Source organism: Armigeres subalbatus, chromosome 1 (assembly GCF_024139115.2).
Source record: "Armigeres subalbatus isolate Guangzhou_Male chromosome 1, GZ_Asu_2, whole genome shotgun sequence".
Taxonomy (NCBI): Eukaryota; Metazoa; Arthropoda; class Insecta; order Diptera; family Culicidae; genus Armigeres; species Armigeres subalbatus.
The window spans coordinates 81,349,137-81,421,225 of NC_085139.1; the positions used below are offsets into that span (position 1 = coordinate 81,349,137).

General features: G+C 40.2%; 1 protein-coding gene and 1 pseudogene across 1 annotated transcript; both read left to right on the forward strand.

Moving 5' to 3' along the window:
* Positions 1-4,375: 4,375 nt before the first annotated feature.
* Positions 4,376-6,989, forward strand: LOC134214401 (tyrosine-protein kinase receptor torso-like). Its single transcript, XM_062693810.1, has one exon. The coding sequence runs from the start codon at positions 4,426-4,428 to the stop codon at positions 6,895-6,897; it is 2,472 nt and encodes an 823-aa protein (XP_062549794.1). The 5' UTR covers positions 4,376-4,425; the 3' UTR covers positions 6,898-6,989.
* Positions 6,990-34,595: 27,606 nt separating this feature from the next.
* Positions 34,596-59,486, forward strand: LOC134206307 (uncharacterized; annotated as a pseudogene).
* The last annotated feature ends 12,603 nt before the right edge of the window (positions 59,487-72,089 follow it).

Here is a 72,089-nt window from a genome sequence, read left to right on the forward strand (position 1 = left end):
CTTTGCAAGTTAGAAGGAACGTCACCAGAGCATTGACCATTGCTGACGTCGTACAAGGCAGGTTGAGTCAAGGGTTCTTCTTGAGCTTATCAACCTGAACGCCCGTCCAAGAGCTCTTCGTAACTATGTAATGTTGAGGCCAAGACACCATCGAACAAATTACGGCCAGGAAGGAGCTTTAGGCGGTTTGCAGCGGATATTCAATCAAGTTTCCCAAGTGTTTGATTTCCATTTGTCCCGAGAGGTTCTCTGGCGTAAATTTTATTGTTTTTTTAATGACCAAACTTATTAGCTATATTAATGTGTGTTGCCATGACTTGACTATCTGTATGTTTTTATTATGAATATTGTATTATATTGTATTATATTGTATTTCATCCATAACATCATTGGGGCAGCAACAAGCCTGTTGATGTATATTAATAAATAAATAAATAAATAAATACACAGAAACATATCTGACGAAGAAACTTTAACAAATCGACCCCTTGAAAAAGGCCCTAATTTGACCGAAAAGTCGGGAAAATTAAAACCATAGTTTTCAATTCTCTCCAAGACTGCGAAGCCAAATATTTCCCAAATAAGTAAAAAATAATCTGAAAAAAATAAAAGTTGATTTGGTTTACATGCGTATTAATTAATGTAAAAACATGCGAAATGATAGGAAACATGTAATCTATTCTGCTTAAATGCTTTTTCACCTTCCAATGACATTTTTTTCAATGTATTTTATGATGCACGAGAAAGGCATCATCGCTGCAAGGTGGATTAATCAGGGTTTTTTCTTCGTTAGGTCACTGGGACGATCAAATCAAATCATGTTTGTAAGCAATTCCATCGCTGAAAGTGGGTGATTTATTACCTGTTAGTGAAAAGCACTTTTTCCATTGTCTAAGTTTTCGAACGGTACCTTTCGCTGGATATGGAAGTAAGTAAGTAAAATCGAATTCAATGTGTTTCAGTTGGACATATTTCGATCATTGTGATAAGTGAAGCTTCCAAGTCATGTGCATGAAGTTATCAAGGAAGAAATAATCTACAACTTCAAACAGTATTTCAAAACAAAGAACATCAAAACACATCCCTAAAAATCTCACCAGATCTCTCTTATAGTATTCTTAAGAAAATGGAAGTGATTTCAATTGCTCTCATTTCTAGACCAACATTTGAAAAGGGCGTAACAGCCAAAACTTATTCCTTCTGATTCTTTGTCCACATTATTAGCTTTATGTGTATACGAAGTATCAGAAGGAATAAATTTTGGCTGTCACGTCCTTTTCAAATGTTGGTCTAGATTTGCTCTTTTAATAGCTGTTAACGATTTTCTAGGTGAGACTCTTGCGCTTAATAACATGCGTATATACAAAAAGTGCCTTTCCGTTGATCCGTCCCAACGAAAACTCATGTGTTGAAGTTTCTGTCTGGTTTATATAACCCAGGTGATATCTCTTCGAGGAACTAGAGAATGAACTGAAGGACTTTTGCAAGTTATTTTATATCGGAGGAATTTCCAAGTTCTCATTCAACATCGCCAAGGGAAGACCGTAAAAACCATTAAGAATGTTCAAATAAAACCATGAAACGGCGTGTTGAAGACCTCATCAATAATAATGCACCTGAGAAACTGGCATTTGCGGCCAATATATCAAGTAGCTCAAGCGCAAATCAGGAAAAGGTTAAGACAGCGGCACAAGCACTGGCGTTGTACATTGACTTGGATTTATCCGAGAGAAAGTACAATCTGCTTCGAAGTACTTGAAACGAGTTTCATGCAAATCTGCTTCAAATCGGTGTGAATTGTTATAAATAGGCGTATTGGATAATTTAAGTCAAGTTTAAGTTCTATTGGTCAATTGTTGGAATAGAAAATGTCCATCATACCTTAATTTTTACCTTAAAAGATCCTAATTCTTTGAGGCATATCGTAAAATCTGGCCTTCACGGCATTGTCTGTCCAACATAGGTCAATTACGCAGATAAAAGTTTTTATCATAAGTGAAAATTTTCCCAAATGGATCTCAATCATACGAATCATATTACATGTTATGGAATTTGGCGCTTACGCCACTTATACAAATATCAGTTTAACATAGGTCAATAATCCAAATAGCTTAGATTAGCTTAGCTTGATTGACTGTACCCATCGTAGTTGCTAATCGTGATTGGCCGAGAAACAACAAATAATGCACAGCTCACCAATTGAATAGTTTTCTCGGGACTAGAAAGCTATTCTCACTGTACATTAGAGTGATTCAAATTTTGACTTTTTTGCACCCCGATGCTTAAACGATTGCATTTGCCATTTAAATAAACCTCCTCAATTTTTAGCTAAATTGGATGTAATTTGATTGTGCACACGTCATTTGAAGTTTGTATGAAAATTACTATGGAAATCGACATTGATGTAAAAGATCGTTCCGTGAGGTGGCCCATGAACTATTTGAATATAAGCAACACGTCGACTTCATAGAACACTTTCTTAGCTGGAAGACAGTTGTTGTTGCGAAACGATTTGACTTTTGTAAGCAAAGTTATGTATAAAACAAAAATGTTCATTATTGATATTGATGTTATTCTTTTACGTGTTAAATTGAATTTCCCACGATTAAGTGTTTCCATAATAACTTTTCGTGTAAGTATCAAATCGTTTCGCAACAAAGATGAGCTGCTTCCTTGCTAAATTTGCTATGTAGCCAATGTATTCATACGTTTTTGATGCTTATTGGGAAGCGTTGTGGAGCGTTTTTCCTAAAAGTTACTGTTTTCATATCGATTTTCATACAAACTTCATATTGCGCGTGCTCACTCAAATTACAACCAAATTAGCTAAAAATTTAGGATGATTGTTAAAATAGTAAATGTGATCGTTTGAGCACAGGGGAGCGAAAAAGTCAAAATTTGAATCAGTCTACTGTACATGCTTCGGAGTTTCTTTAATTCAAGACCAATAACGATGCCGACCACGTCCTCACAGTCAATAAGGATGAAGACAGGAAATCAGTTCGACACTCATTGCTACAATATGAATCCTCTGCATCTCCATAAGCGCACTGGAAGAATATTATGTTGGGAAGGAAATATATTGGAAATCGCCTTGGTAAGCGACTAATTATTCCTTAGGTTAAATTAATTAAATATTTCTTATGTTACGTTAAAAATAGGTTTGTAAGATTATCACAGAAGTCTAAACAGTAATGCAAAGAGCAGTACATTTTTCAAATCAAAATCTTCCACATAATGTACATATTCACATCTGAATTTCCAGAACATTTTAAATAAACAATTACAAAATTTTCCACAAAATAGTCAATTAAAAGCAATAAAAAATAAGAAAATATTCTTAAAAAGTACAAACTAATTTTTTAAGGGGAGCTTTTATATCAGTCATAAGATATCAGTAAGTCGGTCGATTTTGTCAACTGGCCGGATTTATCAACATAAATCAAGCTGCGAGTTTACTAACCAGGGGATTGAGTCAGCCTGCAAGGCAGCGGAGGATGTCAACTCATTAATGAATAAAATAGCCGAAAATATGTACCCAATTATTATCAATGAACTGTCTGATTGCAATGTCGCGTCGCATCGTGCCGTTGCGTCTACTTTGGCTTCACCCTTACGCTACCAGTCATAAATCTGAAAAAATAAGATGCAGAAGACAGCATGTATATTAGAAATTATTTCAACATTAGTTGATCTTAATTCTTGAGATTTGTACCCCAAAAACCCTAGTTGAGGGTTAAGTCAGCCATTGTGGCAGTCATTTTTTTTATTCTGACGTAATTGTCCATAAGTCATGGACTAAATAGAGATTTAGACTTTATCTGTAACAGTTACTAGTTAAGTCAACTGGCCGAATGTTTTAAAACGAATTGTGTAAGTGATGGGTTGTGTTACTAGAAAGTTCCCACTGAGTATTTAGATACAATTAAAACGTCTCCATTTATGCTACCAATCAGTGCAATTTGAAAATCCAAAATCAGTCCGTTAAGCAAATATTTGAAAAAGATGTCTATGGTAAAACCATATCGCCAGATTTCAAATGGCTGCTTGAAAAAAGTGTCTGCAAATGTTTGATTAGATCGAAAATTATCGCTTTCATTAAGAATAGACCAAAAACATGACAAATCCACCAGCATGTTCAAGCGCACTATACACTATACTAACGTATGTCAGGTACGTATAAGACTCTCACTCTGATCGGTAAATTTTCTTATTTGTACCAACTGATGCGGCCATCCACCGTAGACAGTTAATCAAAGCATATTTTCTGCTAATAGTCTGGCGTCTACCTTACAGAGGTAGTTTTGGGTAGATCACAACAAACGATCGACGTTGATACCTGTTGAGGGGACGTTCGCTTAAATGGCTGTAAGTGTGCCATAAGCAAGTAGAAAGTAATTAGTAGCCATTCGAAGTTGTTTAACCATGGATTTGCTGCATAAATTTACCGCACTGTTGATTATTATAGTTTCGGTGAACTTAATTAATTGTGATCAAATCCTCCTGGAGCAGAGATATAGTGATAGAGAACTTGCGTCAATCGGATCGTGCGTAGTGAAATGCGTTTCGAATAATCTGATGAAATGTTTTGAAAGTTGCCTAAACCATACCGTCAATTTAGATGGCTTCAGGAAAAGTATCAGCTTCAATTTTTTTGTTGAACTAGTGTGTCGTGAAAGTGATAAAATTGTTATCGATATTGAAGGAGGGAATCGAACCGGTAAATTGTACATTACCAATACCTATGGAGTTGGCCAGGAATTTACAATAATTAGTGACGAATCGCTGATTGAAGTGCTTGATCTACACCCTGGACAAGCCTATCATGTTCAGTCGCTTGTGTTCGTATCAAACAGCGAATATTTGTTCACAAACCCGCTGACGCTTTTCCGAACCATGCCTCTCAATTACATCCCAGGGGCAATTAACAACATCAAAGTGATCGGCTTTGAGCCCAGTGTACAGGATCAGACATTCTTGGAAGCCACTGTGGATTGGAAGCCGACGTCCGATTTGGTTTGCCAGTACGAAATCTTACATTACTCGCTGCATTCGACAAATTTTCATCCAAGTCCAGTTCAAGTTCATCAGTTCGGAGGTCCGCACAGAACTACGTTGGAGTTGCTAGAATATGACACGGATTACGAGGTTGCCATTCGAGCAAAAAATCCACCCTACGAAAGTAGTCTACGGTGGTTGCCTTTCCGTACACCCAGTTGTGTGGAGGTGCACAACCACAGTCAACTCTGTGCTCCAGGAAGCATTTCGAACCTCACTGTAAACTACGAACCACTGATAAACAAACAGTACAAGTTGAATATTTCCTGGGATGAACCTGACATTACACCGGATAGCTACGAAGTTCACGTGTACGACCTCAACCCAGATATGAGTGAAGATCTGGTGAATTCCATTTCTCTGAACGTCACCGGGAACATAACATCCGTTTTGGTGGACTCGTTCCACATTGAGGGTACACAATTCGAGGTGTATGTCGTTGCTCACGCAAACAACCGCACGACTTCGCGGAACATACTATCGCCCATACGACACCCACAAACTCCTAGAGCTCACTGGATCGATGCGCTGATAGTTATCATCGTTATCTGCGTGGTGATCGTAGGAAAATTTTTGATTCCTTTTTTATGGAAGCGTTTCGGGCGGATCAAAGAGTACGATAAACCTCGTGGCTGGAAAGGCTTGGAACTGAGCAGTGATATCGAGATACGATTGGAGACCCTGGAAAATGGGGTGGAATCTCAGGTGCTCGCTGGTGAACTTATTGCACCGATCAACGACGGTATGGAGGTGGGCTTGGAGCAAATTCAGCTAATGGACGTATTGGGTGAAGGTGCTTTCGGGTTGGTCAGAAAAGGGCTGCTAACGACGGCATCCGGGGAACAGCGGGATGTGGCCGTTAAAATGCTGAAAGAATGCCCAACCTTGGCTGACATAAAAGCATTTCGTCGAGAGATTGAAGTGATGAAATCGGTTGGCAGTCACCCAAATTTACTTTGCATTATTGGACAGCATACCAAGAATGCCACTAAAATGATGTTATTGACGGAATATTGCAGTGATGGAAATCTTCTGAATTATTTACGATCGATTTGGAACAATATTTTGAAATTCCGTTCATCATCAAGTTCAGTATTCGATGGGTGTGACTCGATCAACGTAGATACGACGCAAAATTCAGGATATGAAACACCAAGAGAGTGCTTTGAGTTTGATACGGAATTCCCTTTGGTGGTCGAGAACAAACTCTATCATGTTCAGCGTAAGTCTTCAACTCAATACGATAACCAGTGCTATTTTGAAGAAGCCGATATAACCAAATCGAATGTCACAAGCGTGAGCAACCAGCTTATGGAGTTCGCGAAACAGATTGCACACGGAATGGAATTTCTTGCGCGAAATAAAGTTGTTCATCGTGATCTGGCGGCCCGAAATATTTTGGTACTAGATGGGACGGTGGTAAAAATTTCCGACTTCGGTCTAAGCCGGGATATTTATCAGGAAAACATGTATCAAAAAACGACCAATGGAAAATTACCGATCAAGTGGTTGGCATTGGAGTCGTTGACCCATCAGGTCTATACTTCGCAGAGTGACGTGTGGTCGTTCGGAATAGTGTTGTACGAGATCTCTACCTTGGGCGGTAATCCGTACCCAATGCTCGAGACGGGTAATCTGCTACTGGAGCTGAAAAGCGGTTACCGAATGGAGAAGCCGGCAAGCTGTTGCGAGAAGTTATACGAGCTAATGATGAGCTGCTGGAGACCGATACCGAATGAAAGACCAACGTTTAAGACAATCAAGGATAAATTGGAGAAAATGATCGAGATGAGTCTGGTGGAGAAGAAGCCTTTGATTGATTTAGGATTGATTGAATAAAAAGTAAAGTCACTAGTTTAAGAACATTATAATAATTGATGGCCGAATTGAATAAAATAGGTTGAATCCAATAAATATTTTTAAAAACTAAATTTTTTTATAGTGATTTATTTTTTGAGAAACGATTCAAATAAACTACTAAGTTTGGTTCGACCTTAAGGGTCGCTATGTTCACTGCAACAACCATATACACACAGAACTAAACAGAAATCGTTCATTGAGTATTTTTTAAAATACATGAACTAATCTGTCTAAATGGACAATATTAGTAGTTATTTTAAGGCCGCGGGGAATTAATTTTTATTCCTTTGATTGAAGTGGTCAAAATATGCATACGATAGTTTATGCGATCAAACAAACGTTTTGTGAAATGATTGTTCCCATAACATGGCGTAAAAACCAGGCTACTGCGTGTGGTAAAATAGCGCTAAAGAATAATTGTAGATAGGGTAAAAGACCCAATAGTGGAGAAACTAAGCACGTTCCACCACTGTTTCTTCGCTTACACCACAAAACAGATAGGTTTCATAGAACATACTGCAAATTTCAAAGCAGGCTTTTTGTGTAGCAACAATCGACGAACGGTACTCCCGTATATCCAAGGCGAAAGATAGAGACAGCAAAGCATGCGATGCTGCTCTGCCTAATGCGCGTTTTTCAGTAAAGCTTGACTTCCACCGCTAGGCTCGCTAGCGTTCCAAAATCATGGAAGGACCACATTCCACAGCAAAGATGCCTATATGTTATGTGCTTACACCACATCTATATTTCATGTCGCTTACCTTAAGTACTTATCCAACAGCTCACCAATTTTATTTTAAACGAAAAGTATTCAAAACGCTGCAGAAACCATTATTGTTACCTAAAATGATACCTCCAATTATTGGTGCAATGTTCCTTTAGTAGCGGTATTTTTTAATTTGTGTTCCTATAGTTACGAATCCCATTGTTTTCTTATGGGACTCGCAACTATTGGAACACTACCGCAACTATTGGTACAACGGCGAGAAAAAGATATGGTAATTTAGTGATACTTTACCGATTTAGAGGAATTTTCTTATCTGTTTTCTTTTATTTCGAGTAATGACAGGTCAACAAACTTCTAGATAATATGGGTTGCTGCGTTAAATACGTAGATTTTGTTAAAATAACACTACCGCAACTATAGGAGCACCCACGACCTGGGACGGGACTTGCAAAGAGGAATAAATGTAACTTCATCTGCAACCAGCAAGCGCTGCCACGAATTGTCAGATGCAACCAGCACCTTTTTGTGTAAAAGTATTGGTATCCCTCAAAAAGTATTCCGAATGATTTTGTTTTACGAGTACTTTTTCACTTTGAAAAGTATTCTAGAAAAGCCGGACAGCTTAATATTGAACTGTTATGAATACGTGTTTTATTTCCGATAGGAAAATCTTTATAAAAATAAGTTTACAAATCCATAAATCACAAACACTTTTATTGTGCTCAGAAGATTCTACCCGGGATTTAGGTGAAACACTCAAGGAAACAGTTGAGAATCGATGATCAACTGTGATGAAAAGAAGAACAAGTGTCAAAACAAGGAAAAAGAAGCCGTCTTTGCAGGTCTCGTCTCAGCCCACGACTATCGGATCTCTTGCCCTAGTTCCAACGATTTATTGATGAAAAAGGAAATCTTTTGAAAGTTCGAGTTTCCGGGAAAGGTTTTTCGGATAGCTCTTTCCGTGAAAATTAAAATTATGTGGTAAAGATAAAATTATGTGTGGAAGATTTCGTGTTGCAAAGAATTTAATCAGTACCGTACGGGGATTTTTGCACTATTCTATTACAGCATTAGAATGGTTCTGTAACAAGTGTGCAAGCAGTTACCGTTTTCATGTGTTGGCCAAAGCCCTCGTTCCAAACAAATTTTAAGCAAAAATGGTTTTAATATTAGTTTGTTTTTATCCATAACACATCTTAATATTTAAATAACACTTTGGTGCATTTTTTGTTGATATTTTTGCCTGCTCTTTTGAATCTTACATCAATGTCCATATCATGTTTTATAATTCAGTTCTGTCCGGGTAAGGTAATGAAAAACATGATTAAGAATTGCATTGCAATTGTGAAAACTATCCAGGTAAATGTGCTCGAAATATACATACCAATATTATCAAGCTGAGGTACAAATAACCAGCCATTTAACACGCACTAATTCTTATGTGTTAAGTCCTCAGTGGCAGAGCTCTCCTGTCACGCAAAAAATAAAGCTAGATTTTCGTTCTGATATGCACTTTTAGAAAATACCCATAAATTACTACACTTTAGAGGAGGAATGTGGATTTAGATAAGTGTGATTTCCCATACACAATTTTGATATGCTTTTTAAAAAATGTAACACAAATGGCTAAACATTGCGTTACATAGTTAATGGATTTTCATTCTTCTTTTATATTACACTTCCTTTTGAATGATCGCGATTGTCTTAAATCAAATCAAAACTTTTGGCGACAATATTTAGCAAACAAACATTATTTCATTGATTCAAAAGAATGTAAACGTTTATCTCCAGAGCTACACCTCGATGGATGAAAGCTTATTTTGTCGGATTATCCAGCATTTTACGAAGGCTAATGGCCGCCACAATCATGCTCAGTTTTTGGTAGGGTGGACGCAGTTTGAAGTTTGGGTTGTGTCGTCTGACTCAAAAACGATAAGTTTTCATCATTATGATGATTAATTCATGATGGTGATGATCGCTACGATGTCAAACGACACAAGCCAAACGTCAAATCGATTGCACCCTACCAGAAAATGAGTTAAATTTTGGCGGCCATTACTGCACGTAAAATGCTGGATAGCGTGGATTTCACAAGAAATCCTTGCTTCAGCAGGAACTTGCATATTAATTTTTTATTACAAAATCAGTTACACCCAAATCATAAAGTAGTCCTTAAATACGACAAAGTTAAACGAAAACCTATGTTGTGCTTAATTAGTGGAATGTGATTGTCGAAAAAATACGAGACAGGTTTATGCTCCATATTGCAGCAGGTAATGGAGATACGTCAACTTATGCGATCAAATGACCATTTTTCCAAAAACAATTATCGCCATAACTCGAATGTTTCCGAACAAAACATTCATATTTTTTCATGGAGCATATGTATAACCGTACGAAGAATCCATATCCGCAAAAAAGTGAGTTTTGGTCATTTTGGCTTATACGTCAACTATGTGATCATGGGCAGTCCTGCTAAATTAGACCACCGGAGGATTTTGATAGACATGCCAGGGCAGTCGCGCCATCAGCACATATTGTGCAGCAGCTGCTTATTTCATGTGAATTGTGCAAAATTTTGAATAAAATGGTAGTCATTTTGAGCTAAACCAATTTGGATTTCATGTGTATATAATTTTAAATTAAAAAGAAAACCATTTAATATGACTTACTTCAGCATTTGTTTTTCAAGCATACATCACTTCAAATTCAACAGAAGGTTGTTTGATTTGCTTAGTTATATCATTTGATGATCAATGGTTCATCGTTTTCGTTCCAAGAGAATACAAGTGAATTTAAAGTGTTTGGCTGTTCCGATTAATATGATGATAATGAAAAACCCAAAGTGTTCTGCACTTCAATGACAAATGCTTCACCAGTAGGACAAATTAAAGTGTGGACCACTTTAAACGAACGTGTAGATTTTTTTTGGGTGTCATTGGATCGGTATTGGTAATCAATCGGTATTGAGTGTCATGGGCTGGGCGGATTTGTATAGAGTGTGAATCAATCACACTATGCTGTGCCAAAGGCTTGCTTGGCTAAAGCATTTGATGAGTTTGATTGCCTTACGCATGCGGTCGCGTGTACTCAGACGACTAATGACGGTGGAAACCCGACAGCCCGTTGTTGGGGGCATGGAGCATTCCTTTCGTTTAATGGGGCATGGGGGCTTTCCTTTCGTTTAATAAACAATGTGCACTCGCTTGACTGTGGATATACAACAGTAAAGCACATGTGAGATTGGACAAATCAAGCTTCCAAAAGATATTAAATTTGCAAAAAAGAGCTAACCGCGGTGGAGGTTGGTACTCGGATTCTGATGGCTTTCCGCAAACATGACCTTTAAGTGGTCTTGTTGTGGTGTGGTTGTGGTCGCCTATCTATTTTTCCGGTTGTTCGGCCACATTGAGAGTTGACGTAAAGTCAATGTCAACTTCTCTCAACGAACAGCCTAGATAGCCGTGTGGTGTCGGCAGCTGGTTATCTGGCTAAGAATAACATTACGGATTGCCTGTTCCAGTGGTAAAAGTCCACCATACAGGTGACCCCTGATTCTCGGTGTGATGCGGCTTTATGCTTACCGTGCCTACGAATGAATGGTTAAGGGTCTAATAAGAACCTAACCGCAAACGGAGCCTGTGAAGCACCAGGGCCCCCTCCACAGTATTTTAGCCCTCGCTGCGCTAACCGGAGCTATGGCGTAGTTGACTTTTTACTTCTCCGAGATAATCGGCTACTCTTATTCAACCTCATCGTGAGGTTTAATAAGAGTGGGGTTATGAATATGTGTTTTAATTAGTTTTCAACAAATTGTCACCTATATGGATTCGCATTATGCGTTTTTCACAGTGTACTCTGTGTCTCGTTTTTGACGTTCGGCTTTGGCTACTTTTGTTCAATCTCAACGTGAGTGTGGGGTTATGAATATGTGTTTTACTTAGTTTTTCAACGAACTTCCACTTATATGGATTCGCATTATGGATTTTTTTACAATGTACTTTGTGTATGTTACCTTTATGGATTCGCATTATGCGTTTTTCACAGTGTACTCTGTGTCTAGTACTTGACGTTCGGCTTTGGCTACTCTTGTTCAATCTCAACGTGAGGTTAAATAAGAGTGGGGTTATGGAAATGTGTTTTACTTAGTTCTCAACAAATTGCCACCTATATGGATTCGCATTATGCTTTTTTTTTACAATGTACTTTGTGTATGTTACCTATATGGATTCGCATTATGCGTTTTTCACAGTGTACTCTGTGTTTCGTTCTTGACGTTCGGGTTCGACTACTCTTGTTCAATCTCAACGTGAGGTTCAATAAGAATGGGGTTATGAATATGTGTTTCACTTAGTTTTCAACAAATTGCCACCTATATAGATTCGCATTATGCGTTTTTTTACAATGTACTTTGTGATTGTCACCTATATGGATTCGCATTATTCGTTTTTTTTTACAATGTACTTTGTGTATGTTACCTATATGGATTCGCATTATGCGTTTTTCACAGTGTACTCTGTGTTTCGTTCTTGACGTTCGGCTTCGACTACTCTTGTTCAATCTCAACGTGAGGTTCAATAAAAATGGGGTTATGAATATGTGTTTTACTTAGTTTTCAACAAATTGCTACCAATATGGATTCGCATTATGCGGTTTTCACAGTGCACTCTGTGTTTCGTCTTTGACGTTCGTCCATTGCTACGTCCTCTGTGTTTTTGTGACCTCTCTTTAGTCCCTAGCTGAATGCGTGTGAGTCTACATAATTGGCTTTCATACAAATGGTTCCATTCTCCTTTCCAACTTCACTTCCTTTCCCCTTTTCACTTCCTTTTCCGTCAGGTAAATGATGAGAAAGGCCAGTGAAGGCGATGGCACAAATCTCCCAAATTGAGGGGAACGTGCATCCTGAGCCGACGTTCTGATGCGGTCGCGTGTACTCAGACGACTAATGACGGTGGAAACCCGACAGCCCGTTGTTGGGGGCATGGAGCATTCCTTTCGTTTAATGGGGCATGGGGGCTTTCCTTTCGTTTAATAAACAATGTGCACTCGCTTGACTGTGGATATACAACAGTAAAGCACATGTGAGATTGGACAAATCAAGCTTCCGAAAGATATTAAATTTGCAAAAAAGAGCTAACCGCGGTGGAGGTTGGTACTCGGATTCTGATGGCTTTTCCGCAAACATGACCTTTAAGTGGTCTTGTTGTGGTGTGGTTGTGGTCGCCTATCTAGAGAGTAGGAGGTTTTGGGTTCGAGCCCCCCAAGACACGTGGATTATTTTTCGCAAATTACATATCAATTTGCCCATTTCGAAACATGTGCTGTGCATATGCACAGACAAGATATTTAACAAAAAAAAAAGAAAAAAGATTTTTGTTCGGTCGAGTTGCCGAATAATATGCAATTAATACTTTGTATTGTTAAGCCTTTCTTCACCGGCTCCCTCTTCAGTGGGACAAAAGCCTTCACTACTGTTCTGCGATCGATTTTTCTTCCTCTTCAATGGCTCTATATTGCAACTGGAAATTGGCCTGCTGTTCAATTTAGTATTCTATTGGCGTTTGCTCAGTTATTAATTGAAAGCTTCTCTATGCCCGCCATTGCATGAGTATGTATCTTGTGTGGCAAGTACAATGAATACACTATGCCCAGTGTCGGGAAAGTTTCTAACCCGAAATTAATTTGTTATTAGTATTTGTATCTATCGATTTTATTTAGTGGGATGATGTGTCTACTGCCTAGTCATAAAATTAAGTGCTGTACTATAAATTGATTTAATTCGTTGTAAATAGTTTATAAGAAATATTCTGTACGACCCAGTCGAGGACAGAATAAATAAACTCGCCATCTCCAGATTGGCAATCCTACGCCTTTGCTACGATCTGTTCCAATGAGGTCGATGTCGTCCGCAAAGCCATGGATCATATGCGACCGTGTGATGATAAATGTCGTTGCTCTGCACGCCAGATCTCTTAATCGCACCCTCGAGTGCAATATTGAACAATAAATTCGAAAGTCCATTAACCCTGCTTCTATCCATCCAAAGTCACAAACGAAGTTGATACTTCGTCTGCAATACGAATACTTTATTTCGAGCCATGAAGCGTTACACGTATCAGTCTGATCAGGTTTACCGGAAAACCATGTTCGGATATTATCTGCCACAGCTTATTTCTTTTCACTGAATTGTACAATGCTTTGAAAAACAGATAGTGAGTACTCCCGGAATTCATCGAGGATTATCCGCAGGCTAAACATCTGATCCATCGTTGACTGGCCCTCACGAAAGCCTGCCTGGTATTCGCCGACGAAAGGAATCCTTCCTCAAGCAGTCTCAGTCTGTTAAACAGAACACGCGACAGAACTTTGTACGAGTTCAAAGGGTGATCCATCTGTAATTGGCACACTCTAGTCTGTGCCTTTTCTTATAGATTTGGCATACTAAGCCATCCAACTATCCAGTAAGCAGTTCTTCATCCTCCCATAATTTCTGAATAATGTGGTGGATCAATTGATTCACAACTTCCGTGTATGAGAAGCTCGACCAGGATCTTGTCCTTCCCAACAGATTTACTGGTTTTCTGCTCGTTTAGGCTTCCTAGTGCATTGAGGTCCATTTCGACCCAAGCAAACCAAAATCTGAAAAATTCGGACTTTTCCTAACTTTCGGAAACTAATGTCGAATTCGTTTTTAAAAAGTTTCAACCTAAGTGCTGTCAAAGTGTTTTTTTATTCGCTCAGGTTGGAACTGTGTTGTTTCACGGTTTCACACCGGGTTCAACAATACAACTGTACTGTACAGAAGGGAGAAACGAAACTGTTTATTTAAATAAAATGCGCGTTGAAAATCTTTTTTTCCGGGAATTTTGTGATATTTGTTATTGTAGGTAGTCTTAAATGAAATTAATCCGGTACTGTTGTCTAGATTCAGTTTTGAATATAATTGTTAGGAAAGTTATGTAATATGTATTCATAAGTTCATTCAGGTTTTCTTCACAGATTGTGTCCTAAATTAGGTAGGTGGATGGAATTATGTAGTTTGGGAATTCCCCTTGAAACCCGTTCACAAAATCCGCTAAGAATTGTTAGAAAAATATTTTTGAGGAATACCGAATTGAATTATTCCAAATTCTTCCAAAAACTCTCGTGCGTTTCAGAATTTTCTTCGGGAATTCTGCCAGAAATTACTTCAGAAGTTCTTTCAGTAAATCTTTCTTGAATTTTTGGCGATATCTTTCAGGCATTCCACCATATTTTTCGAGATGAATTCCTTTGGAAATTCTTCTAGGAATATCTTTGAATACTGTTCCAGGATGTTCTCTGGAAGTTGCTCTAGGAATTAATTTGGAAATTCCTACAATAATTCCTTGTGGAATACAGGAACTTACTCGAAGTTTCCGTTTTTAGCTTATTTTAGTATAGTAACATTATAATAAGACTTGTTAAAACAATGCGATGAAAAGATCAAAAGACAGTCTGAGCTGACAGTGAAAATTGTTTTCAATTATTCTTGAATCTTTGTGTCCGAAATATGAATCCAACCCCGTCGAAGTCCGAGATTTGAATCGAACACAAGCCGGACATTTTTATAAATTACAAATATTATTCGCAGTATATTGCTCATATTAAATACATAGTTCAAAGATGAATACTATACTTAGTGATTGCAATGGTGATTTGAATGTTGTGATTTCCCGGATAAAAATTTACAGTACCTCGTATGGCATAATCCATTGGAGTACAATAGATTGTATGGTAATCAAAATAATCTATTGTACGTTTATTGTAGTTTTTCAACGGTCATAAAAATCGTTTATTGTGCTTACTTTAAATGCACAATCTCGTGCACAATAAATTAAACTGTTACCAATACATTCTATATTGATTTTATTGTTCGCTTATGTTTTGTATTGCTCATTCCAAAACTAAATATATTATACAAGTATTCTAACTGGGTGATCAAAAAATCCGTCGTGAAGAAAAAATTATATAATTTTTAAACATTTAATTTGTTTATTTATTGTATAAATAAAATGACAAATGAAAAACAAAAAGTTTAATTATTAAATGAAAAAAAAAAGTTTTATCAATTTTTAAATATTTCAGGTCTTTAAATATTCATGTTTTGACCAGGTTGAATTAAAAATATAAAAGGAACAAAAACTTTTGCATATTCTTTTACTCGAAGATTGGCTGGATTTATTTGAGCGTGTACGTTTTGTTTATGATTAGTGGATTGAAAAAATGAAACTGATGGTGTGGTGCAGGAAGTGTCCCTTCATAACGGATTCTAGAAGTGGGCAAGCGGCGGATCATAGGCTGCTGTATCGTGGTGAGTATCTAAATATAATGTTAACATCATAATACCGGATGATTTTGATGCGAAAGAACTTTTTAAAGTATCTTTAGGAAGGGGTTCTTAATTTCCACCGCTGAAGCAGTTCGGAACATTTTTGTTAACATGTATCCTTGTTCCTTTTCAGGAGGAAGTTTATGGTAAGACCACGTAAGACAGAATATCGTTCGACGGCTATTATTGGCTTATCTTATTAATTAAAAACAATAATAGCTGATACAGGTAACTTTTCTTTTTTTTCTCGAAGTACTTTTTGTAAGGAACTGACATGCTTTTATAATTTACATTTTTTACAGATTCACACATAACCTGATGTGTTAGAGACAACGACTAACTTCGATTCACCCACTCAAGAAAAAACAAGTCGTATATAAGTCTTATAGAAGACATATCAAACTCCCTTTCCTGGTGGCTAAAATTACAGCGTGCTCAGCGAGTATAGCGAGGTGCATCATCGGCGCATTTGATTTTAACGTAAACGCATCAGTGACTAAGCAACAGCAAAGCGCCAAACAACAATACTAACACATTAAATTTAGGATTGAATGAAAACTAATTTGAAATCGATCACAAACTGAATTAAAACAAAATTTAAATTGAATGCAAATTTAATTGAAATATAATTAAAATTAATTGGAATTAAATTCAAATTCAAATTATTGTTGAATCACATTGAATTGAAATTAAAGTTAAATTGAGATCAAACTGATTGAATATTAAGCTTATATTAAAATTAAATTAAATTGAAATCATATCGATAAAATAAATTGTAGGACATAAAGTTGAATTGTATTTCTATTGAAATATTAGAGTAAAATGTATTCTAAATCCTATTATATTTATACTGTGAAACAATAAAAAAAGTGAGAGAATACATTCAACATACATTATTTTCTATTGTTTTGTCCCTCCAAATCGTCCCATTGGAGAACCGTTGAATCAATTGTTTTGCTCTGAAAAATGTGTGGAAAATTTTCGATTTTTTTATTGTAAAATCCCCCTTTTTTATTGTAAAAATCCCATTTACCATTCATTTTATCGTGGAAAACCATCATTTTCTATGTGATTTAATTGTTATAATTCCATTATATTCAATGGTAAATCCTGTTTTAGATGGTGTTGTTACAGTAAAGTTTATGATATTTTAATTATATTTTTTATCCGGGTTGATATGTGAGTAAACAGGATGATTGTATATCAGAAAGTGCTTAAGCGTCCGAAGTTGGAGTTTGCACGGTACCTTGAGCAATTCCTCCGGGAGATTCTTGAAAATTAAAAATGCACGGTGCCCAAAATGCGGCAGAAAATTTTCCCGAGGTGTGAGGCTACCTTTATCAGGAGATGTAGCGAAGAAAAAAAAATAGCGAATCCTGGAGAATTTTTATTAGGTACATGCTTTTGAGTGTTCTCCGAAAAAAAAAGCTTTTGCAGAAATAGATGAATTTTTGTATAATAGAAAATCTCTTTTACATACGGAATTCTTGGTATAAAAATGTGCACGGGATTATTGAATATAATTAAATAGGGGAACTGTTCCGATCTCCATCTCACTGAACATATATTCATCTCATCGGGAAACAAAGAAATACAGCACCAATTTCGTCCCCGCTTTTTTTCAACATGCTGCTGAACATGCTGCAACAACTGCTGAAAAAATCACAAAAATAATAAACAATCCAAATCCTTTCCATTGCTTTGTTTTTGACGGGATGAATATCGGTGTCATGAGATGAATTCCAGGAGAAGTTCCCCTATTTTTATCCACCCAAAAGTAAATTCAACTATCCACTATTCCTCTATTTATTTATCATGATCTGATTAGTCAAGGCCAACGCACTGCCAGTGCACTGAGATGTCCTGGATCATATGTTTCTAATCAAAACAAACACGATGCTACGCACACCAACATATCCAATGACAGATGGAACTGAAAATGTTTTTTTATTCAGGGTTCGGGTTGGCACTGACCCAGGTTTAAAAACGAATTCGACATAAGAATCCCTGAGAAAATCAGCTTCCAGCGACATCTACGAGAGGCGCCACAAAAAGTGTGACACATTGAGCATTGAGTTCCATTTGGATTTCTCGCTTAACTTTTCAAAAGGACCTAAGTAACATTTTTTTCACGAATTAATTTGAATAGCGCAATCAACAGAACAACATGAAATCTATTGATTGCAGTATTCAAATTAATTCATGTAAAAATGTTACTTAGGTCCTTTTGAAAAGTTAAGCGAGATTTCATCACGATAACAAAAATTCAAATTTCAACCGATCATTAGGCACCAAACGAAAGCTGTAGGTTCCTAGAACAAGCCCATGGGCAGGGAATCAATTTTTCTGCGAAACAAGCGACAAAAGAGAACCAACGACAAAGCTTTGTTTTTGTCGGGGATAATACACCCCCATGAAACGGCTGTCATCCACGAACAACTCGCCTGAAGCGAAAAACATGGTGCTGGATGTAAACATTGCCGGTTAGGCAAAAAACACACGAAGTCAGAACAGTCGGATACGTAAGCGGCATGTGTTGCATTGTTAAATTATTTATATTCAACGAGATGTATTGCATTGTTGCGTGATTTTCGACGTTATTAATTGGCGCTTTGATGTTGCATGAAGAAGAAGAAGCAGAAAGATGATATTTAAAAATCCTTGCACGGGAAAACATACGAGGATAATTTTGAAACTCTTCTCTGAAATTCTAGAGGCAATCCAACTAAAAACGGTAAACAGTACGGGGTTGGACCTTTCTTATACTGTGTATTAAGTATGATATAACAGAATTGAAATATTGTGTTTATTGTGCAGTAGAAAAGAATACCAACCCCGTACTGCTTACCGTTTTCAATAGAATTGCCTCTAGAATTTTAAAGAAGTGTTTCAAAAACCTCATCGCATGTCCTCCCGTGCGAATATTTTCGATTATCACCCCTCTGCTTCTTTCCCTTCATGCAACTTCAAAGCGCCAATCGCCAATGCTCTCGCGGCGGAGCTTAAAGGCTCCCCCAGACCTAAGCGATTTCATCGCCGCGACGGCGACAACTAGTCGCCGCGATTCTATCGTTGGGTCGCTGCAGGCATTGTTCTATTTACACTTCCACACCAACGGCGACAGAATCGCTGTCGCCAAACGATAGAATCGCGTCGCGACTGTCGCATCGCGTGTGTTTGGGGGAACCTTAAATTGGGAAAGGCTACACTAGCGCCACCCAATCGGTAGACGGCTTCAAGAACTACATCTCATTTCAGGGGGGTGCAGAGGGGGGTCAACGGATTTTTTTTATATGGAGTTTGGCAAGTATGACAGTACCCTCTTTTTTGGCGCATAAATTTATACTCCAATGTCAAAATGCTCATATACTATTATAATTTGTGGTGGTATTTGTAAAAATTTGTATTGTTTACCGTTTTTACAAGAGAGAGTGGTGTCGAAAGCACATATTAAATTAAAGATTGCAACGAACAAAAATACACCAAATCCGTAAATATGTAGTGTTTTCACTTTATTCCTTACGCGAAATATGCAGATAAATTATTATGTTGGTAGCAGAAACTGTGTGCTGAGCAGAAACAGTTGTTTCTTGCATTATCCAAACTTTGTGCGTTTCAGAACATTCTCACTCACTGCAGTGTTTATTTTTCATAGACTACGGCTTGGTGTTAGTGCCGTCGGCATTCGCTCGATTGGTGGCAACAAAAATTTGACAGCTTAGCACCCGCCTGGGGGGGTGGGATAATAATGACAAAGATCCGAAAAAAATTGTCAGCAACAAAAAAGAAGACAATTTTGTTGCTAACTTTTGATCCCGTTATTTTGCATTATCTATACAGAAAATTTCGGTTTTGTGCTATCGTAGTTTCTGCTTTTAAGGAAATATTCGAGAATCTAACTCCGATTACAAAAATAGCATCGTATTCTCGGAAATATCAGAGCATGCAAGACAAATGGTTCTTGTCATATTATGTTCGGGTGCTGATGAAGGTTTGTCGCTGGGTGCGTTTGTCAGTAACAAACTATGTTGATGACAAAGGGTATATTGTTAGGCGTTGCTCGAATATTGATTCTCTGCCCATGGGTGATTCATCCAAATTGACCCCTCTAGTCCCCGGGGAACATGTACTAGAAAGGTACTGTTTGAGCTTCTCAATTTGGCGCCTAATTTTTGGGTTTCATGTTTTGAAACATAAAATTGCTTGCAAAAATGTGCTTTGATGATCCCAACTCTATTTGCTATCTTGTATATGCCATTTCTGGGCAAATTTATCCTTCAAGCGGTCATCGAGAAGCCCTCTGGAAAATCCAGAACATCCGTAAAAGTGGCCAATTCTTAAAGTTCATCCCAGAGCTTCGCGATTTTTTCGTAAATTGTGGGTGCAATTAATAGTTAAAGTCTTTTGAGATCCCCAAATGTCCCAGAAACGGTCCTCCGGAAGATCCGGAACATTCGTAAAAATGGCCAATTCTAAATGTTCATCCCAGAGCTTCGAGATTTTTTGGTAGCCGTTCTTTCTGGCAAATTGTAAGCGCAATCAATAGTGTAAGGTTTCTGTGACCCCCGAATGTCTCAGGAACGATCTTCCGGATGATCCGAAAAATTCGTAAAAGAAATGGTTCTCTGGAAGAGTCCGAAACATCCGTAAAAGAGGTCAATTTCAAAAGTTCATTCCAGAGATTCGCGATTTTTCGTAACTTTTCATTCTGGCAAATTTTGGCTGCACTCAACAGTAAATGTCTTCTGTGAACTCCAAATGCCTCAGAAATGGTTCTCCGGAAGTTCCGGAACATACGTAAAATGGCCAATTCCAAAAGTTCATCCCAAAGCTTCGCGATTTTTTGGTAAACATTCATTCTGGAAAATTGTGGGTGGAATCAATAGTTAAAGTCTTCTGTGACCCCTGAATGTCCCAGAAACGGTCCTCCAGAAGATCCGGAACATTCGTTAATGTGGCCAATTCCAAAAATTCGTCCCAGAGCTTCGCGATTGTTTCGTAATAATCTATCCTAACGAATTATGGATGCAATCAATAGTGAACATCTTTTGTGATCTCCAAGTGCCACAAAAACGGTCCTCTGGAAGATTCGGAACATCCGCAAAATGGTCAATTCCAAAAAATTATCCCAGAGCTTCGTAAAAGAGGCCATTTTCGAAAGTTCATTCCAGAGCTACGCGATTTTTTCATAACTATTCATTCTGGCAAATTGTGGATGCAATCAATAGTGAAAGTATGCTGTGACCAGTGTTGTAAAATGTCATTTGCATTCGTTTGTATAATTTTTCCAGAACTTTTTTCAGAAGTTAGCTATTGATTCTTGATGTATGACGAACTTATAGCGCTTAAATGTGCCTACAACTTTGTCTAACAAGACATTGCTGTAAATATGTAATCTGAGGCGTGGGAGGCAAAATGTCATTCAAATGACATTATGTCAAATGACACGTGACATTTTGGAGAGTTTTCACTCTCCAGCCTTAGATGTTATATTTAGAGCAATGTACCCTTGAACAAAAATATAGCCCTACTCAAGCTTTATGAGTACATCTAAAATTATGATGTGAATTTTACTTCTGAAGAAAGTTATTAACAAATAAGTCAAATGACATGCAGATGACATTTTACAAGCCTGGCTGTGACCTACAAATCTCCCAGAAACGGTCCTCAGGAAGATCCGGAACATGCGTGAAAAGTGGCCAATTTTAAACTTCATCACAGAGCTTTGCGAATGTTTCGTAATAATCTATCCAGGCGAATTATTGATGAAATCAACAATGAAAATCTTCTGTGACCTCCAAATGCCACAAAAATGGTCATTCGGAAGATCCGAAGCATCAGTGAAAGTGACCAATTCCAAAAGCTCAGCCCAGAGACGATTTTTTCGTAGCCATCCATTCTGACGAATTGAGAGTGCAAGCAATAGTGAAAGTCTTTTGTGGTCTACAAATGTCACAGAAGCAATCCTTCGGAAGATCTGGAACATCCGTAAAAGTAGACAATTCCAAAAGTTTAGTAGAAGGATTTATTTTTGGTAACCATCCATTCTGGCAAATTAATAGTGAAAGGAATTCCCAGGAAACTTACTTGAGAAGTTCTGAAGGAATTCCCGGAGGAACTTCCGGAAAAACTTTCGGATGAGTTCCCGGAGCAGTTACCGAGGAATTACTTGATGAAGTTCTGAGGGAATTTGCGAAGGAACTTCCGGATGAATTTTCAGAAAAACTTCTAGAGGAATGCCTTTAGGAACTTTCCGATGAATTACTTGATGAACTTCCGAAGGCATTACCGGAGGAACCTCTGGACGAACTTCCAGAGGAGCTTCTGAAGAAGCTTCGGAGGAATACAAGGAGGAACGCCGCCACACCGCCACGCCGCGCCGCCGTCGCTGGCTAATGATGATTTTTCACGCCAACTTTTGGACTTGGCCATTTTACGAAGGACTTTTTATTAAAAAAAAATATTTCGAGCTATCAGTGGAATGTCTTTACTTGTCATCAGACGAGTTTGTACAATTCCATTTAATTCCACCACTTGATTGTACCTTTGACAGATATGTATTTCGACGATATAATCCACCCATATGAATATCCCAGATATGAATAAAAGCGAAAATTAGTAAAGCTGTGGGATGATCTTTTGGAATTGACCATTTTCACTGATATTCCTGATCTTGTAGGACGTTTTTGTGGACATTCAGACGTCACACAAAATTCTCACTATTTATTGCACAATTACTTCCCCGCTATGGATGGTTTCGAAATAAAATGTGGAGCTCTGGGATAAACTTCTGGAATGTTAGCGGATGTCTCAAATTTCCCGGAGAACCGTTTTGTAATCATTGACGATGAAAGAGGACTTTTGCAGTCGATTACAGCCGTAACATGTCGTTAACAATGTTTTCTAAAAAATCGAATGTGTCATATGTCACAGAGGACTTTTACTATTGTATCCACATATAATTCACCGTTACTACGAGAATGCTAACAAAGCTGCTCAGCTCTGGGATCAACGTTTAGGATTAACCTGTTTTACGGATGTTTCGGGTTTCCTGAGGAGCGTATTGTGGTCATTCCGGGTCACAAAAGACATTCACTATTGATTGTATAATCAATTCGCTGATACAAACAGTTTCAAAAATTTGCTTTGAGATGAAATTTTGGAATTGGCCACTTTTACGCTGCCCATGATTTCATAGTTAACGTAACAACCATTGCACTTTCGTGACTATTTCGAATAATTTTGTGACAAACATCACAAACTCAGAACATTCCAACCCGTAAGCACTTAAATGAGACTTGGAACAAGCAACGTATCTATGTTGAGGCGGTTGAGTTACCCGTGTAAACGCGTAATAAGTTAAATTCGCTGAAATTCCGAATGGTTTATACGTCAATTTCTTCCCGCGCAAGAATATCCACAAGGCCACATGGAAATCACCTAATCAAGTAACGGAAAACCAAATCGACCACGTTCTAATCGACGGCAAATTCTTCTCCGACATCACGAACGTACGCACTTACCGCAGTGCGAATATTGAATCCGACCACTACCTAGTTGCAGTATATCTGCGCTCAAAACTCTCGACGGTGATCAACACGCGTCGTCCGCCGCGGCTAAACATTGGACGGCTACAAGACGGTAGACTGGCCCAAGACTACGCGCAGCAGCTGGAAGTGGCATTCCCAACGGAAAAGCAGCTAGGCGCAGCATCTCTTGAAGATGGCTGGAGAGATATTCGATCCGCCATTGGAAGCACCGCAACCGCTGCACTAGGCACGGTGGCTCCGGATCAGAGAAACGACTGGTATGACGGCGAATGTGAGCAGTTAGTTGAGGAGAAGAATGCAGCATGGGCGAGATTGATGCAACACCGCACGAGGGCGAACGAGGCACGATACAAACGGGCGCGGAACAGACAAAACTCGATTTTCCGGAGGAAAAAGCGCCAGCAGGAAGATCGAGACCGTGAAGAGACGGAGGAACTGTACCGCGCTAATAACGCACGAAAGTTCTATGAGAAGTTGAACCGTTCACGTAAGGGCCACGTGTCACAGCCCGATATGTGTAAGGACATAAACGGGAACCTTCTTACAAACGAGCGTGAGGTGATCCAAAGGTGGCGGCAATACTACGAAGAGCACCTGAATGGCGATACGGCAGACAACGGTGGCGGTATGGTAATGAACCTAGGAGCACGCGCGCAGGACATGCGACTTCCAGCTCCGAATCTCCAGGAAATCCAGGAGGAGATCGGCCGGCTGAAAAACAACAAAGTCCCTGGAGTTGACCAACTACCAGGAGAGCTGTTTAAACACGGTGGTGAGGCACTAGCTAGAGCGCTGCACTGGGTGATTACCAAGGTTTGGGAGGATGAGGTTCTGCCGCAGGAGTGGATGGAAGGTGTCGTGTGTCCCATCTACAAAAAGGGCGATAAGCTGAATTGTAGCAACTACCGCGCAATCACATTGCTGAACGCCGCCTACAAGGTACTCTCTCAAATTTTATGCCGCTGAAAAACACCAATTGCAAGAGAGTTCGTGGGGCAGTACCAGGCGGGATTTATGGGTGAACGCTCTACCACTGACCAGGTGTTCGCCATACGTCAGGTATTGCAGAAATGCCGCGAATACAACGTGCCCACACATCATCTATTTATCGACTTCAAAGCCGCATATGATACAATCGATCGGGACCAGCTATGGCAGCTAATGCACGAAAACGGATTTCCGGATAAACTGATACGGTTGATCAAGGCGACGATGGATCGGGTGATGTGCGTAGTTCGAGTTTCAGGGGCATTCTCGAGTCCCTTCGAAACGCATAGAGGGTTACGGCAAGGTGATGGTCTTTCGTGTCTGCTATTCAACATCGCTTTGGAGGGAGTAATACGAAGGACAGGGATTGACACGAGTGGTACGATTTTCACGAAGTCCGTTCAGTTATTTGGTTTCGCCGACGACATTGATATCATGGCACGTAACTTTGAGAGGATGGAGGAAGCCAACATCAGACTGAAAAGCGAAGCTAAGCGGATTGGACTAGTCATCAATACGTCGAAGACGAAGTACATGATAGGAAGAGGCTCAAGAGAGGTCAATGTAAGCCACCCACCACGAGTTTCTATCGGTGGTGACGAAATCGAGGTGGTAGAAGAATTTGTGTACTTGGGCTCACTGGTGACCGCCGATAACGATACCAGCAGAGAAATTCGGAGGCGCATAGTGGCTGGAAATCGTATGTACTTTGGACTCCGTAAGACGCTCGAATCGAAGTTCGCCGCCGTACCAAACTGACTATCTACAAAACGCTTATAAGACCGGTAGTTCTCTACGGACACGAGACCTGGGCGATGCTCGTGGAGGACCAAAGCGCACTGGGAGTTTTTGAAAGGAAAGTGTTGCGTACCATCTATGGTGGGGTGCAGATGGCGGACGGTACGTGGAGGAGGCGAATGAACCACGAGTTGCATCAGCTGTTGGGAGAACCATCCATCGTTCACACCGCGAAAATCGGAAGACTGCGGTGGGCCGGGCACGTAGCCAGAATGTCGGACAGTAATCCGGTGAAAATGGTTCTCGACAACGATCCGACGGAAACAAGAAGGCGAGGTGCACAGCGGGCAAGGTGGATCGATCAGGTGGAGGACGATTTGCGGCCCCTCCGTAGACTGCGTGGTTGGCGAAGTGCAGCCATGGATCGAGGTGAATGGAGAAGACTTTTATGTGCAGCACAGGCCACTCCGGCCTTAGTCTGATAATAAATAAATAATTATACGTCAATTTTGAAATCATGGGTAGTACGGATGTTTCGGATTTCTCAGAGGCCCGTTTGTGGTCATCTCAGAAGATTTAAACAATTTATTGCGTACACAATTTGCCCGTATGGATGGTTACGAATGAAATAGAAATGTTCTGGAAGACCGCAAGACTGGAATACCGTATCGAGACTTGGGAGCATTTGCGGGTGGTAAAATACTTGCACAGACATTTGGCCGATATGAATGACATTCTCTATTGATTGCACTCACAATTTGTCAGAATGAATGGTTACGAAAAAATCGCGAAGCTCTGGGCAACGATTAATCTTTGTAGACTTATGCAAAATGGCAAATCCCAAGTGGCTTTGGTGCAGGAGCCCTATTTTCGCAAGCGTAGCTTTTACCTAGGAAACCTAGTGAACCCGGTTTTTGCTGCTTTCAGTAATGAAATGGCAAACTCTCGATCAATGCCGCGTGCATGTGTACTTGTTAACAACGCTATCGTTGCTACACTTATCTCTGAACTAACAACCAGAGATGTATGTGCTGTCACAATTGATGCAACTGGCGGATCCCCTGTCAGGAAATACGTCTATTGTTCGGTTTATTTACCACATGATGAACCATCCCCTACGGATGCTTTCAAACAAGTGGTCAGTTATTGCACGTCAAAAGGCCTTCCGCTAATTGTCGGTAGTGATGCTAATGCTCATCACATCATCTGGGGTAGCTCGGATATCAATCTGAGAGGCTCCAGCTTGATGGAATACTTAAGTAGTACCGAACTTGGTTTACTTAACATAGGCAATCGCCCAACCTTTATGGTATCTAATAGAGCAGAAGTATTAGACATAACTCTCTGCTCCAATAGAATCAGTCACGAGTTGACGAATTGGCATGTGTCAAATGAGGAATCCATATCTGACCATCGCTACATCTATTTTGATCAGTTGAATGTTTTTTCGCAGACCTTGCGTTTTAGAAATCCCCGTTCAACCAACTGGAATCTCTATACAGAGTTGCTCTCGACAAAATTTCATGGATATCTACCATCCATTGAAACTCCTACCGACTTGGATGATGCCGTTGATACTACAACGTTGCATATCGTGGAAGCTTTTGAAGAAGCTTGCCCCTTGCGTTCTGTGAACCTAAAGAGGAACCCCGTGGTGGAATTCCGATTTGGCTAAGCTCAGGAATCAGTGTAGAAAGAGTTGGAACAGACGCCATTCAGCAGGTACGGATTCTTTCAAGTTGGCTCGCAAAGCTTACAAGAAGGCTCTACGATCTGCTGAACGATTCGGCTGGAAAAAACCTTCGTGCTTCCAATTTGAGTGAAGCCACTCGATTGAACAAAATTCTTGCAAGATCCAAGGATTTCCAAGTTGGCGAAATTCGCAAGCCAAATGGCGACTACACTTCTTCTGACGAAAAAGCGTTAGAGCACTTATTTGATACACACTTCCCTGGATGTGTAGATATTGCATCTTCGGATGTTCCTGATGTCTTTTCATGTAGTTATGGGTCTTGGGCTCAGGCTCGTAGAATCATAACTACTGAATCGATTCAATGGGCTCTTAATAGTTTTGCTCCTTACAAATCTCCAGGGGAAGATGGGATTTATCCCGTTCTTCTTCAGAAGGGTTTTGAACATATCAAACATGTTTTGAAAAAACTTTTAGTATGCAGTTTTGCTACTGGGTATATTCCCATATCCTGGCGGGATGTCACTGTAAAGTTTATCCCAAAAGGAGGACGTGCTTCGTATGAAGAAGCAAAGAGTTTTAGACTCATCAGTCTGACCTCATTTCTTCTGAAATGCGTAGAACGCATTATCGATCATCACATTCGTGATGACTGTTTGGCAAACATGCCTCTTCATGTTGATCAACATGCTTACCAATCTGGAAAGTCCACCGTGACTCTTCTACACAAGGTTGTCTACGACATCGAAAAAGCATTTGCTCAAAAGTAATCATGCTTGGGTGCGTTCTTAGATATTGAGGGTGCTTTTGACAACGTGTCTTTCGATGCAATATTGGAAGCCGCACGTTGTCATGGGCTACCTAATATAATTACCAAATGGATTCACCAGATGCTTAAAAACCGATATCTCTACTCGACATTACGTCAAGCAGCGATTAGGAAATTAAGTGTCTGTGGCTGCCCCCAAGGGGGAGTATTATCTCCACTTTTGTGGAACCTCGTTGCAGATACGCTATTAAGATTACTCAATAATGGCGGTTTTCCTACCTATTGATTTGCCGACGACTATCTAATATTAATAGTCGGTTTGTGTATTACTACTTTATTCGACCTGATGCAAAATGCTCTTCAGACAGTCGAAAGTTGGTGTCGCCAATATGGCTTTTCGGTTAATCCGAATAAAACATCTATTGTACTTTTCACGGAAAAACGTAACCGTAATGGTATTCGCCCATTACATCTTTTTGACTCTGAAATCAATGTAACGGATCAGGTAAAGTATGTGGGACTAATTCTTGATTCCAAGCTCTACTGGACTCCTAACATTGAGTTCATAGTCAAAAAGGCAGGTATGGCTTTCGGCCAATGCCGACGAACTTTTGGTAAAACTTGGGATCTTAAACCCAAATACATCAAATGGATTTACACAACAGTTGTACGACCAATTTTGGCTTATGGATGTCTTGTATGGTGGCAAAAAGGTGAAGTGAGGACAATTCAGTCTAAATTAGGCCATCTTCAAAGGATGTGCCTAATGGCAATGACTGGTGCGTTCTCTTCGACTCCCACGGCTGCTCTCGAGGTTCTTCTCGACGTTGTCCCACTACACATACATCTCAAACAAGAAGCACTTTCTTGTACTTACCGATTATGGGTTCTCGGTTTCATGGAAGAGAATCCTGTAAACCGCAGTTCTACACACACTTCGTTGTTACAACTCATGGTTGATTGGGACAGAACAGTCCTTGCTCCAAGTGATCTCACACTCGCTAGTAGTTTTCCTTATAGGACATTTTCAACGATGAGTGGACATCTGGCTATTTGGAGAGAAGTATGTCGGACAGCATTGTTTGTTATACTGACGGCTCCCTCTTCGAAGGTAGAGCGGGTGCAGGTGTCTACTCGCGTGAGCTAAGATTGGAACAGTCCCACTCACTGGGTAGACACTGCACTGTCTTTCAAGCGGAAATATTTGCCATTATGTGTGGAGTGCAATCCGCACTGCAGAAACACATAATGGGCAAAGTAATATACTTCTGTTCAGATAGTCAAGCAGCTATCAAAGCCCTCGCTTCGGCCAACTCAAGGTCGAAGTTAGTAATCGCATGTCGAACTCAAATAGAGGAACTGAATTCAGTTAATACATTGCACCTTATATGGGTACCTGGCCATTCTTCCATAGCTGGAAACGAATTGGCTGATGAGTTAGCTCGCACTGGAGCATCACAAGACTTTTTTGGTCCTGAGCCAGCTATTCCAATATCTAAGTGTTGGGTTAAGTGTTTGATTAGCTCTTGGGCGTCCACTCAGCACAAACGGTATTGGAGTAGTTTGGATTCATGTCGACAAACAAAATTGTATATCCGAGAGCCATCTCCGGTAGTAGCTAACTATTTAGCTAATCTGTCTGAACAGAATTGCAGTGTCTTAGTCAAGGCCTTGACAGGTCACTGCCGACTCAACTATCACATGGCAAATATTCAACGTGTTGAATCCTTTGTCTGTGATGGTTGTGAATCCGATTATGGAACTTCTTATCATCTGATATGTAACTGCCCAGTTTATGCGCAACTGCGTTTCCAAATATTTGGTAAACACTTACTAAGTGAAATTGACTACAGAAACCTGAACCTTCAAAGTATTCTGTTGTTCTAACCCGTTGTGGTAAGGAGCTATGAGCTTTTGTACGTGTTGTATACGTTGTATGCCCTCTTCAAGGGTACCTCTCCCAAACTTCCCATTTTTCTCCCATCCATATTCCTTTCCTTTTTGTTCACTTCCTTTTCCGTCAGGTGCGTGATGAGAAAGGCTGTGAAGGCGATGGCACAAATCTCCCGAATTGAGGTGAACGTGCCCCTGGAGCCGACGTTCTGATACCTGATACCTGAGGCAATAACTTCAAATCAAAATATCTTAAAACTTTGATGGAATGTTGACATTTTCATTAGTACAAATTAAGCACATTTATGGCTTTGTGCTGTGAAAAAACGAAAGCATTTGGTCATTGTTATGAAAAGTTATTCAAATTTTGCTTGGCCAATAAAAAAATCTTTAGGAAGGTCAAAACACACAAACCGCCCTACAGAATAAATAAGGTTGTCAATCCAAAAAATTACTCACCACATAAAGGTCATTTGTCTAGAGGATCTAAACTAAAAAATACGCTAGAAAAAAACTACTTTAGTTCTCGATAAAACAGGGGGTGATCAAGTCTCCCCGGGGATCAAGTCTACCCACCTTCCCCTACCTTTCTAGTATAGGTTCCCCGAGGACTAGAGAGGTCATTTTGGATGAATCACCCCATGGGCTTGTTCTAAAAACCTACAGCATTTGGTTGGGGCCTTGAGATCGAAAATAGGTTGAAATTGGAATTTTTGTGATCGTGATGAAATCTTGGGGCCAAATGGACTCCAATACACAATGTGTAACTTTTATCTAATGCTACCGTTGGTGGCTCTTCCTCATCTACCGTTGGTGGCTCCACAGCTTGACCATCGCCGACTATGTTCATCCTGCTACAATTAATACACCTTCATAATTACCGTTCAAAATATTTTCGAAGTGCTCCTTCCACCATAGTATTGTTTGTCAGCAGGGGAAACCTCTTGATCATTGACAGTTGCGTAAAACCTCCGCATATCGTTTCTATCCATGTTCTCCTACGCTTCAGCTATCACACTCTCTTCGTGCTGCCTGTTTTTTTTTTCTGTGGTGGATCTTTGACAGTGTGTGGAGTTCTTCGAACAACCATTGACGGTTAGCAGCTCGGTTGGAAAAAATCAAAGAGGTTTGATTTTGGTTTGACCTGTCGGGGGTGGAGTCAAAGTTCGCCGAACATGTAGTGAAGTCGAACAAAACTCCATATATTTGGCGCCATATACAGTTGGCGCTTTCGGTCGTTCGTGTGTGATATTGTTGGTCGGATAAATTGAGTGCTCGCGCCGCTGTTGGTGGTGCTTGTTGCACGCTTGCCTAAACAAGAGGTGGAGTCAATGTTAGTCAAACTGCTTCACCAGTGTGTATGTTCCATTATACAATATGTGTAGATTCGTATATTTTGGTAGGTTCTCATACAGAAGTGTATAAAAATCTAACAAACGCTGATTAGGTGTAGCTTAGTTAACTATTCTCATGAAAATTCAAGCAAAATCTCGTTTGACAATCCCGAACATGAAAAAAGGAACTAAAAAACACTTAGATAAGTTCCCTGTGCGTTACAATCGGGATAAAGGCCTACCATGCCAGTTTTAATGTTTTCTTCGCAAAAAAGATAAACAACAAAAAACTTGCGGTAAAAGTGATCGCACTCGTCGGCCCGTGGAATGTTTGTTATTGTTAGCAGCTGTAGCTTCTCGTAACCGTTCCAGATACCTACATATGTACAAAGGAGACCCCATCATGCTTGATCTTCGTTCGTTGAACGGATTAAGCGGAAGGGATTCCCTATCCTTCCAATGCGGTTAGGAGAAAGATTTTTTGAATTAGTCATCTCCATTCACCCGTTTTGCGGTTACGTCAAGCATTAACACCCTCCAGCCTGGGCTTGCCAGTTTGTTTTGTGCCGCAGGTAAAGGCGGCGAAATAAACTTACCATGATAAATAGAAAAAAATATTTATGTGATTGTAAGAAAATATCCGAAGGTTCTACAAAATGGGAGGCTTTGCTGGAAACGGTCGTCGCATGTCCCTATGTCTATTCTATATGTACATGTTCACATAAGTAGCGGCAGAAGCTTAATTTATTTTTTATGTTTTTAAGAACAATTTGTATTGTTTCCATGGAACGTTTATATTTTAGTTTCAAGTAAGCGGTTTATGGATCGATATTTTTCTACATTTTAGCATAAAATTGCCTTCGGTCATGGGAAAGTGCACTTCACCAAAAATATTACGATTATTGAATTTGCGGTGTAAAACTTTGAGTTTGCTCGAATTATGGAAAACTATTGTGAATAGATAATTGATAATGTTGTGGCTTACAAAACGTATTTTTTATTGAACGGAAGAAGGAATTCATACCACAGAATTTGCGATGGCGCTACGGAACTATCACACCTTTGTACTTAAAGCCGCACCGTGCGATCCAAATCGAGAGAAGGTAAAGCTGAAAATGGAATAGGAAACAAAAATATTTATTTTGATTTATCACATTTTGTCCTCCCGGCAGTTCAGCTCGTCCGAGCACTTTTTCGTCGGTTGTCATCCTTCGCTCGCTTCCTTCCTCCTACGTAAAAACCAGGCAGAGTGCAATCATCACAACTTGGAGTGGAGCGAGTGTTTATATTATTGTTTTGTTCACCACTCTTTGTGGCTTAGGATGTGCTTGTGTTCAATAAAGTAAAGTAAACATAACTGCTAACGCTATTGCGTAGTGCATGTTTTTTGTGAACAAATCAATAGGCGCTTCCCATTCACATTTTGTGCTTTTCAGTTTTAGGTTTCATGTTTCAGCATCGTCAGCATATAAGTGCGGTGCAGCGCTGTGAACTGAAAGCCTACACAAATGTGCGACTGTTTGGATAAAGATTGCTTCCGGAATTTGACGGCCGAGACATGAATAGAAGGGCTGTCGTCGTTCGTGTGCCACTCTATAAAAAAGCTATTAACCCCAAGCTAGTTGTGTGCGGTTGGAGTGTGTTTTGTTTGGAACCAATTAAACAAATCAAAAGTGGTAGATATTAAAATTGTCAACAGATGACATGGATGAGTGCATTTTTGAGATTGTAAGCACTGGTTATTCAAATGCAGATCATTGACCTTTCGTTACTTTTCCATAAAGTGGTAGCCATAGATCATACTGATCATTAAAATTTCGGAAAAATGAAAATTGAAAAACAAATTGGTGGCGTTATATTCCTTATTACGACATTACATCGTTTACATCGGAAGGCTCTAGTGCCGATGTAACATAGAGTGTCGAATTCATTTTTCAATGGCTTAAATGACCAAATGGAGTGCAAATCAGAACCTGACCAATTTGAATTCGGAAGTGGCAATGCTTACATTACTGATCGATATGTAGATCAACACAAACATACGAACCAAGTTGACTTGAGTGATGCTGTAAATGAGGAAATATATGAAGGAATAGAACTTGAAACTTTCTTGAGAAAGTGGAGCATCGATTACAGAATTCCGCATCGGGCGCTAGAACCTCTTCTGCAGAAGCAGAACGAACCTTACCACCAGTTGCCTGTTGATCCAAGGCGGTTATTGGATATACCTCGTTGTAAACCATAAATGCAGCCAAATGCAGTTACAGTCAAACCTCCATGAGTCGATGTTCTATGACTCGATATCGACTCATGGAAGCAAATTATGCCATATTAAAAAATATTTTCTGGGTTACTACGATGGTCCCTTCAAACGGCTTTCCAAAGATTTGCTATTCCTCATCTCAATATTTCCATGAGTCGATGGTCCCTTCAATATCGACTCATGGAGGTTTGACTGTATTATTGGCATAACAGTATAGTTATATTTTTGTAACTTAAATTCAAATCCAGTGCTTTTTTGACATTCAAGAGGTAGAAAATATTTTCTTTTTTTAATCAATGCAGGCCTTGATGCTTTGGAAAACATTGGCACTCATCTGGTATCGACAAATAAATGATTGTCAAATATTCTCCATTGTGTACAATAAAGGATTTGGTAATTTTCTTACGATTTTTTTGTAATAATTATATTATATTTTTAGGATAACTGCAAGTTTACAAGCAAACTTCTGCTTTATAAGAGATACTTTTGGCCCAAGAATTACAAAGCTCCGTTTCAGAGGGAGTCCAGCAGCAAAACCTTGACTGCTGGGAGCTGTTGAATTAGAGCCAACGGCAGTCTGTGGGGTGGGTTCTCAACACCTCTTTTGGGATTCCGGGTCTTAGGACGTTCGGACGCTGGTGAACTGTTGGATCATGGGAACCTAACTAGCAAATTACAACCTCCGAATACACGGGCTACTTCCGCTGATCACCTGAACTTCAGCTGCACGCAAACTTCATCCTGAATGACCCCCTCGAGGCTTGGCCAGAATAGCTCAAAATTTTTCCGGTTAGAACTTAGAAAAAAAAAACTCTTCACAGCTCAACTCAACCGTCACCAAAATGTGCTTTTCTTCGGCCATAAATGCTTATTTTCCTTTTTTGATGCTTCTCGAACAGCTTACCAAGCGTTCAGCAACGTTTCCCTCCAAAACCAACAATTTCTTTTCTCTTCTGGATGAATAAAACCCCAGTTCAGTGAATCTCGTCACCCACTCAGCAACCAAATAATTTAATCACACCAGGTGCGCCTAGCGACTGACCCATGCGCATGAATAAAACGACCGTTAGTGTAACCAAGAGTCAAGCAAGATGAATAATTGCAAAGGATATAGTTTTTATACGTGATTTATACATAACCGTCATACTGTTTGCTTCTAAGTTTTAAATAGTACACTCGCTGAAAGTTTACAATTAATAATAAAAATTCCAATTAGGCTCAATTTTCTAGTATCCTAGTTATCACGACTCTGGGTGCATGCATGTTTCATTTCAGAATACTAAACATGGATTAGACAGTGAATACCTTTACAAATATCAGCGAAAATGAGTCGGTACAGTTATTATTGGTTTGTATAAAATGGCAAATGTAACATGGCTCATGATCAGTAAGTGTCAAACAATATAAGCGGTGTGCTTAAGGTGAAGGAATGTTGGTAGCGAGGTGCCCTCGGTCAGCCAACAGCTGCTTAAGGAGTGTTATGGCACATGTGCTGCCGGACTGCGGGCTGGAGGCAACTGACTAGTGACAAGGCTATCGCATCACCAACGTGTCTGGTTCCAGATTTCCTTTCCCTAAAAAATACTTTATTATAATCTTTATACTATGGACGATATTTTGTGGTTTCCACATTTCTTAAAAATAAATTAAAATAATTACGAAAAGCATAAGAAAAAAACTAAACACATCAATAATTTAAAGGAAAAATTTGACATTTTGTATATTTATTGATACCGGATGAGTGCCAATGTTTTTCAATAAATCAAGGCCTACATTGATTAAAATATGTAAATATTTTCTACCTCATGAATGTCAAAAAAGCACTCACTCGGCCGCCATTATCGAGCGCAAAATACTGGATACTCAGCTATCTAGTATTTCCGATAATTTCTATACAGAACTCTGATACGCTCCTTCTTTGAAAATATGACAGAATCAAGAACAGCATCTACCAATATTAGTATCGATTCACTTGCGTTGTACAAGAACGGAACAGCACGAATATGGCCTATACTTGTCAACATATCAGAAAGATCCGAAATTACACTCATGATAACAGGTATTTTTTATGGATAATAAATTCATAGTTGAAGTTCGTTCAATAATATGCGATGCACCTGCCAGAGCGTTTGTTAAGAGTAATAATGAACCTATTGAAAACCATTTGTATGAAATTAAAAAGGTGGTTAGATCAGGCTTCCATTATTTCAAATAATTAACAGAATGAGCATGAGCATTATGACCGCACAATTCTTAGTTGCTACTCCGTGATTGACTAGAACTTGCGAAATTGTACAGAGAACACAATAAATGGGGCTTGGGACTAGCTACCCATTTTAAATGTACACGTTTCGGGAGCTCAATTATTTAAAGTCAATAACGGCGCTGGCTACGTCCTTTAGAAGGGAAGGATTGTTAGTCCGACTCTCGTTGCTACTAGAGACCGAGTATACCTCTGCATCTCCACGATTGTCTTAGGATAGGATATCGTTTTAATTATAAAGGATCATTTATCTGGATTCACTTCGGTAAATGATGTCATCTATGGGATGGGAAATAACACTAGTTCGCTGTCTCGCCACGAAAAAAAAGTTAAACCATGCTCGCCCGGTGGCATATGACTGAGGAGAATCGCGTTTTGGACGACCGAACGGACGCGCAACGCACTCTGTACTTACCAGCCCGATAGCTACTGCAAACTACTGAAGATCGCGCTTGTTTCGACCGGAGCAAAGCGCAATACATGCGCATGAGCCACCGAACACCAAATAGATATTTAATTATTTTCGCGGCGACTAAAACACGCACTGTACTTACTTGCTCGATGGCTACTGCAAACTCTATCTAAAATAATTAACAGAATGGCAGAAAACGATAATCTTCGTTACAAAAATGCTCACCAAAATCATGTTTATCCGACTTTCAAGGTACAATCAAAAACCGACAGTTCCATTATTTTGAGGATTTCACTCAGTTTGCATTTCACATTAACATCAAATTCCACTGATAAATGGTTTTTGACCAACCATCAGATAATTGCCATTAATTTCACTAAATTTGATGGTATTGTGCCTTGCAACAAAATGACAACTTATGTGATCATTTTCCAAGGCTTCAACATATGTGTTACAGTTATCTGGAATACAAATAGCACATGCCATCAAAGCATTCACCGCCACAATCCACCAAATATCAAAGTAGCTTTTTTTTAGGAGGTATGATTTTCTTAGGCGACTATCTAGGGCTAATTTTTCGTTGCGATCAAAAACGGGCGGATTAGTAGATATATTCGGAAGGAACATGATTACGCAAAAACAACATCTATTTGCAGACCCAATTTTATCGACTTATTAAAATGTATTCATGAATAATAGCACCCCAGCATACGACGGATCTATCAGATAGACAGTATATTATGTAAGCTTGTAGTAGTGCAGTAGCACACACGCTACCAACAAATATGAGAATGTAGGATGAAAGTACAAAAAAAGAACAATACAAATAGTAAAAAACACTTCCATTTATAACGTCATAGGAAGATTATTCTTTTGGGAGGATATAATTCATAAAAAAAGAGACGACACTCATCAAACCCATTAAATTTAACTACTTTCTGAAAGGTATGCCTCTATTTTTATCTCTTCGAACGGATTCTTCATCAATAATAATGTTGCTCAAAATTGGATCTGGATTTGTACATACCTCGATTGGTTATTTTTCATCAAGTATTTCCACGGCATATTCTTTCCGATTCTTTTCAGACCTATTCCTGGCAGCAATAAATATCTCAATATTCGCTGTCCAAACGCTGTTAAGAATTACGAAGGCATTGTTTTAGGAACTCATGGAGTTTGTCCATTGTGTGTCATCAGCATTGCGTAGGGGTGTTGGGGGTAAATTGGACACCCTAAGAACTGCTGCTGTTTATCAGGTGGCTATCAAGAAATTGCATTGTTCAATGCAGGTGTGTCGAAGCTTATCTTATTGGTTAACATAGCCTATTGTGAAAAAAATTTGAAAAAATATTTAAATATTTTATTTTGAACATTTCAAATAAGTCCAAAATAGTTCAATTTTGTTTTGGGCGGGGTAAAATGGTCATACGGTGGGGTAAAGTGAACAATATTGTAAATAAAGCAAATAAGTTGATCAAAACATTTTAAACCAAATACATATTCTTAATAATATTTAAAATGTTAGCTGACAGGTATAAACTCTTCGTTTTATCACAGACAAGCAGACGTACCGGGATTATTCAAAATTATAGGGCGAGATTTGTTTTCAATATCCAATTGATCATTGCTCTGTGAAATATTACCAAGTTCCTTTGATTTTCGTATGGTTCGGCAGGAAATTCATCTAGTTTTGAAAAACGGGTTGAACTTCATGCTCTGGCCTCAGGAGAAATTCCGGATTATTTGAGGGAATGTCAAAAATGCTAGATTTTGAGCGCCTATACAGGCCTGGTAGCGAGTCACTTTTTAGTGACTTGGTCACTATTTTGAGTCTAGTCACTAAAAAGTCACTATTTGCATCCAAAAGTCACTAAAGTCACTATTTTTCGTAAAATGGTCACTAAAGTCACTATTTTGCAGTGCCTATTGTAAAAAAATCAATTAAAAATCATTTGTATCTACTGTAGTTATCAACCAAATCAAATGTGAATCTGGTGGCAATATATAAAATTTGGGAAATATGCACCAAGTTCCAAGTGTGTTGTGAGGTTCGTGAGCTGTGGAATCCTGAGTTTGTTTGCAAATAACATCGACTATGATCTTCTACTTCACGAATGGAGTTTGTTGCGAAAGGTTGACCTCGAGTGTAGAGTACCGAATTGAGGAGTATTGGAACTAGAACTACGTCTGTTGGTGAGCGGTTTTACCCCCCGGTGACAAATATAGTGCACAACTTTTAAGTTTATTTCTCCAAATGAGACAAACCCAAATCCGCCTTCGGGAAAAGCCACGAAAAAGAAATTGTACAGCAAGTTATGTCAAAAGTAATTCTGGCCCAAGCCCAAGCTATATGGCGTTCTGACCGTGCGTGAAAACAGGCTTTGAGAAAATGAGTGGCGGATCATGTGCAGGAAGTCGTGATAGAAAAAATGCTTGTTTAATGGCTTCTTCAAGAAGAAAAACAATATGACACGACGCTGCCCATTTTTGCTAACGAGGGTGTTCATTCGTTACTATAATTTAGTGTCCCTAACTCCGGTAAGATTTGTATGAAAAAAGCTCGAGAATTAAATCGCCTTGAAAAAGGGATCATGGTGTAATTCAAAACTTTGAGATTGAAATTATTTAAGAAATATCTCATGTTTATAAAACTGATTTTGTTTATTAACAATTAAGAATTGCCAAAACACTAGTGTGGAGGTAAATGAATTAGTCGTTTTTTTAATCTAAAATAAAACAACAAACTAATTAGATTTAAAAGATTTTTTTTACTCGAGATTATTTGGCCACCCTTCTATTAACTTCAATACTAAAATTGGCCATTTAGAAATTATAGTTTATTAGAATTTCTGGATTTCTAATAAAAGACCATGATTTTATTGGAAGTACGAGACACTGACGACGACCTTACTGTTGAGGTCGAAATACGTATCTGTCAAGGTACAATCAAGTGGTGGCATTAAATGGGAAGGTACAAACTCGTCTTATGACAAGTGCATCCTCAATATCCAACTCCGTGGTACTTATGAGAGTGTCGCAGTTACTGGCCTCTTGGTTTTATCCTCTTCCTCCTTGCGGTGAAGATGGGCGTGGTCAGTAGCAGTAATATTCATGCTTTTGTTGTTTTTGTCTTTTCTTGATTTGTGATAGCATAGAGCTTGCTGACGTTTGATCATCTTTCTCTTGTCCGCGCACAGAATGGATAGGATTTGTTTTCATCGGGAAACGCTTCGGAAGCGTTTCCCGATGAAAACAAATCCTATCCCCTTTGTGCGCGTGCAAGAGAAAGATGATTAACGTCAGCAAGCCTTATTCTAGATAAGGATTTCAAAAATAAAACACTAGTTTGCAATCTACAAATTATATCAAAACAATGGTAATGCAACTTGTAGCTCTATCCCCGGTTTAAAACTTCATGCAAAAGTCACTACAGTAGCCGTTCGATAACTGCAAAATGTTTACTTTTCAGTTAACGAATGCCGTTCGATAACTGCAACGCATTCTAGACGTCAAACGACGTCAGATGCAATAAATGTGCTGCGCAATGCAGCTGTCATTGAGTTTGACATCAGTTTGAAGTTTAGCGGTCCGATAACTGCAAAACTGTTGCAACTATCGAATTGTAGTTAAAAAGCATTGCAGTTAAATGACTTGCAGTTATCGAACGTCTACTGTATTTGGTCAATTTTTCTGCATTTGAAAGTAACTATTTGGTCACTTTTTCTGCAATTCAAAGTCACTATTTGGTCACTTTTTCGTCATCGTTGGTCACTAAAGTCACTATTTTGAACGGCATTCATCGCTACCAGCCCTGCGTTATTGAAATGGATGAAATGTTGGCCTGTTTTTACTGAGTTGATTGATATATGGGTATTACAGATTGGATGACAAACATCTGAAATATGGATGTTTCCATGAACGAGGTGTGTTGTATGAAAATATTCGCTCAAGAATGTCGAAATTGTACGAAAATGTGTGTGTGGAGCATAAACGACCAGATCCCCCTTTTCTTTACCTCCTGATTGACGATCGAACTGTCAACCAAATCGATTAAGGTTGAAATTTGAGCTAGTTTATTTACATTTCTCACTTTACCCCCAGGCGATATGACCAATTTACCCCCATAGCTACATGTTTTTCAAATAACACCTAAACTAAGAAAAAAGTTAAAAAACTATCTTCCATCAACCAGTTCCGCTTCATAACAAGCAAAATGAACGATGTGAACGATATTTTGGTTTAAAACTACTAACTCAGAGTTTTCATCGCTTAAATGCAACAGTGCCAAAATTACATCAAACTAGTATTTTGCGAAAGCGCGCAGAATTTTGCTAAAATCCAGCTATTAAATAGATATTTCGTGATTTGAAATAGCTCGGAGAGCATGAAATGCTCAATTTATGATGTAGCATGGAAAATAATACGAGAAATCCATAAACAGGGGATAAACAAGCCGTTACCCACTTTACCCCGCCTGTTCACTTTACCCCCGCTACCCCTACTGAATAGATCAAGTTAATATACTTCTCGTACTTGGAAAATGAAATCTTCCGCACCAAATGCTGATTTTCGTCAAACGTCTTGCTTATGCCAGTTCAGGAGCAGTGTCGGAGAAATTAGCGATCAACAAAATAATCTATCAACTGGTGTCCAACAGTACCTCCTTTCCCCTTGAATAGGGTTTCCCGTGGATTGATCCAATCGAAAGAAGGACTTTGTCGACAAATTCATCCACAGCTTGTAGATCTGCTACACTTTTGACAGGGGTTAGCTTCAACTGGTAAAATTTCCTTGGTTCATCAACCGTTGCTGTTCCGATGGAAGTAGATGCTAAAGCATGTCACCCATTTTATATTCAATACTTTCCAGTACATTCAAGATCTCGATAGCTATATTACAGATTCATCAGATAGATTATTGGATAGCAAGCTGGTAATGCTATACACGAAATAGTTCACATCTGTTCTGTAGGTTCTTGCTTAATTTTTTTCTACAGGTTGCTGCTCTTGTTATCATCCACTGAAGCGAAAGATCTGCGTAATCCACTATCACTAGTGGCAGGATCGACGTTCTTTGCTTTTTCGGTTACTTCTCCTACGTCAGGAGCTTTTGGGAGCATCCTCTTCGAACGGCGGGTTTGCTCCTTGTAATTTTGACAAACAACATTGCCTCCTTTGATGTTTTCGCAGCTTTATCCTTGTGACGTGTAGTTTTCGAAGGTACTGCTGTAAAAATAGAATAATTAAATGCTTTTTAAGCATAATCATAAGGTGATATTTACCGTTTATTTTTGCTGAATCGGAATGAAGACCAAACTCCACAGTCCCAACAGAAGATGAAAACTGACAGTTGTTTGCGATACACTACTATGGGGTGCGGTTCCTTCCTCAGTATCAGTGCTGGCACCTGGAAAAATTCGAGAAAAAGATGAATCATGGAAATTTAACATGGCATGATATAGAAAATGAGAATTTAAATCTCTCTAGAATGTTATAAAAATATTTTAGTCAAACAATTTTTAGTTTGTGGGGTTAGAAATTCAACAATCTAAACCATTAACTGCTTTTTCGAAAAAAAAATGTAAAAATCGAGATAGCATGTCTATTTTGCATGCTTTTAAAATTCTAACCCCTTAGACCAAGATTTTTTTTTTGAAAAACATCTTTAATTTTTGTTTTATAACAAAAATATACTTTATTTCCTTTACCACATCGTGTGAAATTTCAACGATTCTACTTTTTCTCTCGATGACAGCTGGCGCCCTTTTCCTCCCCAATTACAGCATTTTTTTGTGATTGAGATATTGCGGCATTTGAAAAATGTTTTGAAATGGTGGCATATATACTAGGGTGGTTCAAAAAATTGATTTTGCTCCACAGTGCTTATCTGATTCTTTATCATGTTCTGAGAGTCCCCTGAAAATTTGAGCTCATTTGGATTAAAACTGATTTAGCACAAGCCGTTTCAAGTTTGCATGCAAATTGGTATGGGGAAATTTATTTTTTCATTATACTGTTAGTGACGCTTCCCCATTGAGCGCAGGTTAAAAGAAAACCTACATAGCTAGAAGGATTACTCAACAGCTTTCACCCAACGGAAACCGCATGTTGATTAATTGCCCCAACAATTAGTAATCGATTTTAAGACAGGATGCGAATCTTTAGTCATGATCGTTAAACTTCTTTGAGGGCACCACTGAAATGTGCAGGGCAACATAGTAGCCTGAATTTGTGTGTGCTATCTTTCGCGCCACGAGCAGCAATGTTGCCTGTTGATGAGTTATGCAATTAGCTCCAGAAAACCACGGTATAGATTAAATTCGATTACTAATTATTGGAAAGATTAATTAAGATGCGGTTTTCACTGGGTGAAAGGTGTTGAATATTCCTTTTAGCTATGTAGGTTTTCTTTTAACCTGCGCCTAATGGGGAAGCGTCATTAACAGTACAATGAAAAAATAAATTTACCCATACTAATTTGCATGCAAACTTGAAACGGCTTGTGCTAAGTCAGTTTTAATCCAAATGAGCTCAAATTCTCAGGGGACACTCAGAACATGATAAAGAATCAGATAAGCACTGTGGAGCAAAATCAATTTTTTGAACCACCCTAATATATACACATTGGTCAAATCAAGTTGAACAAGTTCAACTTTTGGCAAGTCAATTCAATTCATCTGAGTTGTTCAATTCACTAGCCCTGTCAAAACGCAGACAAGCTGGCGGCCATTACCGTTGAGCATGAGCATGAGCATGATGACCGTGCATTTCGTAGTTGTTACTCCGTGATCGACCAGAACAATCGTAATTGCACAGGGAACCAATGGATGGAAGCATTGGAAGGAAGGGAATGGAAGGGATTTGCTCTCCAACCTCAATGTGCACAGTCCGAGAGGTCTAGTATTTTGGATGGTCGATAACGTCGCTGGCCACGTCCTCACGGTCATTGGGACGGGTAGGAATTGATGCTGCAGTCACTCGCACACTGCAAGCCGAGAACACCTCTGCACTCGCCACGGGTTCCTGCAGAATTTTATTGGAATCAGCGGTTAGGTTTTATGGCATAGATTCGTCTTGGTTAACTGGTTGCCAATGTGATAGTAATGAAAGGGTGGTGTATATTCTTATTGGATGCCGAAACGAGCTTTTGGCTTATTTCGAATTCTAACAGTTACCTGCTAGAACTAATCAAGTTGTAGGTAGGATAGAAGATGTAAACTGCATGAAAACTCATTCCCAGTTCTAGCGATTGCTAGAACATGAGTAATATATGAAAAGATACAAAGTAGGAGGAATAGAACGGGCCTGGGATTGAACCCATGACCTCCTGCGTATGAGGCAGAAGCGGTAGCCATATGACCACCAAGCCCGTTATACAAGCTAGCGGCCATTACCGCTCGTGGAAAACTGGATATCATTTCTTTTTTTTTTTATCTTTCGTTTATTTGGAAGGCTCATTTGTCGTGAAGCGTTACGGAGCCGAAATCAAGTTTAACAATACATTTCTTGATTCTTATACATAGTGTTAGTTTTGGGGAACCGAAAGACTCGCGGTTTAGTCGAGGTTAGGGAATACAATAATACAGTAGGAAAAGAAAGGATTTTAGGGTGCTTAAGTAATTACGATGCTGATGTTCACAAAGTTGACATTCCTCGCATTTTTACATCTGTAACGGGACAAACAAACTTTTTTTGGGAGACAACAACCAGAGGAAGACATACGGAAGGGATTAACGACAGACATGGAAATGTACAACAAGAGGAAGACATTCGATATGGGGTACGACAGACAAGGGAATGGGCAGGCAATGATTACAGTTTTACATCAGCAACTTTCAAAAATTGGTGGACCAGGGACATGTACTCGAGATCAAGGCCCGACAACACTTCCCTAATAGGTTTTGGTTGTTTTCCTCGGACCCGGAGATGTTCAGTTAGCGCAGATCTGGGGCCACGATGCTCCTCGCACGCCCACACGACATGATCGATGTCCTGATAATCCTCGCCGCAAACACAGAGATTTCCTTCCGAGAGCCCCACTCTGAAAAGATGTGCATTTAGAGTGTAGTGATTGAACATTAGACGACACATGGTTCGAATGAAGTCTCGTCCCATATTCAATTTTTTGAACCATGGACGCTTCGACACCTGCGGGCGAATTGAATACAGCCATCTCCCCATCTCCCCATTTGTCCATTTCTGTTGCCAGCTGTTCAAGGTTTCCTGACGAACTAATGTGAAAAATTCATCGAAGGTGATTTTTCGATCGTAAATATCACCTTCCATAGCGCCCACCTTAGCCAAAGAGTCCGCTTTCTCATTTCCCGGGATCGAGCAATGAGAAGGGACCCAAGCCATGGTGATTGTGTAAGACCGTTGTGATAAGGCACTCAAAGCTTTCCGTATCCCATTCAGAAGATACGCTGAGTGCTTGACCGGTTTCATTGACCGAACAGCCTCCAAGGAACTTAGACTGTCGGTGAAGATGAAAAAGTGGTCAGGAGGTAGGGATGCGATTTGCTCGAGTGAATAGTGTATAGCTGCTAGCTCAGCAGTATACACGGAACAAGGCTCTTTGAGCTTAAAGTAGGCGCTATGAAAAACGTTGAAAAGACCGAAACCAGTGGAGTCATCAATTTTTGACCCGTCTGTAAAAAAGCTTCTCTCCTCACTGGCGTGCCCGTATTTGCTTGCAAATAATGGAGGTATGACCTCCGCACACAGAAAGTCTGGTATTCCATGAACCTCCTGCTTCATGGACAGATCAAAAGTAACAGAGGAACTGTAAGAGTCTAAGAAGTTAGCACGATTGGTATCTACCGAAGAAGGGCTTTCCTCCAGCGTTATGTACCAGTGGTAAATACTCATGAATCGAGATTGAGGGTTTTGTTCGAGCAGCTTCTCGAAGTTGTCAATGACCAATGGATTGAGAACCTCACAGCGGATGAGGAACCGGAGCGATAATTCCGCGAAACGATCTGTTAGTGGCAGTACTCCCGCAAGTATGTGTTGAATTCATACATCCTAACGCGATACGGAGACAGCGGTACTGAATCCTTTGAAGCTTCAGCATGTGTGTTTTAGCCGCTGACTGGAAGCAGAAACTACCGTATTCGAGGACCGACTAAATGGTTGTTCTATACAACGTCATAAGATCTTCGGGATGCGCTCCCCACCATGTTCCGGTTATTGATCGCATGAAGTTGATCCGTTTCTGGCATTTTTGTGTCAGATACACAATGTGCTTCCCGAAGGTACATTTTGAGTCGAACCAGACCCCGAGGTATTTAGAAGATATGCTATGAGTGATTGTTTGTCTTACCCATCAGTTGGAGCGGGAACCGGCAACTTATGTTTTTTTGAAAAAACAACCATTTCAGTTTTCTCCGGAGAGAATTCGATACCCAGCTTCGTAGCTCAAGTGGACAAATTGTCCAGAGTATCTTGCAACGGTCCTTGCAGATCAACCGCTGTTGGCCCCGAAACGGATACAACACAATCATCTGCAAGCTGTCTCAACGAGCAATTTGGCATGAGACATTCATCAATGTCTCTGACGTAAAAATTGTAAAGAAGAGGGCTCAAACATGAGCCCTGGGGGAGACCCATGTAGCTAATTCGTGAAGTTGCCGAGTCACCATGAGAAAAACTCATACGCTTCTCTGACAACAAATTGTACAAATAGTTGTTCAAAATTGGTGAAAGTCCACACTCGTGGAGTTTGTCGGATAAGACATCGACGCAAACTGAATCAAAAGCCCTCTTAATGTCTAAAAACACTGAGCCCATTTGCTCTTTTTTAGCGAAGGTAAGCTGAATTTCTGAAGAAAGCAACGCAAGACAGTCGTTCGTTCCCTTGCCCCTGCGGAAACCAAATTGTGTATCTGACAACAAACTATTCGATTCAACCCATTTGTCTAGCCGGAAGAGAATCATCTTCTCCAACAGCTTCCGAAGACATGACAGCATCGCGATGGGGCGATACGAGTTACAATCCGACGCGGGTTTTCCGGGCTTCTGGATGGCTATCACCCTCACTTCCCTCCAATCATCCGGAACAATGTTGCACTTCAGTAACTGATTGAACAAGTTCAATAAGCGCCTCTTCGCGACGTCTGGGAGGTTTTTGAGCAAATTGAACCTGACCCTAGCAGCACAATCCAGACCGAATTGGTTGCAGCAGCTTAAATGTGACTAAATTCGGTTGTATAAGGGTCACAGTAACTTTTGTGCAACATGTGTGCTACTCGGGGATTCTATCCATCCCTGGAGCGGAATTGTTACATGAAAGGAGAGCAAGTGAGAATTCAATCATCGAAAAGGGACGATCCTTATCATCCCTGTCAACAAAAGCATCACGTAGCTCTTGCCTCACCGGTACCGAATCCGGACAAACTTTCTTTGCGAAGTCAAGTATCCACCGCGACGAGCTTTCACGATCTTCGTTTACGGACGACGCGTTGCGCATTCTTCTTCCGACGGTCCACATAGTTTTCATTGAAGTCTCGCGCGATAAACCTTCAACAAAAGTGCGCCAATATCCACACTTCTTCACTTTGACCAGCTTCTTGAACTGGATTTCGAGCGCGGTGTATCGTTTGTGAAGAACGATCGCCCCGTGTTTCCGAAATTCTTTGAACGCGGCGGATTTCTCGCGATAAAGTTGCGTACACTCGATGTCCCACCACGGACTGTAGGGTTTCCTACGAATCGAAGCTCCTGGCACCGGCCGACGTTGTGCCTGAAGAGCGCTTTCAAGAATCAACTGCGATAGAAACTTGTACTCTTCCCGCGGGGGAAGTGCTTCTATCGACTGTATGCCATCGCGTCCGCATATTTGCCCCCATCGATGTGCTTCGTGAGGTCATATGAAAGATCGATGGAAGCAGATTGCTTATGTCCATTGGAAATCGAAACTTCGATCGGCAAATGATCACTACCATGGGGATCTTGGACCACCTTCCAAGTACAGTCCAACGATAATGAGCTCGAACAAATGGAAAGATCTAGACGGCTATCTCTTGCTGGAGGAGCCACTCGTGTAACTTCTCCTGTATTCAAAATTGGCATATTGAAGTCGTCGCAGAGGTCGTATATCATTGATGAACGGTTGTCGTCGTACAGTTCCCCCCAGCCTGTTCCGTGGGAGTTAAAATCTCCCAGGAGCAACCGTGGCTCGGGCATAACCGAGCAGATGTGCGAGAGATCTCTTCGAGATATCGCGGTGTTTGGAGGAAGATATATCGAGGCGATACTGAGGTCTTTTCCTCGAATAGTCACCTGACATGCGACAGCTTCGGTGTCAGACATCGGCGCAAGATCGACTCTATAGAAGGAGTGCTGTTTTTTGATCCCTAAAAGCACCCCTCCATATCGATTTGCCCGATCGCGGCGGATTATGTTGAAATCAGGAAAATGAAGGTTCACATCTGGTGTTAGCCATGTTTCACATAAAGCAAAAGCATCGCATTGTAATTTGTTATCTAAAAATTTAAAAATATCTAATTTTGGAAGAATACTTCGACAGTTCCACTGTAGAATCGAAATCATGTTACCCTTATTGACTAAGTTAGCCATCGAAGGATACAAATGACTCGAGGAGGGGCATTTTCGAAGCCAGCTGCTTCAGGAGAGGAGTCAGAATAGGAAGAACAGTTTTGACCATGTTCTTCACGGGGTCGGAAGCATCAAAGAAGTTGAGGATGAGCTCCACGATGCCAGAAAGTGTGAACATTGGAGCGCTCCGGAGTTCTTCTGCTCGCCCTGTATGCTCTCTTTCTGGCTGAGAAATCGCAAAAAATGGGGCATCTGGGATTTTAGATGTTCCCGGAAGCGGTGGAAACTCTCGATCATCCCGATGTGAAACCACAAAAGTTGAACGTTTTTGAGTATTTCCACCCGCTTTGAATTTGACCATGTTGGATTGGGGCTCACTTTGAGGCTGTTTTCTAGGCTTTTTTGAGGGTCGCTGGCTCTGTTTTATTCTCTTCCTCGTTGAGCCATTGACAACAAAGGGAACCCCATTTCCAACCTCGGAGTCAGAGCTACCTTGATCGTCCAAAGGAAGAGACGAGTAGATGGTGTCAGAAACGAGTGGAGCCTTCCTCAACATTTCGGCGTAACTTCGCCGAGAACGCTGCTGAAGAGACCGCTTCTGGTGTATTCGCTGCTGTATGTACGTTGGGCAAGCTTCAAGAGCATGTGGGGGGCTTTCGTTACAATAGACACATTTCGGTGCCGTCTTGCACGCGCCCTCCACATGCTTCTCTCCGCATGATGCACAGCGAGGTTTATTGCAGCAGTACTGAGCGGTGTGGCCAAGCTGCTTGCAATTAACACAATTCATCACCTTCGGTACATACAGCCGAACAGGTAGACGAAGTTTACCAATCACTACGTAGTCAGGCAGTGCGGACCCGGAAAAAGTGACGCAGAAAGAGTCAGACGGGGAATAACTCCGCTTCTCTCCCTCCTGCGACACCGAATACATTTGTTTGCAATCCAGTATCGCAACAAGAGGCAAAGAAACGTTCTTGAAACGACCGAAACCTTGTTTCAAATCGTCGCATGTCATACTTCCCTCCGTCACCACCCCTGCGATCTCACACACTGCTGACGGTAAATACACCCTATATTCGAGAGTGAAAAGCTCACAGGTGGCAATCTCGTTGGCCTGTTTGCGATCACTGACCGTGACACGGAGTTTACTGGACCCAACCATGTCAATGGTCGTGACAGACGAAAATCGCTTTTCCAGATCTTTGCTAATCTGGCTGATATTCAAACGTTTGCCTTTGGGTCGAAAGAAAACAACATACGGCCCACTAGAGTCGTGAGGGTAGACCTTGGGACGGGGGCTCGTAGAGGAAATTTTAGCGTTGCTGGTGTCCATTTCGTTTTGGTTTGGAACACCCGAATGCAACGAAACATCTGACATGGAATACGAAGTACCCCCGCCAACTTCGCCTTCGCGCATTGTGGACACGAAATGCGCCGCTGCAGCGAGGCACAATCTATTTTAAAACTTAACAATTATCACAAGGACAGAAAAAAATACAGACACACATACACAAATTAATGAGAGGGGAAGAAGAGTTAAAGAAAAAGGAAAAAAACTATTCCAATAAGATGGAGAAGAGAGGGGAACAACGAGAGGGAGCTCAAGTAAATACTTGCGTTCACACTGCTGTGTCGCCGGCTAACGGTTCTGGCAGCACACACTGACTGGATGGACAATCGCCGGGGCGGTGGTGCGGTCGAAGCGAACCACGCTATTGTTGGTGTTCTCGCCGCACCCAACACTGCAACTGGGTGGATGGATGGTGGCAGGACGGCAGCGTCTGTGTTGGTGGAGACGCACGATGGATGATGACTGTCGGCGTGGGACGATGATGCCTGCACCTGCGATGGACGCCGAATAAACTGCAAAGTTTTGCGTAGTTGCAAAACCAACGAAATGGCTACTTAACTGCTACAGCTAAGCACCACTTCCACTCAAGCACTATGCTTCAAAACACTTTCGGAAAAAAACCACTACCTGTACTTCAGGAAAAAAAACCGAATGAGAAGCAGACCGTACGCGGACTTACAACTATCTCGCACGGATGCTCGACGTGGAATGACTGGATATCATGTCATGTCAAATTTCCATGTTTTTACTTTTTCTCAAGTTTTTTTTCTAGGTGGCAGAACTAACGAAGGAACCGCTCCTATAGCGTTTGAGACCAGCCTTAGTCACGGCCGTCGGCTGTAATTGTTGCAGAAAACTCTTCGTCGGTGGCAGTAGCACTGAAGTGCATTTAACTTGGATGCTTTTAGTGGTTGCAAAAGTAATTAAAATAAAACGTTTTTTAGGACTATCAATTTACACAAAAAAAGGTTGAATTTACCGTATTTGAATTTGACGAACAAGTGGAATTTTCCTGCGAAATTCTAGTTTTCGCTTTACAACGTTGATGATGGGAAAAGAGCATTATTGGAAACCAACAGGTCCTTTTGAAGTCCACCATTATATACAAAAAAAAAGTTAAATTGAGAGGAATTTTGCTTAACACTATAAAACAGCATATCATGGTGATTGCAGATAATGTCCGAACGTGGTTTTCCGGCGAAACTGATTAAACTGATACGTGCAACGCTGGATGACTCCAAATCAAGTATTCGGATTGCAGACGAAGTGTCAACCTCGTTTGTGACCTTAGACGGATTGAAGCAGGGTGATGCTCTTTCGAATTTACTTTTCAACATTGCACTCGAGGGCGCTATTAGGAGATCTGGCGTGCAGACGAACGACACTATCAGCACATGGTCGCATATGCTCCTGGGCTTTGCAGACGACATCCACCTCATTGGAATCGATCGCAGAGCAGTAGTGAAGGCTTTTGTCTGCAGACGCATGAACCATGAGCTGTATCAAGTATACCAAGAAGAAAATATTGTGAATCCTATAAAATAGAGAAAGAATAACGAAAACAATATTCAACAGAGAACCAGATAGGGGCCGGTAACTTCGTGCAAGACCACGAACATGCTGGCTGCACGCGGTGAAATCGTACCTGGGGACCCTGAACGTCCGGGGAAGCTGGAGGAACATCGCTCAAGACCGACGATTATGGAGCTCTACAATACGCCAGGCATAGGTGTATCGACGCTGTAGCCAATCAGGTATCCAGGTAGGTATCATGGTGACTGCAGAAAACTCTATTGCGTCGGTTTCGGTCCCAGTGGCGTCCGTCGGTAGGTGGTTGCTGCAGAAAATATTTATCGTGTCTAATATATTCTCATATACTCTTTCACTTCGTAGTGGTGAAGCTCTTAGTAAGCACGGCAAGCTACCACTTGTTTTATTGAAAAATGTCGAAACGTTGGACAAATATAAATCTTGTTTTAATCCTTAAAGACTACGTAGCCGTTTTTATTTCAAATAACAGTCGATCATTCAAAAGTATAAAAAATAAAAATAAAACTTCATAACGGAAGTTAGGCAGAATTATTGTGTAATGCTAAGTCCAGGAAGTGGCCTGTGCAGTACATAAAAGTATTCTTCATTCAACTCGGGGCATGGCAGCATGTTGCCAGCCACGCAGTTTGCGGAGCGTTCGCAACTCATCTTCCACCTAATCGATCCACCTTGCTCGCTGCGCACCTCGCCTTCTTGTGCCCGTCTGAAGGTTGTCGAGAACCATTTTCACAGTCTTCCGATTTTAGCGATGTGAACGATCGATGGTTCTCACAACAGTTGTTAGATAGTACAGTCCTAGATAGTACGCAACACTTTCCTCTCGATAACTTCAAGTGCGCGCTGGTCCTACACGAGGTTTGTCCAAGTCTTGTGTCCGTAAGGGACTACCGGTCTAATGAATGTTTTGTAGATAGTCAGTTTAGTCAGTTGGATGGCTAACGTTGTTCTCTCTTGAGCCTCTTCCTATCATGTAGTTCGTCTTCAACGTATTGATGACTAAGGCAGCGCTCTAGCCAGTGCCTCACCACCATATTTAAACAGCTCTCATGGTAGTTGGTCCACCCCGGGACTTTTTTGTTTCTCACCCGGACACGCCAACACTTTCCTCATATAGGCTTTGGTTGTTTTCGTCGGATCAGGATCTGTTCTGATACACATAATTGATTATTGAAGCAAGTAAGTACAAGCTATATCATTAAACAGAATTATACAGTGAACACATTACTACATGTTGTCTGCAGGTTAAATCACTTTAATATCTCAGAGCAAAAGTTGCAGAGTTATGTTGAATATGACATTAATTTCAACATCTCCCTTACAATGAATATATGTTTCACACATTTAAAATTTTCCGCTTAGGGAATGTTCACAAATTATGTCAGGTGTAGTTGAAGGGCATAGAAGAAACGTTGCTGCTCATATGCAGATCCATGGGATCTAAAAGAACCTAATTTTGTGTTACGTAATTTGCGAACAGCCTCCGGACGTCAGTGAAAAAGAAAACAAGTGAAAAGAATATCATTCATGTTTCGTAGTCTCACTTGAACACCTTTTTCGTAAACATGTTTGGGTTTATGTAGAAGGCACATCTACTAGCAGTCGAGAGAGCACTGCTGCTTCCGTACTTTCGATTATCCTACGTACCATTCATAACGTATTCATGACGAGACTTATTCGCGCTTCCAGGACTGCTGTGCAGAGGAACCTGTGCGACTGGGCTTTAGTGTACCAAATGTGTATACATATAGAAATAGTGCGACGGCGATAGCAGCAACAGCAGCAGTTGCTACTGAGCTTACAAATATTGGATTAACGACGTGTGAATTTGCGAAATTAAATTATATGCCTCCAAAAGCGAGGTACGCCACGCCACCATTCGGTTGCAAAAGTAGCGAACCATGGCTGCTAGCATTGTTTTCAGCTGGTCGAACTTTGGAGGATATATTTCCTGTCGAGTCGTTTAGGTCTTTTTGCGAGTTCATAAAAAGCTCCAAAACCGAAGTCATGGCAAATATGTGGTAGCATTCTATGATTAATTAAGGGAACGATGGACTGTGCAATAAATCGATGAATGCAATGACTTCGACCGAATGGTATGGTTTGATGTGGCATAAATATTTTCAGTTTAGCTTTGAATTCGATACAATCAAATAGCTGTTAACCGAAATATGTAACAGAACCTTCATGATACTCATAACGTATGCATAGACGAAGTCAGTGTATTTCTTTGTGGGCGATACAGGTGACAAGTGGCTTAAATCATAAATAGATCATGTCGAACTTTTCAATGATCGGCAATGATGGCAATGATCGTTAGGAATTACCAGTCCATGCCACACAGTCAATACACGTTGCAATGGACGAGATATCAGCGGAATAAGTAATAAAACCAACGCGAGCACGCTGTTCGACCTCTTTTCATCGGTAGCAGCTGCGGCAACCTAACGTTCAGTGCATAGGGTAGTTTGTGTTGTAATACAAAGTGTTCAAAGTGTAGTTTTTTAAAAAATCATTTTACCAAGAGAAATCCTTAACTGGCGCAGCCGGTAGGATACGGTTGTGTGGTGTAGAAAAATAAAACAGTGCGACAGCAGACCCAACGAGGGAAAAATCAGCAACCGACACTTGTGCTAGCCACGGACCGGCCTACTCTCACCAATGATAATCATAATCATCATCTTGTAAGTAAATACGAATTATCTTTAAAGTTTGTTACATCCAAATTCAGATCATAAAATTCAATTACCAATAATTTCTTCCACAAACACAATATATTACCCTAAAATGCCAGAAACTCGTGCTAACGCCTCCGAAATTGAGCAGTTTCGGACCACAGTGGCCGAGTTAGAAGCTTTTGTACGGAGCAGGCAAGCTGATAAATATCAGCTGCCAGATCCAATTAAATATTTGTCTGAGTTCTCCGGGAATAAACGGGAACTTAACGCATGGCTCGAGGAAGTCAATGACATCTTCGATGCATTCAAGGTGAAGGGAGAGAATGGTGCTCATGACTGCCTTCAAAGCTTTCACGTGAGAGCAATCAAAAATAAAATCAAGGGTGAAGCTAGAGCCATACTTTGCGCAAACGGCGACCCCAACACGATCCCTGGGATCAAAAGAGTTCTCACCGAGAACTACGGAGATCAGCGCGATTTCCCAACTAATTTATCTTTACTCTTTCACATAAAGAGAGCGGATAAAAACGTCAACAAATTTTACAACGAAATAAAAGAACTTAACACGAAACTGAAATCCAACCTTCAACAAATCCAGCTATTATTGATCTTATTTTAATAACCAAATATTTAGACAATATCGGTGAACCGTTGGCATCGATAATTAGGAATAGTGCTCCACAAACTCTCGAAACCGCCCATCAGGCTGTAATTCTTAATCAAAACGCGGAGACACGAGCTTCGACCAGCCAAAAGTTTAACAAATTTAAATTCTCCAGAGATAAACCCCCCAATAGTGAATCTACATATGCGAAGCAACCAACGAAACCATTCATAAAATCCTCCACTAAGCAATCACACTGGAAAAACAGAACCGATAATAATACCAATGAACTGCAAGTAGTAGACGACTCGGACGAATACGAGGAATTGGCTGATTCAGCTGATGCACCAACCACGACGACAGCACCAAAGACAACTACGCCACCGACGACGGACGATGATGACGAATGCGAAATTAATGAAGTAAATTTTCAGAGGGTACGGAGAATGAAAAAACGGATTTAAATTTCATACCGTACATAAAATTGCTCACGTCGAAAGGAACCCTGAATGTCCTTGTAGACACTGGAGCAAACAAATCTTACATTAACCCTACACATGTAGATAGATTTAGGACTTTCGCAAATCCAGCAATTATCTATATGCATAAAAATGAATTTCTGTCTGTCTGAACCTTATAGACTCGGAAACTACTGAACCGATCGGCGTGAAAATTTGTATGCCGAGGTTTTTGGGGCCGGGGAAGGTTCTTAAGATGTTTTGAGACCCCTCCCCGCTTTAAAAAGACGGGCTCCCATACAAATAAAACACCAATTTCTTCATAACTCGAGATCTAATCAGAGAATAAACAAATTTTAGGCGAAACGTAGTTCGTCGGGTCTGCTAGTCTCTAATAAAAATGGGAAATTTGTGGTTAACAAATTCATTAAAGCCAATCTTTTCCTAGAATGTTTCGAAAAGTGCAATTTAACATACTACGTGTTTAAATTTCACAAATTCTTCGATGGCCTCATCGGCTATGAGAATCTATCTAAAATGGGAACGAAAATTGACACGAAAAGTAATTGTCTCATTATTGCTGACAAAATTTTCCCTATGTCAAAGTATTCACTATCAGCATTGAATTTGAAGCATGTAGTGAAAACGTTTGCAGCATAGTCACTACTGACAATGGTGATTTTTTGGTGGAAGATGAAATTAATCTTACAACAGAAGTAACAGCCAAACCTGGTATGTACCGAGCGCGTAATAATTCTGCCCTTGTACATTTATCAACCAAAAATCCTGAAAGGCTTCACATCGTTGAACCTCTGGTAAATGACGGTCTGATAGTGGAGAAGCAGAAGAGTAATTTCAAATTTAATATTCCTTCCGACCACCTGAATAAGGAGGAGAAAGAGCTTCTTATCAAAACCCTCAAACCGTTCAGGGACATTTTCCAGAAGGATAATCAAAAGCTATCCTTCACACACGAAATTAAACATTCTATTAAGACCACTGACGAATCTCCGATTCACCAGAGGGCTTATAAATACCCCTATCATCTCCGCGATCAAGTCAGTAACGAAATTAATAAACTGCTTGATAGTGGAATAATTATGGAATCATCATCCCAGTGGACATCACCCATTTGGGTAGTCCCTAAGAAGGTCGATAATTCCGAGAAAAGGAAGTATCGGATTGTAATTGACTATAGAAAGTTAAACGCTAAAACTCCAGCTGATAAATATCCCATTCCTGAGGTCAGTGAAATACTTGACCGTCTAGGTAAAGCCCAATATTTTAGCGTCATCGGCCTTGCTAGCGGTTTTCATCAAATTGAAGTGGATTCCGCTGATATACCCAAAACAGCGTTCAATGTAGACCATGGTAAATACGAATTTGTTCGTATGCCATTTGGGCTAAAGAACGCTCCAGCCACCTTCCAAAGGCTGATGGATTCCGTCTTGAGAAAACATCTAGGAATCCGATGTTTCGTTTATATGGATGATATAATCATCTACTCCCCAAACCTGGAAACTCATCTTCAAGACATTTCAAAAATATTGCAAACATTGAAGGATGCCAACTTGAAGATCCAATGTGATAAGTGTGAATTCCTTAGAAAGGAAGTCGAATTTCTAGGCCATGTGGTAACCACTGAAGGCGTTCGACCCAACCCTCGGAAAGTCGAAGCAGTCAAAACTTGGCCTATTCCCACTACCCCAAAATAATTAAAATCCTTTCTCGGTACTGTTAGTTATTACCGACGGTTTATACCTCGGTTTGCTAACATAGCAACATCTATGACAGCACAACTAAGGGGTAAGAAAAAGGATATAATTGTCACAAACGAATACAAGATAGCATTTGCACGACTCAGAGAAATAATGACCACAGATTTGTTGTTGGCTTATCCTAATTTTGAGGAGCCATTTATTTTAACAACTGATGCCTCCAATGTAGCAATTGGAGCAGTGTTATGTCAATTAGTTGATGGAAAGGAAAGACCAATTGCCTACTTATCACGCACTTTATCAAGAGCAGAGGAAAATTACTCTGCAACGTCAAAAGAACTGCTGGCAATCTATTTCGCAACGAAAACTTTTCGGTCGTACTCATACGGTAAACAGTTCACCATATATACGGACCATGAGCCGTTAACAATGGAGCTAAGACTAACAGACGCTACTGGAAGAGTAACAAGACAACGCCTTTATCTCGAACAATTTGACTTTAAAATTATATACAAAAACACTGATTACTCCACCTAGCGGTGTTGGTGCCTTTCTCGTGCAAAAAAATACTAAAAAATATGAGTGACTGTTTTTTAGCGTGTTTGCGCATAGAAAATAGTATTTTGGCCATAACTTCTGATCCCATAGTCTAATTTGGCCAATTTTCAATAGCAAACAATGGGACAGGATTCTCAGTTGAATGGAACTTGTTGTGAGCAGTGATGGGAAATGTACAGTAAAACACTGTGATTATGCGAATGTTTACATTTTATCCGGTCAAATTTCATGCACCGCATAAACCGAAACAGGTTTTCAAAAAAAATGTACGCCTCATTGTGACATTTTTTTTGCCGATGGGGCAACTGTTTGTTTGCTTCTGCGTGAGAGTCGAGCCGTCGGTGCGGTCAGCATTTGCATGAGATTTCTTGTTTCGGTTCGTGCGCAGCGCAAACAGAACAGAATCGAGTTTAATTGCCTGTGGCGCAAAGCCTAGAAAGAATACTAGCCGTTGGTACTAATTTATTAGTTCTAGTCTCTAAAATGAGCAAGGAGTAATGAAATGATCATTTACCACCAAAAACGGTCATACGTCGGTGAAATGAGCGTACAGAAATATTCATCGTGGGGAGAGAAAATAATAAAATCATGTGCTGACTGTCGTCTGCTTGGTCGTGGCTGCTGCTGCGGCTGCCGTGGTTTTGTTTTTCTTTGACTGCGTGGCAGAATGAATGATAAAAAGAAATGTCAACCGTTCCCATCCCTGGTTGTGAGTAATTCAGTCAATGCTAAGTTCCAAAAAGTGTGTCTACAAAATTTTGTACACATACACACATACACACACACACACACATACATACACACAAACAGACATCACCTCAATTCGTCGAGCTGAGTCGATTGGTATATCACACTATAGGTCTCCGAGCCTTCTATCAAAAGTTTGTTTTTGGAGCGATCATATAGCCTTTACGTATACTTAGTATACGCGAAAGGCAAAAAGGTAAACAGAACGTGGTCGCGGATGGACTGTCCAGGATCCCTGGAGCGGAAACCAATAACCAAGAAATGGAGAACGAAATATATCAGGCTGACAAGATTTATGAACCGCATCCGGTGAACAGGTTTAAAAATCAGATATTTTTTAGAGTAACAGACAACAAACGGAAATGCTCATATTTAATTATTCAAATCTTTCCAGGTTACACCCGGCATGTCTACAACAGACCAAGCAATGACGAGGCCAGTTTAGTCAAATTCCTTAAAGAGCATGTAAACCCGAGTACCACGAATGGCATATTCGCTCCAAAGGAGGTCGCGAAATTATGCTCAAAGATTTCCGGCGAACACTTCCGAAAAAACGTTAAATTTGAATTTTGCAATTTAAAACTACCTGACATAATAGGACAACGGGAACAAGAAGAATTTATTAGAAGAAGTCATAACTACAGTCATCGGAGCTGCAAAATTGTATACGACGAAATAAGTAAATCCGTCTTCTTCCCTGGACTGTACAAACAACTAAACGAATTTACAAAGAGCTGGACTGTAGACTTTCAAAATACGAACGACATCCTTTCAAAATCCCCATAACAAGATGTATATATGACAGACCTCTAGATACAGTTTATATGGACGTCTTCGTTAAAGAGACAGAGAAATTTTTGACAATAGTAGACGCATTCTCCAAATTTGCACAACTATGCAAGATAGACAACGAACGATCAGAAACTATTATCGAAGTCCTAACCCGATACTTCCTCATATTTGGAATCCCAAAGCAAATAATTTGCGATCAAGCTACAAGTTTCCACATTTTGCTAGTTGCAGTAACAGCAACGGAATAGTCGAAAGATTCCACAGCACAATAATCGAGATGTACCAAGCTAATCATGAGAAAACAAGAGATAGAAATTTATATGACGGATTAAAATTAGTAGTTGCACTATACAATGACACCAAACATTCTGTTACCAAGTTTGCACCAAGAGAACTAGTTTACGGCACTTCCAATTCCTTAAACAAAATCAAAATTACGTCTGATATTACAAACAAATTACAAACAGCTCTTGATAACATTGAACTGCATGTTAATTCTCATAATTCCAAAGTTCCTTGTCTAGACGAGGAAGAGTATAAAGAAATTCAAAAGAAATCTGCATGCTAAATGTAAAGCGAAACCATCATTATCTAGCCATCGTTACAGAGTAGCGGAAGTAGTAGATCAGACATCTAAAACAATAACAGATTGAAACAACATCAAAACGCACAAAAAATATTTAAAACGATTTTTGTAATGTAGACAATCTTTCTTTCCAGAGTCTATCCAGACTATTCTTGCTGACACCAGGACAAGCAGACATTTACATACATGACGTGAGGCAAAACCCTATCATCATAATCCCTATAGGAAACGCCAAAATATGTAATAGTTATCTGAGGATCATACACCCAATTGAACTAGAGCCTATAGAACAAGTCATCAATGAACTATCATCAAAAGCACAGGAAAAAATTATTCACGATAGACTTCTGAATCCAATTATAAAAACAAAGATTGAAAAATTGTCATTAACATTTAAAAAAATCAGAACATCAGAAAGGCGAGTTAAAAGATGGGATACCTTAGGAAAAGGCTGGAAGTACATATCAGGTAGGTTCAGACGCTGACGACATAAGACTAGTTAACGCGACTATAAACACAATTATTAATCAGGAGAACAATCAAATGAAAATCAATTCAGGACTTGATACAAGGCTTAGGAACATTACGTATGTTATAAATGCACTCATTTCAAAGAACAACAATCTATCATCAGAGTTAAGCGAAGGGTTTTCATCTGTGAATCTATTATTCAACATCGACGAGCTGACTCAACAGATCGAGACAATTGGGGAAGCCGTAACCTTGGCTCGATGGAACATTCCTAGCAGTCGCCTGATTAGCCTTACTGAATTAACTGCAGCCCAGGACTTCCTAAGAACTCAAGGACTTGATGTAGCCACTGCAGAAAGCGTATTAGAGATTGCGAGGGCATACATAATAGCTACCAAAGGATCCATCAAGTATGTATTAAGACTAAATTAATGATTTCGTGTGTGTTACTTCTACGTGAAGTTAAACGATTTACAATGATATGGAAATGCTAATATCATCTTCCAAACTTGGACGTACATGTTCATGATAGAATTAGAGGCGAAAGTATAGAATTGATAGTTCCGTTAGGATACGGCAGACATGAAGAATATTTTTATAGAAGTCGATTTGAAAGCGAGCGGAGGGCAATATTTGTGATGGCACATATCACACGACCTTCCTTCTGCCAAGCTCCCGTATGAAGGGGGAGGGAAGAATATCAGTGTGGAAGCAGGAGACGGGAAAAAAATCGTTGAAAACTGCCACGTACCATGGAGACCATCTTATTCCTCAAGTAGAACCAGAAACGCCCGAAAGTCGAGGACGACTTTCAAACCAAGAGGGAAGCCGTTAGGAATTACCAGTCCATGCCACGCAGTCAATACACGTTGCAATGGACGAGATATGCAGAGTCAGCCGAATAAGTAATAAAACCAACGCGAGCACGCGGCTCGACCTCTTTTCATCGGTAGCAGCTGCGGCAACCTAACGTTCAGTGCATAGGGTAATTTATGTTGTAATACAAAGTGTAGTTTTTAAAAAAATCATTTTACCAAAAGAAATCCTTAACTGATATTTAACAAATCAAACATCTTTTTTTAAGTTTTTGGAAAATTCTTATATGTTTCTTTTTTGTCTTTCTCGTACACAAAGTATAGACATAGGATGACTCCAATACTGAGCTTTTGAAAGAAAGCTCGGGGACCCATAGTGATATATATCAATCGACTCAGTTCGACGAATTTAGTTAATGTCTGTACATATGTGTCACTTTTGATATAATCATCGCTATCGAAACTTTTCTGGGGAAAATGTGAATTCAGTTATTGTTCAAAACGTTGATGTTATTGAAAACTAAATAAATAAATATAAAATTTTCTTTAATAGTAATTGCACATTGTTCACAAAAGATCAATAATTTTGTTTTATGTATCGAAAATTTAGAACCTTTGTCGATTTTTTTTAATTACAATTTTTAGGTTTAAAATTGAAAATTAAAATCTGTAATTAAAGAAAAAATCCACAAAAGATCTAAATTTCCGAATTTTTGTAAAAATTTTCATTTTTTATTTTAGTTATTTTCAATAAAGTCAACTAGTGACACAAATTTCTTGTTCAATTTTGATAAATTCGATATCAATACATCCTGCTCTTCTTATTGTGTTTGATCCTGGTTTTAATTCCTGAAGGTTAATCAGTCTTTCTCGATCTGATACTATTTCCATTCCTAATGTGATTTTGTTAGATTTGAGCAGCCGCCTGCCTATCTTCATTCAGTGTAACTTAGTATTGGAAGAACTATCAACTGGAGAGGTAATTTAACTACGAACTGGTTAACTGTCCAAAATCGAACACTTCCTAAATTAATGATCTGACTAGAGTAGTCGACGGACCTGAACAGCTATCCGGCAAAATTTGTCAACAATTGATTAAAATTAAAACAGGGTGAATAAGACAATGAGACGGTTACGTAATCTAGCGGAATTAGTTATGTTAGCTGATGGAATTTGACAATTGACTGACAAAACAAATTTGAAGAATGAGTGGAGTGATCGTGGCTGTATTTGTTGAACAAGTAAATTGACCAAATAGGCAAACAGGCTAGTACTACTGATGTCTCCATTAGATTTTTAGAAACACCGTATCAGGAATTCTTTCAAAAATTCGTTTAGTAATTCCTTTCAAAATTAAGAAATTCTTTCAGAAATTCTTTCGAAAATTGCCCTAGAAAATCTTCCAGGAATTCTCTTGGGAACTCGTCGAAGGGTTTCCTTCGGGAATGTTTTAGAAAATTCCACCCGGAATATTGTAGATATTCGTCCCGTTCCAAAAAATTCTTTGTAATCTCATTACTCACTTTGTGCTTCTCACTTTTTACAGTACGAAGTGCGAAAAAAGAGGATTGAGAAATGAGACATTCATTTGAGTATTCACCTTTATCTGACCCATGTCTTAATGAAGTTTAAGTTAAATTAGAAACAGTTTTCGATACAAATCACAAATTCTTAAAAATAGTCGTATTCATGGGCACAAAAAACAAAACAAACTATTCAGCTTATAGAGGAATCTTACAAAAAAGGAAACGAACATTATTAATCATAAACCAGCAGGGGTTACAAAGTCGAATCGATGGAACTTTTCGTTAAATCTTGATGCCATGAATCTAATAGGGTCATGTTGTCCGTATCGGGTATAGCGAGCGCCTGTCAGTAGGAAATTTCGCTGTCTCAATGGTCCTTCCGGGACATACATGTTCAGCTCTGAAAGAATACCCGGAGCATAGACCTCGCCTCTCAGTACTTTACCGATAAAGACGGCATGCATTGCAGATCTTCTATTGTCCAGCGTATCGAGGCTTATTAAGATGCACCGGTGTTCGTACGGAGGAAGACGCACAGGATCACGCCATGGAAGGTCCCGAAGTGCCAGTTGAACACTTCGGGTATGGGCACCATACCAGCATCGAAGATTCCAGAATGGAGAGAACCAATGCACAGTAGAGTGATTTGAGGCAGTGAGGATCACGGAAATCTTCAGAAATCTTAAACATAAAGTCAAGCTGCTTGTTTGCCCTGAAATCACAGTGAGACCTAAATGTTAATTGCTGGTCCATTATAACACCAAGATCCTTGACTTCATTCTTCCGCTGTAATATTTCACCAGACAAGGAGTAGTCGAATAAAATCGGACGATGCACTCTACAGAAAGTGATTGTGTTGCATTTATCAACACAGAACTCCAAACTGTTCCTTATGCTCTCGTTTGCAAAAGAATCTAACGTAGCCTGCAATACTCCATTGCGCAATGACGTCATGCACTACTTTTGACAGGTACTGGTCCTGTTGTTTACAGTTGATTACATTTTAATTTTAAAATACTTCTATCATTCTTTGGATTATCTGATCGATAATTACTTAAACTTATCGATAATTATCTATATTTGAATGCAGAATGTACGGAACGTCTTCAATATCGTGAATATGCAGATTTAATTTGAATCAAATAAATTCTTCTTCTAACAACAGGACCAGTATTGTGAGATTAGGTTTGCTGCGCGCAATGACCTATTCCAAGCAATCATCGCTAGTGGTCACGATCATATAGATTTTTACGTCAGCTACATTAAACACACGGCTACCGCGATCCAATACGAACGCTGCATCATTAAGAAATAATAAAAAAGCAGAGTCCTAGATTACTTCCTTGCGGAACTCCCGAAGCGATTCGAAAAGATTTTGAATATTCCGACCCAATTCTGACCGGTCGGATAGGTATGATTCGAACCAGCCTACTATTCCAGACGACACTCCAAGTTTTCCGAGCACATGAAGGAGAATGTCGTGGTTAACACGGTCAAAAGCGGACTTGAAGTCTGTATATAGGGTAAAATGCCCAATAGTGGATTTTGCTTTTTTTTTGTCATAAGGTGTAGAAATTTTCAACACAATAATTCTGCTTGACATCTAATACCAAGGTCTGCATCTCATCTTCACGATACATACATAAAACACTCAAATACACGACGTTATTCGTTGAAATTAACATTTTAAAGTCTGATTGAATTCGCCCTATAGTAGACCCCCTGGGGGTCCATAATAGGAATTTGCTTCCCTATAGTCGACACTTCATTTGATTTTTATGTTCCGTTTCAGGACGTTCTTTTTCCCTAGTATGGACCCCCCAAAATATTCCTATAATGGACACTCTCGTGTTTATTTTTTGTAGAATTGTAAAACATAATTTAATTTTACTTTCCATAGCATTTCAAATGCATGTACTCAAATCATAGGACTACAACGTAGGTTCTCCCGATGGAATTCCATAGCAAAATGTTTACATTGTGCTGTAATAGTGCAAAAATGGCTGGAGGGTCCACTATTGGGCACTTTACCCTACCACATCAACTTGTTTGCCAGCATCCATAGAGCGAATGCACATGGACGTAAACTCGATCAGGTTGGTAGTCACTGACCGCTTCGGAAAGAACCCATGTTGAGCGGTAGAGATGTAATTTTTGCATTTTTCGAAAAGAGTATTGTTGACGATTAGGTATTTCGAAAACATTCGAGCAGGCGCTTAATGATGTTATTCCTATGTATTTTGCGATGTCGCATCTGTTTCCCGTTTTATAGATCTGAGATAAGAATGACGTTTTCCACGCCGTGGGGAAGGTCGCCTTCTGTTTGTATCGAATGGTTAAGGTCACTTTGCTCGCAGCATGCGTGAAGTAATAAAAATGACAGTTGTGCGTTACTTCCGTGTCGAGTGGTGTGCCCTTGAAAACGCGAGTACTTTGAAATTTGGATTCCGTGAGGAGTGCCCTTAAATAACTTTATCAACAGTATAAGTTGAGCACCAGATCATTTTTTTAGCAGGGACGAAAAAAATGCCATCCGGTCCAGGCGACATGGAGTACTTGAGCTTTCGCAATGCCTGTAGTACGTTGCCTTCAGAAATTTCAAAAATTCCGAACTCGAAGCGGTACGCTGGAGTATTTTGGAGAGCTTCGTCTATTCGAGGTGGGAGAAGTGCTGCGTTCGCGAAGGCCTTTTTGAAGTGCTGAGCAAATAAGACGCACTTTTCGGATGCAGTATCGGCAGATGAATCACCATAATACATGCTTGTTGGCAACCCAATTTCTTTGCGTTTAGTTTGAACAAAAGACCAAAGTCGTTTAGGATGTAATCGTAGATTCCTCTGCGTTCGATCAATATACCGTGCGTACGATAGACGATTATAGCTTGTATATCTGTTGCTAGCAAATACAATGCAGAGCTTGAAGCACGGATTTCGATTGTGTCGGTATATTCTAAGAGCAGACTGCTTACAACTTTTTAGTTTACGAAGATTGCTGATTGTCCAAGGAGGTTTCAGTGGAGGACGCTTGAGTGGTACATGGAGCTCCACAACTTGCCGGATTGTATGATTGAATATGGTTCACACATCTAATTCACAATCAGAGTCCAGGAATCGCCAATCGATTGATAAAATTGCACATGTTAAAAGATCATATTCGGCCCGACGATAATCAAATTGAGTTCTATCGAGTTCTATTGAGTTCTAAAGGGGCCCTCCTTAGCCGTGCGATAAGACGCGCGGCTACAAAGCAAGACCATGCTGAGGGTGGCTGGGTTCGATTCCCAGTGCCGGTCCAGGCAATTTTCGGATTGGAAATTGTCTCGACTTCCCTGGGCATAAAAGTATCATCGTGTTAGCCTCATGATATACGAATGCAAAAATGGTAACTTGGCTTAGAAACCTCGCAGTTAATAACTGTGGAAGTGCTTAATGAACACTAAGCTGCGAGGCGGCTCTGTCCCAGTGTGGGGATGTAATGCCAGTAAGAAGAAGAAGAAGAAGTTCTATCGAAAGATTGTTGAAACTGCAGCGGTAGAACCATCATTATGTCGTCCTCGATTGGAGGTTGAGCGATATCGGCAATAACCATTTGTTCCTCTGCTTCCGAAACGCTGCAAACAGGTAACGTCCAATCTTTTACCACCAGGATAGGATGTGCCAATTAGTCAGTAAAAATCGTACCGATTTTCTGTCAAAATCGTACCGGTTGCTAATTGGGTGAAAATGACAATCGATTACTCCGATCGGCGGTATCCCATCTTCAAAAGGGCAGCTTGTTATAGGGCACTGCACGGAAACATCTCTTTCTCTTTCGTTCTTCATAAATTTTGACGTTTACTGGTCTTGTTGTTTTCTAATTTCTTTGCAGCGAGAAAGGGACAAAGCAGTCCATGCAGTGCCCCATAGACCCTATAGCCCACTGAACCGAAGAATATCTTTCTCTTTCACGTAAGAATATCTTTATCTCCTATAGACATCCGCTAACTGGAGTAGGATCAACACAGGAACGCAGTGCAGACGAAACAGCAATTAATACACCTCCTCCTCTAGTTTTTCTACTATTAAGCGCATTCCGATCAGTTCTGTACACCGTGAAAGAGTCATCAAAAAGTTGTGTAGATAGGATGCAATCATCAAGCCAAGTCTCAGTTAATACGATGACGTCATATTTTGCATCCGAAGCTGCTAAAAATAATGAGTCGATCTTAGTGCGAAGACCATTTTGAAAATACACCCGCTACTTTGACAGAGAGGTTGTGGACACAACGTTGCGAAAAGATTGCTGGAAGTTTCGTTGACGGATACGGGCATTAGCATTACTTAAATCCGGAGACCTAGATTCAGAAGCAGCGGGACGATTTCCTGAAGATTGCTGTTGGAAGGCCCCTTCACCTGCCTCATGCACAGGGCCCGGACGACTGCTGTGCGCTGGCTGGGTTGGCTCGACTGTGATGGGCGGATAGGAACCTTCCAGAAGACTGGAGGCAAGTGTGCGTCCCGGTGTCTGATCCTGGGGATATTCAGCTAGATGAAGTGTTGCTGCGTTTTGGCTGAAATCGGAAATGAACCGATCGTATTGGAAGCATACTTGCCTGAAAATCGCTGTTGGAAGGTCCCTTCACCTGGCTCACCGGGACGGCTGAAGATCGCTGCATTGGCTCGACTGTGATGAGCGGATAAGGACCTTCCACAAGGCTAGTGTCGAAGTTTGCGTCCCGGTGCCCGATCGAAGAGATGTCCAGCCGAATGAAGTGATGCTGGCTGGAATCAAGAAGGTTTACACTGGGAGCATATACTTCTAATTGCTAGGTCGAAAAATCAATCCTTTGCCGCGCTGATTTTAGTCGTTAAGCAAAAATGGGACAGTCAATACTCCAAGAAGCGTGAGTGACGTCGAGCAACTGATCGTAGGGAGTAGTCCGTTTTGTGCTCAGTACATTACAGTTATTGCATTTTAAATATTCAGCAAGGCACTCATTGACCTGATGGCCACCAGCACACCTTGGGAAACAAGCAGGATTTTTGCAGGATGCAGCTTTATGACCGTATTCCGAGCAATTGAAACAGCGCATCACATCCGTGGCATCCACGACTCTGCACCTTTCCCATCCGATGTTCACTCGCTGCCGATTGATCAAATCATCAAAACCTTGAGCATCCGTTTCAAGTATGGCTGACATTATGTTGCTTTTCCTCGTGTCGTTTTTTGAACATTCGGACTACTTTAAGATCTAGGGAATCCATTCCAGAATTCTGCTTTTTCAACTTGGCAATCAATTCAGCTTCAGAAATTTTGTTGGAAAAACTCAATATTTTTATCCTCGGTTTTAGGGGTTTTTGGCTTTCAACACAGTATTTTTCTTCAAAAATGACGGAGGCGGCTGAAGCTAACTTTACTGCGTGGTCGCTGGTTTCACACCTCACACTGACATCCCCGTTGTTCCTTAACCGAACATCCTTCACAGAGAATTCCACGGGATCGAGCCTGGCACAGATATCTGCTTTAGTTATTTCTGCGGAGTGATCTTGCTTTGGTTTGAAGAGAACAGTTTGTTCGATTTTGGTGACGGTATTAGACTTGAGCTTTGGTGAAATATTGACAGACACTGGGAAAACTTTCTGCTTTGCTTGGCTTATCAATTCTTCGACGCTTCCTGGAGCGGAGCAATCCACCTTCTTCAGGAATAGCAGACGGAACTTTAGAATTTTGTGTGATCGTCACACATCGGAATGATCAGATACTTTTCGTTTACTTCGGTTGTTTTTCCCACTACTGGAGCTCTGTAGTACACTTGCATATGACGGTACACCCGGGCTAAGGACTCCACAGTCAACCTGTTTATTCAGTCGCGCTAATTCGTCAGAAACCTTCTTTTTAACCACATGCTCAACATTTTCTATCAACTCTACTGCACTAGCGAGACTATCCAATTTATTTGCGGTATCTTCTAGCGGTTTTTCACTGTGCTTATCATCAAACTCAGCGAGGCTCAGACATGCATCACACACAAACACGGCATTCTTTATTCCCTGTAGCAATTTGATCTGATTGCCGGTCGCACCCGGTAAGCAACGGACGTGGATAGCCAATTTACATTTCCCGAAGCATTCGGGACACACACAACAATGGCAATGGCATCTCACTACTCACTTATCATTTGTCACTGCTCACTGTAAAAAGTAAGAAGTGAGAAGTGAGTAGTGAGACGTCTCACTTCTCACTTCGCATTACTCACTTTTCACAGTGGGAGGTGACGTCTCACTTCACACTCCTTATTTCTCAATCCTCATTGTGAAAAGTGAGTAGTGCGTAGTGGATAGTGAGACGTCTCACTACTCACTTCTCACTTTTTAAAGTGAGTAGTGAGAAGTGAGAAATGAGTAGTGAGCAGTTTCATTTCTCACTCCTCATTTCTCACTTTCAAATGACCTATTCGGTCAAATGTCTTATTCGACCAAATGTCATATTCGGCCAAACATCTTACTGGGGACCTCCTTATGTAGCCTAGTGGTAAGATGCACGACTATAAAGCAAAATCATGCTGAGGGTGGCTGGGTTCGATTTCCGGTGCCGGTCTAGATAATTGGAAATTGTTTAGATTTTCCTGGGCAAAAAAGTACCATCGTGTTGGCCTCATGATATACGAATGCAAAAAATGGTAATTTGGCTTAGAAACCTTGCGGTTAATAACTGTGGAAGTGCTGAATGAACACTAAGCAGCGAGGCGTCAATGTCCCAGTGGGGAATGTAATATCAATAAGAAGAAGAACTCTTAATCGGCCAAACGTCCTATTCGGTATAATATCCTATTCGGCGATACGTCCTGTTCGGCCAAACATCATATTCGACCAAACGTACTATTAAGCTAAACGTCCTATCCGGCCAAACGTCCTATTTGACCAAACGTCCTATTCGGCCAAACGTCTTATTTGGTCAAACGCCCAATTCGGCCAAACGTCTTATTCGGCCAAACGTCCTGTTCGGCCAAATGTCCTATTCGGCCAAATGTTCCATTCGGCCAAATGTCCTATTCGGCCAAATGACCTTTTCGGCCAAGTGACTTTCGGCCGAATGGTCTGTTCAGCCAAATGGTATATTCGGCCAAACAACATTCGGCCCAGTGGCCTTCGGCCAATTGGCATTCGACCGAACGGTATTCGGCCAAACGGCACTTTGCAATAGAATTTAAACAACGGCTAGTGCTCAAAAGTTTCATCTCCTCAAAAATAATCTTTATGCAAAATTTGAGCTCAATCGGACTTCGTTAAGGGTTTGACCAAAGCGGTAAAAGTTTGACTTTTTTTAAATACTAAAATTTTCCTAGTTTTTGGACAGATTATGAAGTATTTTTTCTTTCACGCCGCGGGCCACCAAAAAATGAGTCAAGGATCGCATCCGGACAGCCCTGGCTTGAGGCATAAGAGGTCAAGAAGTTGGCCTTCAATAAGGCGCTCTAAAAAGTAAGTGTTAATAGAAAAAATTATATAACATAAAGTTCTGAAAACAACTTTATGATTATGTTCAGCGTTGCAGCCAAAATTTTTGATAACACGACCGTACGATACAATATGGTTTAAGTCTAAATTTCTTTCGAAATTCTGTGGAATTCTGTTAAATTTCGTTAAAAGCTATTTTTTTCTAGCGAAATTTTTGTAATTTTACGAAACGAAACTAAAGCAAGAAATCGGATTTCGCCATGCTCAAATTTCGCGAATTTCCGCGGAATTACGTTTCAAACAACCTGAAACGAAGTTTTTCGAAATACCGCATACGCATAACCTGTATCCTTATCTTAAAGAAATACTGTTGGTTAAACACAAAATGATTGTTCGTTAAATTGAATCGAATAAATTCTTTATTTAGTACACATTGAAGGTTTTATGCGGAATGAATTTGAAACCATTGTCATCCAAAATCTATTCAGTGCATAATTTATTGCTACGCCTATGCGTATAGCCTCACGTTGTAAAATATGATTACCCTAATAAGCTGTTGCCACTGATGATAAAATTCCATATTTTTCAACAACCACATACTTTGTACCATTGCTTAATATATCACGTCATTCGATTTCATGTACTGCAGACTGCATTTCTGAACAATTTCGTATGCTAATATTACTCCGAACCCGGACGCAACTCGAAACTCGACTACAGACTAATTGAATTTGGCATTTGGTTAAACATGATAACGACCGTCTTCCCGCAGCTGATTTTGTGCCTCACAGCCCGTAGGACACTGTGAATGAGATAGGCGGAATATGCGTCGAAAATTTCAACTGATTTCCACATTTGCTCAGGGTTTGTCCTACGAAAATAGGATTCAGCCGCAGTGTGCGGTCCCGGTTTGAAATCTCCCGATGCCACCTCACGGCGAGATTGTACATATCCTAGTTTCCGTATTTGTCAATTTCGACAGACCGACCGTCCGAATCGAACGTCAGTCAGTCAGTTGGTGATTGTACGCAACATCTATCCATCCGGTTGGGCACCATGTCCCGGGAGGGGAGCCCGGATCGGTTGCTTGCGACTAAAGGATACACTTTTTTTTTACTCTGGTGCATTATTCTCTCGGTGGAACGTGAAGATATGAATGGCAGCAGCATGTTTGGAAAATTGGATCGGAACCGGAACCACAGAGCAGTGGCCACGTAATGACATTTTCTGTCGCGGGCTGTTTTTTGTGGTTTTGTTATATGCGGTGACTGGATGTGTGGACTAGATCAGTTGGACGGAAGCGGGATGGATTCAAATGTGCTCCACAAAACGAATGGATAAAGGAAATCGTGTCAGGTGTATTTGTTGTGAGACTAAGACATGTTAGAGACGACAGATACCTCAGTAATTAAAGACCGGTAGTTTGATTCTCAATTTGGACGAGAAGACATGTATGAACTTATTTATCGTGAAGGGACAACGTCCTCCGAAATTAATAGTTATCTTTAATTCGCACCCGTTCTAGCAATTTTGTTCTTATACAGACATTGGTGTGTTCTTGTACAGAATTGTAAGAAAATCTAACAACCGCTTGTTTCGTGCACGCCTCTACTATATAATCAATTTATTATCACTAAAACGTTTAATCATTAGAATAAATTACACCTGATTATCCTCCAAAGCACACTTCCGTCCACATTACACCGACATTTTCGTCACTGAAGCAATTATAAATTAATTCATTGAACGCCGAAAATAGCTCTTGTCCCACATTGTTCTATCTCTACCTTCTAGACTGTGGTGTGTCCCCATGACTACGATTACAACGATGACGACGACGACGGAGGAAATAATAGAATATACTGAGCTTCATCCCACTCGTTGGTTTATTGGATGGTGGATGGCACGTGAAACGTTCTCCTCCTGGCAACTTGATGAATCACGTGCGATTTACGTACTTTAGCTACCACTCAACGCTAGCGAAAAGTGGTCCGTTGGTTATTGCACTGCAACCAACAGCAACGGGAAGTATTTTCCTAATCCTGGACGGTACGACCTTCCTGCAATCGGGGAACACCAATTATCGAGGGATCCGTCCCGTCATGAATATGATAACTGGAGCTGTTGCTGATCGATATCTGAAGCAGGCGTGTAGCTGAGTGCTCTATCAATCGGGACCCGACTCTGTTCTAGCTTGCACGCGTAGTTGGGTTGGGGTAAGAACATCACTTATCTTATCGTGCTGTGTTCCCTCGTACGCTGCTGAGTGGGATTTGGGTGCTGTAATTAAATTTAGAATACCTTGCTGAAAAGTATATACGCTCGTGGAGGTCTTCTATCCACGTGCTACGGCTGAAGGGAATCCCATCACTGACTGTTCGGAATCCCAAATTAATTGTTCCGGATGCTGCATCCTCGTTGTCTGCACTGGGAACAACCGTCGTCTTTTCAGATCTACCACACAGTTAGTGAAAGTAGGAAGGAAGCGCACTTGACTGGTTCAATTTGCGACTTGAGGGGATTCACTCGCTTGTACAACTGCCTTCAGCTCCATTGGCTGTGCCGCAAGTTTGAATCTTCATCGCCGAACTGCCCGAAATGGATTGGAATTAATGTTGGATGTAATGCGGTTGAAGCTCGTCAAGTGGCAACCGACGAATGCAATTTTTCCTGCTTCCGCTAGTGGAAGGGAACCTTTCCGTAACAGGGCAACCGAAAGATGTTCGAAAACGAAGGGTCGCCAAAACAAACAATCAATTCTGAAGTGGAAGAAGTCTTAGTGAATGCAATTTCCGAAGTCAAGTACCGACCGGCAATCGTTGCGCTTTGTAAACATTGTTTTCTCAAGTGGGCAGTCAATCCCATTTTTAAGAAAGGCATATATCGAAAAACGATTTTTTTTTGTTAACCGTATAACCGTATAAGTAAACGTAGTAAAAATTAAAAATCCTATTTTATTTTTATTTTCACATTTTTGGTTTTACAAATTATCAACATGTCAAGTGTTTTTGCCTTCGGGAACTGCATCTTAAATTTCATTTTATATAATTTTAGTTTTTTTTTGTAATTTGGAATGTAATGTGGATCTCAGAGATCACTGTTCTTAATTTTCTGTTAACTTAATAACTGTTCATTAATTTATAACCTATCCAACTATTTTGTGGACATTTTGAAAATTTATATCTACATTTATAGCTACACGAGTTTATTCAGTTAGTGTGATCGCAAGCATCAGGATTAGACAAGATAGCCCTAATGTGACAGATGACGCTAATAAGGTTTGATTTTCGATCCCGGGAAGTCCAATTAAATAATCTACTACCTTCAGCTTAACCCAAATATGTAA

Bases quoted from the DNA above. Each gene is read 5' to 3' on its own strand.
- LOC134214401 (XM_062693810.1), top strand. From the start codon at position 4,426: ATGGATTTGCTGCATAAATTTACCGCACTGTTGATTATTATAGTTTCG.